At 41.0% G+C, this 72,089-nt stretch overlaps 1 pseudogene; it reads left to right on the top strand.

Annotated features, from left to right (window-relative positions):
• The first annotated feature begins 16,072 nt into the window (after window positions 1-16,072).
• Window positions 16,073-51,837, top strand: LOC145006880 (vacuole membrane protein KMS1-like; annotated as a pseudogene).
• The last annotated feature ends 20,252 nt before the right edge of the window (window positions 51,838-72,089 follow it).

The raw sequence follows: 72,089 nt of genomic DNA on the forward strand, positions 1-72,089 counted from the left end.
AATTTTAACAAGGTAAATAGCTTGTATTAATTATACCATTTTTAATTCCTATATTTATGAGACCCTTAACAATCCATTTGTTAATTTAACATGTTTGGTCTCATGTATGCCTTGGAACACTCTTGCTTAGGTGACCTTTATCACAAGAGGTTTCCAATCAAGTCATCCAGTTAGAGAAACTTGTATAATTAGCCTATAACTTGGTTATAGAAATCACAAAAATACTTTGGCCACCAAAAGATGATACTAATGGTTTGGTATCCTTTATCCCACTAGCATTATACAAGTGATGTGCAAAAGTTTCTAAAGTTGGATGGCATAGACTTGCATTTAGAAAAAAAAAGGATTTGTATGTTTTTATTATTCTATTTAAAAACATGTGACATCATGACAATTGCACACATCCAATATGTCATGGTATCAATTTTTCCAAAAATCACTTTTAAGGTTCTTATAAAAACCTGGTTTTATATTTCGGCTTGGTTCAATTATAAAATTAATACCTAGTATTAAGTTTGTGTATGAGCCATTTTGAACCTTTTAATATTGTTTAAGAAAACTTCCATTTATTAAGTAATAATTTGGAGTTTGAATAAGTTAGAAAAACATGATTTTTACACTTATAATTAAATATTTCAAAAATTATCGTAATTAAAAATATTATAAAACCGAATTTTATTTTATGACTATAATATGTAACATCTAATGTCCATATTTTTCATTTTGAAATCCAAACCCCATGTGATGTTTATTTTGTCCAAAAAAATAGTTTAGGTTTGTGAAAAACTAAATTATCAACCACACAAAATATTTACTTGAGAAATAAATAACACAAGCATGCATTTGCCATAAATAAGCCTTAAACTATATAACACTTTTGTGAGCGAACACAAAAGTGTTAAGTCCTTCCTAAGGGACAAGGGGACCATATATTACAACTTGTTCTTCAGGTGATCTTCAAGCTCCCACTTGTAAGGACAACCAACTTTCTTGCAATTTTATAAAACTTTATAAAAGCTATGAACTTTTATAAAACCATGGGTTTCCATGGTTCTTCAAGAAATGGCCTCCATCTTCATCTTGTTACAGTTTTCATAAAATAAATCTAGTCTAAAGTTAAACTATTGCATAAAAAATAACAAGAATAAAAAATAGCTACTTTTATTACATACTTTATGAATAAAAGAATATTACAAACCATTTTCAACCAAATCACACAAACAACAACACAAACGGTCCAAGGCTTGTTTATGCACTATAAAAAAACATATAAACATAAAAACAACATTTGTTTTTCTAATACAACTTTAAGTGAAAAAATGCATGTAACTTTTGTCATACAAAATAACAATTATAAAGTTGTCAACGAAAATATGTATGAACTTGTTTTTCTACAAAAACGAGTTATCCATATATTCTCCAATATAACTCCCCAAAATTGCTTGTTTGTCAATCAGATCCAATTGATGGTGTGGAATCCCAATCAATTGGATGATGTCAGATCAATATAGAAGAGAAGGAGAAGAAGATGATGATGAATCTAATGATGTATTAATGAAATTAAGTGATGCTCCTTACAATAGATTCTCTCTAACTTTCTCTCTCTTCTCTATCCTTACACTCCCACATGCACTCCTCTATTTATAGCACTCTCCAGTAGTACACAAGTGTACATCTGTACACAAGGTGTGCGACCGCACACACATGTGCAACCGTACATAGGGTGTGCGGCCGTACACACATGTGCAGCCGTATAGAGCCACAAAATTATATAAAAATATATTTTCTTAGAAAAGCAAAGTATAAACCACATTTTTCACCCAACAATCTCCCCCTTGGTTTATAGCTTTGTTTTCTAATGGACAAACAAACTCCCGTAAAAAGTAGCTGGCTTTTCTTGTTAATCTTCATCGAGAGCTTGACTTCAACATTAATCTTCAAATTCTTCACATCATCAGGATGAACATATGAATCTTCCATGAATGACTTCATCTTTAGCAGTTGGGCATTTCTTCAAGATTTTAATCTGAACGCACATTGGGTGCGGAGGCTTGATGAAAAGATTCTTGAAAGATAGCACTTTCAGCTTGAGAATCTTCAGAGAGAACAACGGAGAGAAATAATCTTCTGGATCACTTCAGCAGGTTCATAGATAGCAACAAATTGAGTAAGGAGGCTTCAATGCAAGTTGTTACATAATCTTCAAGTACAGCTTTACCATGCTTCTGGGGTTGATAGATTGAAAGTTGAAAGAATAATCTTCATTTTTTGCTCCCTCGAATGAAAATTCTTCGATGCTCACGGATGAAGCTTCGACTCAGAAAATTTCGATACAGTCTCTATGAGTCTCATCTACACTTGAAATCACTTTTCAAGACAAAACAAAACTAAAAGAAAAATTTAGCACACAATATATATATATATATATATATATATATATATATATATATATATATATATATATATATATATATATATATATATATATATATTCTGAAAAAGAAATAAAACAGAAATAACACTATTTTTGGATTTTTAATTTTCTGATTTTTTTTTTAATTTTTAATTCTCCCCTAATGTTTAAATTAGAATAAACTATAAGCAAATTTAACAAAAATAAAATGATATCTAACTTTAAGAGTGATTTAGGATCAAAGTTTTCAGACAGCCTTTATCCGCTTGTCGGTACCTTCTATCTTCACGTCTTTGTCTGGTCGATCATCTGTATTGTTGTCCAGTTAAACACGAAAAATTGTGACAAAATTAGGACATACTATTAGTTATAAGACAAAGTGATCCTAAGTTCCTAGAAAATATTCCTTAAGGACCATTCATCTGACGACGACCAAGGATATTCAGCGAGATCTATAAATAATCTTTGAGTGTTCAATTTTAATTGTACCGGAACATGTTTCCCGCTTCCTGATATGCCCCAGTAATCAAGGACTTCCAGAATATTCCTTACGTCGGGTGAGCAGACAATTATAAAGAGAGAAGATAGATTTAGAATGCGTATGCTATACACCCAGGTCAGATCTCTTCCAATCACGTAGAGGGTGAAACATATGACTAACTGAAGTTTTAGAGGGATTGAGAAGTATAATGGTGCATATACTGTGTACCAGGTCGGATTGTGTGTCACACAAAGGAGACAATATATGGCTAACAGATCGAAAGAATTGGATAGATAGAATATGCAGAGAAATAGAGTTGCATATGTTACCTTCCAGGTCGGATTATGAGTCACACAGAGGAGGTAACATATGACTAACAAATGGAGAGAAAGAATATAACCTTCTACAGACCTAATTTATTGGAATTCACCAGTCGCCCCATCAATACCGGAATTAAGGACAGAATCCGCACATCGAGGAAAAGTTAAACCACGGTTCCAGATACGGGTTCATTTAATGTGACGAGTAGATTCCCATATATATCTCCCTTCTCAACCTATCCAAGCGTCGTATTGTCAGGCTAAATGGATCTAACTAGGTCAATATTTGTCAAGTCTATAGTTTTCCTAAGTTCAGCTCTGCCTAGTCATGTCCATTTAGAATCTTTCGTGCCTATCGACGCATCAAATCAGAGCATAGACGCTTCAACTTTGGGTACGGTACGCAGACTTAGATTTCCTGCTATCACTTACTAATATCACTTCCCAAAACATCCCCCTCAAGTAGATTTCATAACCAACATATTTTTTTGATTTTCTGATTTTCTAATGTTTTTGGATTTTTTTAAATTTAAAAATTTTTGTTTTGTTTTTATTTCTCCCCCTAAATTTGTGAATGGGAGAAAAACGAAAGTAAATGCGCAAATTTAAACTATCCTAAAACAAAAATTAGTCTTTAAAGCGAATCAACTTAAGAAAAACTCAGGAGTATAGAGAAGAAAACTCAAACCGTAAGTCACCGATTGAATTTGCATCCAGAAGGTCTGAGAACAGCACGCCTAATCTCAGAACAGATCCGAAAATTCTTCATGTCATTAAGAACTAACCCCTTGAGTGATCTTTTCCTTTCTTCCTTTCCCGCAAAGGACACATACTCTCAAACAAATGTCTGAATGTTGTATAGTTGAGAGATGTCCCCTATCATGTGCCATGAACAGCCACTACCAACAAACTAAAGTTTGATGATATGCCTCCATAATTGCTCCGACACCAAGCATGATCAGTTGGTCTTTGGAACCCAACCCATTTTGAAACTGGGTCGACCTTTTTCATCCTTGCAGGGTACTTTCTCCCATGACATATCTTGTTTATCACAAATAGAAGATGTAAAAATATTAGAAACATTAGATGATTTGGGAGATTGAGCCTTCGGAACCCATTTGTAGTTGGGTTTGACCGATTTCTTTTTCGATCTGATGGGTGGCTCAGTAGTTGCATTTGACCTAGATGTCGGCCGTTGAGATGACTTTGATTTTGACTTCATGGGAGCATCTTTTGGATTTGGCTTCTTGGCCAACATTACCTTCTTGACCTTGGGAGTTGGTTTCTTGGTCTTGGGAGTTGAACTCTTGCCCTTGTTGGCATTCCAGTCTCCATTTCGCGATTGTGACCTTGAGGGGTTTCTCGTAGAAAATCTCCCTCTCGGCACGTTTTGTCATCCTTGTGCATAGTAGGGAATGTATGCGTGATTAGGAAATTTTTTGGCAATGTGTCCAGGTGTTCCACAGTGAAAACATGTCTTTTTCTTCACTGGGAAGTTGTTTCTTCCTGCCCCTGGTGGCGTAACCTTGCCTCGTTTCTGATTGTTCCCACAAGCACACTTGCAGCTAGTCGGCTGTTTCACTTGATTTGGTGGCCTGTACTTCTCAACAGCAGGTTGATCAGAAGCAACTGAGTTTGAAGCAACAGATTCAGAGTTCAAGGAGTCATTGGTGTGTTCAATAGTTTTCTCCTTGTTGTCATCCTCTACTACTTTACCTGCACAAGATGTAGAATCATTAGTATCGTTCATCTCAACATCCTCAGTTGGCCCTGATTGTTCAGTCTTAACTGAAGCTGAAGTAGGGGTTTAGCCATACTGAGCATGCATTTCTTTTTCATTTGTCTCAAGGGGTGGGTTATAGTTGTGATTGAAAGGTTGAGGAACACAATCATACCCTAAACCCTTGTTTTGATTATCTTTGAATTTTAATTGGTTTTCAAATATTGACTCGACTGTCTTACTTGACGCAGTGTAATTTTTGAAACTAATATCTGTTTTTCCACACTTAATTTTCAAAGCGTCAAGTTCTTCAGTTACAGCAACAAGTTTCTTCTTCAAGTAATCATAATTTTCACACTTGTTGCTGTAATCTTCTTGAAGTTTTCGGAAATCCTTGATTTTGGCTTCTAATTGAGCTTTTAATGGTTTCTGACCTTTCTTGAGTTGATATCCTTCGTATTTTAAGTCCTCATTCTCTCTCTTGATTAGATATATTGATTCTCGTAAAAATTTAATAGTTTTAGCACAAGATGGAGAGCAACCGGATTCATTTACCTGAATTGATGCGGAACTCATTTTCTTTTTTTTCTTTTTTTTATATATATATTTTTATTTAATTGCTCTTTGACTTCAAAACAAAACGAGAAAGTCAACCTTAAAATTCAAATTTAAAAATTCAAACCTAAAAGTCAAACTTAAAAGTCAAACCAAAAATCTAAATTTGAAAATTTAAAAGTTAAATGAAAAAGTCAAAATTTAAAGTCAAAGATCATACATGAAAGTTAATGTCAAAATTTTAAGCAAAAAGTCAAAAATAAAAGTCAAAAGTTAAAAATAAAATCAAAAAATAAAAACTAAAATTTTTTTTTGGTTGAAAAAGGATTTAAAAAAAAAAATACAAATTTTGAATTTTTGGGTTGAGTTTGTCAAATTTCGAAAGTTTGGAACCGAATGGGAGTCTTTAAGAATAAAAAACGGGAGTTAAGGAACAAGATGCAGTCTAGAAGATTTGTTAAAGTGTTGGGTTGCTCAACTAGAGGCCCCGGGTTCGATTCCCAGCAACCTCAATTCTGTTCCCCCTTTTTTTAATATAAGGTCGCGCACATCCAAGCCAAGCTGAAGTGAGCTGCTGCTGAGCCAAGCTGATCACCGTTCACCGAGCCGCAAACTGCTGAGCCGCACACATCAAGCCGTACACCGAGCCGCAGACTCCCTAGCCACACACCCGAGCCGCACACCTTCAACAGATTCGCGGAAAAATGATGTTTTTTCACCCTTTTTTGCTCCAAAACTCGATCAAAAACTCGTTTTTATGAAAAATGCGAAGAAGACCCCCCCTCCCTAATTTTCAGAGATCTATCCAAAAACGCTATTATCTTTTCAAAATAAGATCAAATAAGCTCCAGATCTGACAAAATTGAGTGATACAATCCAAGCTCTGATACCAATTATAAGTCCCCAAAATTGATTGTTTATCAATCAGATCCAATTGATGGTGCAGAATCCCAATCAATTGGATGATGTCAGATCAATATAGAAGAGAAGGAGGAGAAGAAGATGATGAATCTAATGATGTATTAATGAAATTGAGTGATGCTCCTTACAATAGATTCTCTCTCACACACACTTCTTCTCTCTAAATTTCTCTCTCTTCTCTAGCGTTACACTCCTACATGCACTCATCTATTTATAGCACTCTCCAGCAGTACACAAGTGTACAGCCGTACACAAGGTGTGCGACCGCACACACATGTGCAGCCGTACACAGCCACAAAATTACATAAAAATATATTTTCTTAGAAAAGCAAAGTATAAACCATATTTTTGACCCAACATCCAAAAACTAAGATTTCCATAAATCAAAAAAAAAAAAAAAAAAAAGAAAGAAAAAAAACTTGCAATGTGGCTCTGATACCAAATGTTGGGATTTAGTTAAAACTTAGTTTCAAAAACTACAAATAATGGCAAACGGAAGACTTGAGTTTTATAAATAACATAAACGTTTTATCACCTACCAAGGATGATCTTTCAAGTAATAGAAAGATTTATAACAAAACCATAGAAGGAAGAAGTGGTAACAACCTTTGAATCACTATGAGTCCTCTCGGAGAGGCTTGGAAGTTGATGGAGTGAGGATGAACCCTTGAGACACCAACAATGTGCCAACTTGATGTAATGCTAGTTACAACTCTTAAGCTTTAAGTTAAAACAAGATTGTGACTTAAAGAGAGTATGGAAGCAACTTATATCTTCAAAAGTGCAAGACTTTAGAGAGAAGAAGAAGAAAGGAGAAGAGGCTTTTGGCCTTGCTTGGTGCAAGAAGAAGTTTGCAAGAGTGCAATCCTTTTATAGCGATAATGTGAAGTCAATACCCAGTAGAGCTTAACAATTTAAGCAAGCATGTCCTTATGTCACGAGTGTGTTTCTTCTAGCTTGTATTCTTTACATTAAACAAGTACAAAAGGCCATAACTTACACTAGTCTTCACTAGTTTCGGCCATGCCTCTTAAAAGAAGACAAAGTGTTTAAAATTTATAGACTCCAAGTTTATAAAATATAAACTTTGTCTTTAGGTAAAAGACAAAAGACTCAACTATTCCAAAATCTTGTACATGACTTATGAATTCATACATTATGAAATAATATGTTACTTGTATTATAAAATAAGTATTTCCTTGAAATAAATATTTACCCAATTTTTTTATAAGAGTTTATGAATATTTACTAAAATCAATTTCTAATAAATAATCAATTGTATCAAGTTGTTGTTAGTGTGAACCTTAGGATCATATCTTATTTAGTAATACCATTTTAAAGTGACTCTTGAGCATACTAGATCTTTCACATACCACAAACCAGAGATCCCTAAGATTAGGCCAGGGAAGGCATCACTGCATGATTGGATTGCTGTTGAAGTATCATAAACCTTACTAGAACAATTACTCGATATCGTTGGACGGATAATGGACATGTTGGTCGTGAGGTTCAAGGAACAAACCACGACGATTTGAATTGTTAAGGAAGTTGTTAGATCCACTCAAGAAGCAGATCTGGGTCTAGGAACCCAACTAGGAAAGAGGAAACATGCACACGACCTAACAATATCCAAAGTAATTAATCATGCCAATCCAATGTTTAAATGAGTGAAGGGTCCTCGGTGTAGTTAGTGTAGGAAATATCACGAGAGACATTGTTGTGCTTCTATATGTTACCGATGTGGCGAGGAGGGACATTACAAACGAGACTGCAAGCAAGAGACACGGGTGATGTGTAACATCCCAAAAATCATGATAAAAATTTCATTTTTCATTTAGATAAAACCATTGTTTTCATGAAACCTAAGTCACAAAACATAAGTGTCAAATATAAGCATCCCAAAATAGAGTATCCAAAACAGGCAGAAATTCACAAACTGCAGAGAATGTATACGATCAAGCCTTTGCTTTTCCCCGATTATTTGAAGTACCTAAAAAATAAATCCACTACTTTAAGCCCAAGCTTAGTGAGTTTTTCCAAAATACCGAACACATCAGAAATACAGTTACAATTCATGCATATACGGTTTATTTTCCCAAGGACTCAACGGAACCATCCGGGTTTGTTGACATAGAGTCTCAACCGAACCGTCCATGTTTGTTGACCTATAACCCAACCATCCGAGGTTGTTGGTCCACCGCACGAAGAAGTACCTTAACCCAACCATCCAAATATGTCGAAATATGCAAATAACAAGTAATCATATAATGGTCCCACATCAAGAACATAAATATACGAATGGACCAGCCTTGGTGCCTTCGACCCATAAGGATAGTGAGAAAATTCACCTCACACCCATGATTATAGCTGAAAAGAACGTAACTCCGAATATCGACTCTACAGGTCACCTTTACAGTAAAAGAAGGATTCCACCTCAATCCATAACCCAAATATTGCCTAAATTACCATAAATAACCTATAGTGAAACTTGGTCAAAGTCAACAGTCAAAGTCAATGTTCTTGACAAGACCAAGTATGTCATGTATACTCTAAATCTACGCCCAGCGTAGAGGGTGGCTTGGCTTTTACAAGAAACTTTAGGGCTACATGTTGTATACCCTTAGGTACGCCCTACATACTCAATCTAGAATCAAAGTCTGTATTAACACTTAACCCCTTAAGGCCTTTCACACAAAACTCAGATCTAACCCTAAAATAGCATACCAATTTATAAAGTTTCCTACTTTATGATTTTTCATGGCTAGAAAGTTTCCAAATCCAAAACTCTAACTTATCAAAAATTCTAATCCCCATAACTCATGCATGGATGGAAAAAAAAGGATCAAGATTACATTTTTATGACTCCATGCACTCCAAAATGTCTAAAAAGGCTACTCATAAGGTCTGGAGTAGCTGATAACCAACTAGACCATGATTATGGGAACAAAATGCAGATAAACCCTAGAACTAACAAGATCTAACAAATTATTCATCAAGTTCAGACCTTTATACCTCTTTGAGGTTGCTTAGGAGATGTAAGGTCCAGACCTACAAGGCTTGAAACTTCCCAAGTGCTTTCCAAGAGCTTCCTTCCTTCAAAGATGAGCACAAGACACTTAAAAGGCTTAAAACTTCACAAATGGAGATTAAGGTTCACAAGGGGTTGTTTGGGAGAATAGAGGATGAAGGTGGAAGATTTTATGTGGGTTAAGGTTGTTTAAATATGGCTCAAAACCCCGATTTTAGGGTTTAGACCCTGGCCAAGTACGTCCTACATACTTCTTAGCTACGCCCCACGTAGCTTATTAAGTCCTCGCATCTTCTTTCCTTCTATGTAGAACATAAAGGCTATCTACTCCCTATTTAGACTTAAGGCACATGATTTATTTTTCCAATTAAGTAAAGGGAATATTACCTGAAATAACTAGGTGTTACAGGATGCGTATTTGTTTCCACTAAAATCAGATAGGCCATATCAAGGTCGAATGTCCTATTCTAAAACCAACAGGTGCAATGAAGGCTCCAACACCTGCAACATTTAGGATAAGCAGTGAATGCATGGGGGAAAAGGAACCCACGACCAATGAAGAAGTTATGCTATTTCCTATTAAAGAAGAATGAGTTACACCGGTAGAAATGTTTGATAGTGTGTTGTTATGACCCAGAAATCGTTGTTATTGCTTGTAAAAAAATTCTAATCTTTGAGCCGCAAACGTGCATCTGTAATGTATGGGAACAACCGAGCCCGAAGATTTGAATTTGACCAGTCTCTTTTGTCACAGAGTAAATCCACATAAAGACCAAATCTTAACCCACTAACCAAAATATTTTCAGTTTCAACAAAATCCAACTTCATCCCCTGTATCTCAAAAAAAAAAAAAAAAAACCTCCCCATTTTAAACATTTTTTGAGACCTTACTTCATTCAACATCATCAAATGCACAAGTAAGGGGTTAACATTGGGGACATGCATTTCTAAGAATCTTCCAAATGGTGAAGCTTCAAATAATGCTAGTTGTGATTGTGTTAGCTGCGAAAAATAGTCTTTATTGATCGTACCGATCACACATTTTAAAGTTAAATCTGTTTTTTGTTCGAGATCATCGTGCTATAAAACATATACATTTTATTTAGCATAAAACATTATTAATTGAAAATAAAAACAAGCTTTTAAAATTATATAGTTAATTCGGTTAAGGTAATAAATAGCAACGTACTTTTAGTTTACATTATAAAATTAAAAACTACCCAATCATACCATTCACATCAATTTACATAAAAAATTAAATAACTTCATACTTTAAAATTAATTGATATAAAATGGCCGAAAAAAAGGGGAAAATGTCATTTTAACTCATTCCGCGGAGGTTAGACCCCTAGGCGGAGTGACCTATCCCCACCGCGGAATGTATATTAGTCATTTCAAACACATTTTAATATATTATGCAGAGAGTATACTTCACTCCGTAGAGTGACCTATCACTCCACGGAATGAATCTTCGCTATTTCAAACCCATTTTAATCATAAATCTAAATCTAAATAATTTGCAGGTTATGAATTGCATATTCATACCATTTTAATCTTAAATCTAAACAATACAAAAAAGAGAAACATTAATCTAAAGGAGGAAACGAGAAAATTACCACTGAGCCTATCCATCGGCGAAAATGTTGAGAAAAATCCGCTTCATTTGTTGTCGCTGGAAAATCAGGTTGAAGTCGATATCGGAGGAAGAAACCAAGGCTGACGACGCTTGCTATCGGATGAAGGGGAGTAGCTAGTGATGTAGAGACATGTAGAAGGGATTGAAGTAGAAGAAGAGACGGGGGGCGGGGGGAGGGGACCAAAGAGGAGACCCATTTTTACAACGAGGGGATGGGCGAAATTACAAAAATACCCAGATTCCGTGGAGATTTCATCTGTCTGCAGAGCCCGTAGAGGGGTGCTCTGCGGAATGCATGTCTATAACGATTTTTGTGACTAAAATTTTCAACCCTCAAAAAATATTTATAGCCGTCTTTCTTGTTATTTAACATAAAAAATTTAAAGCAGAGAAAAAGTCTATTGCGACGATTTCCATAAATTTAGGGATGGCAAAAAAACCCGAACCCGACGGAGAAACCCGAAACCCGATCATTTCGGGTCGGGTAACGGGTTGTTATCGGGTTTTTTTATCGGGTTCAGGGCAGGGAGTGGGTTATCCTCGCCCCGACCCGCCCCGCCCCGATTATATATATATATATATATATATATATATATATATATATATATATATATATATATATATATATATATATATATATATATATATATATATAATATGTTCAAAAATTTTTGCTGTTAATTGTACACGTTCAAATATAAAATATTTATCGTGGACAATTTTTTTAGTTATTAACAATCTGGTGTTAATGATCATTTTTATGTGTTTTGACGTATTAAACAAAACTTAAATCAAATAATTTTTTATATAACGTCCAGTTTATTTTATTAAAGTGATGCATCATGTTTTTAATTTAAAAGAGTTGCTAGAACATGTATATTTTATAAGACATTGGGGTACCCTAAAAGAGAATAAAGATTTCGTTATCAGTTGTTGTAAACCCGATAAGATACCCGAAACCCGACGGGGAAACCCGAAACCCAATGGGACGCCCCGATAAGATAATCGAAAGTTATCGGGGCGGGTTTGGGAATCCATACCCCGCCCCGAACCCGCCCCATTGCCATTCCTACATAAAATAAACATTTAACGACGTTGCATACTATATTATTAGTTACTTCTAAGGTTGTCACGATTTTATAACATGGTATGCACCGTTGTTACAAATTTGTTTATGGAAATCGAAATTTTTGTAAAGGCTAATATTTTAATCTCAAACAACTTATACGGTCACAATAATCGTATTTCTCGGTAGAACGTTAGAAATGCGTACGATGTAAGTAACCATACTTTATTGCTCAATTTTTACTTTAAAGCCATATAATCATAATGCTGTCTACTTAAGCGGTGGCATTGCTCAATAAGTTACTACGACACTTTGACCTCAAATAATGACACAATCCGGTTAATTCCGTCAAAGGGTCATTTTCGATCCGTATAAGAATTTTAATGTGTTAGATACAAATAAACATTATCTGATTACTATATATCCCCATTTTAAAGCCGAAAGATCTCATCAACATCGTATGCCAAGGAGGCAACATCGTTGTATAAGAGCGATTGCCGACATCACTAGTGATCACCTGATTAATGTGGATTTTGTGTGTACAAAAGTTTGCTAGGCACATGGTCCCAAACATTTTTATAGCATGCACCACAGAACTTGTACGATTTTAAGTCAATGTTTTATATTTCAAAATTATATATTGTAGGATAGAGTTGCAAATGAGTGGAGATGAGCTTAACCTGGACACTTATTCCGTAGCTTTACGAATCTTCTCGGTGAAAACCTGAGCTTGGATCAAGGAATATTCAAGCACAATACCTGAAACATATCTAGAAAACGTTGCTAGATAAGAATTTGGATCGTTATTAAAATCTTAATCCAATCATTATATGTTTTGAGCTATATTTCTAAAACTTGAACTAAAAGTTCTATCTCAAAGAGCAAAAGTTTGAATAACTAGATAAATGTTTGATTTGTTTGACATCCCTTTTTGGTTCACATAGGAACCCAAAAATATTAAAAACCCTAAAAACCATTTTTTTAAACGTTTTAATTAAGAGCATTTTGGACATATTAAATATTAATATTATATTAAACAAACTTTATATTCTTTAATTTACAACTAATTGTCACTCATTATTAGACAGCCACCGGACCACCGTCGGACTGCTGTTGGACCGCCACCAGGCCAGTGTTGGACTGATAGCAAATTTAATGGTATTTTTTTGTTATATTCATAGCTTAATAAAACAAATATTGTAGCTTTCATTTCCTTGATAATTCTTTCTAATACATACCATTTTATTTTTGCAGCAAAATATACAAAAATTTAATTAACAAAATAGATTTATGTCTTGATAAACTCCATCTTCTCTTTTATTACATATTCACAGTTTAATATACATATTAATTCAGTAATATACAGTTTAATATTTTCATGCATATATTTATTCATATTTTAACACAAAATTTATATAAAATATACAACTTAATACAATCTTTTTTTAGTTTGATATATAAAATTCACAACATAACATAATACAATCAACTATACACTATTGATATATTTAAAGTTAAACCCAAACTCTACCACCACCATCAACTACCGAACACCACCACCAACCACCCGTGCCACCTTCACCATCATCCTTCCTTTCAAATTTGTATATAAAATCATTGATTGATAGCTGAAGTACTATATTCACAATTTAATATACCAATTAAATTACTTCTTTAGAGTTTAATGCAAAATAATTATAAAACCAAGGTTGTAAAAAACGCTCGATGTTAGCTATTCGGTGGACTAGGGTCAATGGATTAATCGGCTAGGCGGAGATTTATCGGGGGATTAATCGGGGACCATTAATTGCTAATTTGTTGAATTTTAAAAAATTAAATATAACTAATATCATATCAAAGTTCGTAAATACCACTAATATGATAACAAAATAGGCTAATATGATTAATACAACACTATTCATGCCTCAAATAGTTTCCATTGAAATAAAACTTTTGCAAAATGTTAAAATTTCATCGTTTTATAATGTTTCACTAATTATGTATGCAGGGATTAATCGCTAGGCGCCCTTTAATCGGTCGAGTAGTGCCTAAGGATTAATCGGCGATTAATCGGGACCTAGTCAGGATTTTTACAATAGTGATAAAAACTAATACATTCTTACATATTTATACAACACGAAAAATAAATATGTTCACATGAAAATTAATATTAACATTCATACATAAATCATTCATATTTAACATAAATTTATTAATAATTCACATCTTAATACAGTCAATTCACAGTTCAGTACATAAAATTCACAAATTAATATATAAAATTCACAGTTTAATGCAAAAAATTATAAATTCACAAACATATTTTTAACTTCAAAAGATACACATATACCATCAGAATTATATGCTAGTGCTTCTTTCTATGTTTATTTAAGCAAATATTCACAATTAAAGTTTTACATACTTTATTCAAAATTAGATAAAATGATATATGGGCATAGTGTTTCTTCAAAATTATATATTTCAGAGGCAAACAAAAAATATTTAAAAAAATTATAGTTTAATACCAGTTATTTCATATGTTAATACAGTCAATTCACAACTTAATACAATAAATTCACAGGTTATTATAGCCAACTCATAGTTTAAACAGAAAATTCATAGCTTAATGCAGTCAATTCGCTGTTTAAAACACAAAAATAACAATTTAATATTAGAAATTTATAGCTTAATGCAGTCGATTGACAATTCAAATCACAAAATAAACAAGTTAATATAGAAAATTCATTGTTTAATACAAAAAAACTATGCATTCTAAAGCATATTATCAACTTAAAATATTTAATACAATCAATTCACAGTTTAATACAACTAATTCATAGTTAAATATACCAAACTCACAACTTAATATAGTAAATTTACAGTTTAAACAACAAATTCATAGCTTAATGCATTCAATTCATAGTTTTAAACACAAATATCATAGTTAAATACACAAACTTCATAGTTTAATACACAAAAATATGCATTCACAACTAAATTCACAACTTAATAACTTACCAAATTTCATTGAGGTATTTCATCAAATACATTGTGTGCATCTTTTTTTCAGAACTTCCTTTTGTAAACACCATCAATTAACGTAAAAACCATACACACACTAGATGTAACCTGAAAATGGACAAACACATCAGATCTGATGATGATTTGGTGGTGTTTTGACCTGAGATAAGAGAGATAGAGACGGAAACGAGTTATAGATAAGAAGGAGGCGACACATAACAAATTTGGTACAAATCCGACAAAAATTTCACCGGTGATGGAATGTATAAGAGAAAAAATAAGTTCAAGACTTCTGGAACAAAACAAGATCAAGATTAGCACTTCTAGGTTGAGATGATGACTGTGATTTGTGACTTTTGATGCTCCGACAATGACACCAATGGTGAGCGAACGGATCTGATGTAGATCCAATGATGAAATAGAAAGAAAAACCTTTGTATAAAAACACCAAATTCTCAGATCTACATCAGATGTGAATTGATTTGGTGTAAATAAAGATAAAGGTTATCTCCAGTGGTTTCTTGAATAAACAAGTAGATCTAGAGTTGTTCGCACATCGGGAAGCGACAAAGAGCTTCATAGTCACACATGTTATTCTAGCGAAGCAGATTGAAGAGTTTTTCTCGTGCATCATCAGATCTGAAACGTTGGAGATCTGGAGAAGAAACATATTTAGATTTCAAAACAGAGTGTAGTGTTTTCTAGGTGTTCCAGCAAAGCAAAGCAGCTAATGGAAGGCGAAAGTTGGTGTTGGCGAGATAGATGACAGAGGAAGGAGGTGGCGCTCGGTGATGATGGCAGATATGAAGTCGGGGGGTTCTAGATCTTAAGCTGAATGCACCAGATCTGAAGGTGAATGCTTTAGATATGAAGGCGACAGCTCTAGATTAGAAGAGCATTATATTTTGGTGATGGCGACGGTGCCGACGATGGTGGTGGTGGTGGTGGTCGTCAGCGGTAAGAGGTAAGAGAGAGAGAGATAGAGAGAGAGAGAGAGAGATGAGAGAGAGATGTGAGAAAAGTTGTCCTGTGAGATAAGATTGATCAAATATGTCTGATGGTTTAAGTTGAAAGGTAAAAAGAGTGGTTCTTTATGGTTCTTAACTTTTTATGGTTCTCATTTGAACCCTTATATATATATATATATATATATATATATATATATATATATATATATATATATATATGATAAGTTTAAAAAATAAACTTGAAGATCGATTAGATCTATGAAACGGGTAGAGAAATAACCAGATAAACAATAAGAACAAGCAAATGGATCAAAAGTTGTCGAATGATTAATAAACAATCCTCAGAAGAGCTCGATAAAGAACATCAACTATAGAGGATTTTAGGGTTTACAATCATCAATGAGAATGACGACAACTCTACTATACGCATACATGCATGCATATATTTATAACAAAACCCTAACCAGTTATCAAAGAAAAAGGGCTAATCTAGATAAACATGGATTGACAAGCCCAATCCGGTTGTAAAACAAAAGGGCCCAAGACGCAACACATTAATCTTCAACAATCTCCCCCTTTGCGTCTTTGGCATAGAGGCTTCATTCCCTTTTAACAGCATCTAGTTTCTTCACCGTCTCAAAAATCCTCGGTATAATGGCCAGAATGTGATGCTTGAAAGTGATATACCACCAAAGCATATCTGTGAAATTCTTCTTGTCTAATGTAGAGTTCTGCTTGCATCGGTGAATGATGTTTATGATATGCTCCAGGCAATCTGTTAAAAACAGATGCTTGTCTACCAAAGCAAACAGAAACTTGTGCTTATCGCCTCTTGTGAACATGACCGTCAGATTTGAAGAGTCAATTTGCCCTAACTTCATTTTGTGCACATCTCCTTTCTTGGAAGTAGGCTTGACGGTCGGTTTCTTGTTCATTATTTTTGCTATTTCCTGATCCATAGTGGTAAGCTCATGGATATAGGAAGCCAACATTCTTTTGAGATGTTTCAGAATCGGTTCATACTCTCTTTGATTTGAGAGAAGAATGTTGTATAGCAGAATCCAATCATGAGGATTCAGATTGGAAAGATTTGCCAGAGAAATAAAATGTTCTGTGTTGGCCGTTCCTCTGTTGACTTTGAAGTTAACGTTCACAAATTTCCCAGCCTGTGTTGGTTTCAGTACCTTGACCTTTATAATCTTCTACGCACTCCATGTCAAGTACTGTGGTTGACCATACTTCAAATAAAAATCTATTAATTCTTTGTCAACCTTCAAGTTTGGATGAGGGACATCAGCAGTGACATCGAAGCAATGAAATGTAAAAGCCTTTCGTGTGATCGGCATGTGAAACTGCGAGTCTTTGGTATTCTCACACTCAAAAGATGCAACCGGTTCCAACCAATACATGGAGGGAAACTCAATCGCTTGATTAATGAGTGTGTCTCTGTCCCATTCTGGGAACAGAGTCTTCTTGGCCTGTAAAGCATCCTCATCCTCCTTGATTCTTCTTTCTTTGGCCTCTGCCTCTCGAGCTATTTTCAAAGTCTCATCCAGATCTTTATCTCTTTTCTTTCGTTGAAGAGCTTCAACAATAGTTTCATCAGTATCTAACTCGCTCTCAACAAGTAATTGTTTTCCAGAACCCGAAACTAAATTAATCTTCGGGTCTGTCTTGGGTATACCCTCCTCTCCCCCTTGTCTCGGAAGAACAAGCTTCTCCGAGACACCCTTCATCTCGCTCAGAATGGTAATCGCAGGAAGGAGTTTAGCCTGGAGATGCTATCGGATGGTAAGGGTAAGAAAGGGATCATGAGTTTCGAGGACGGTCGTCAACATGTTCTTGACATCACCAGCGCAACCTTGAAGAACAGCCCGCTGAGTTTTCAGCAAAGAGATTTCTTGTTGTGCCTGTGCCAATTGTATCTTCTGAAGGTCAATGGTTGCCTGATGCTTGACAAGATCCTTTTTTAAAGTGCTCTCTGCTGCTAGAGAAGCAAAACGTGAATCCAAAGATTGAAGAAAAGAGGTGGATTCAGTTTTGAGGTTAGCACGCAGAGACTCGAACTTGGAGGTTTCACCCTGAAGGGTAGCCAAAAATGATTCCACAGACGTTTGATACTTGGCTGCATTAGCATCAGCATGTGCTTTGAGAGAATCGAGAAAAATCTGAGTTGTGTGTACAACCTCAGAGACTTCCTTTGTGGCTTTGGAGCACGAAGCGGCTGATTTGTCAATGGCATCAGTGGAGCGATCCAGAGCATCAGTATACGTCTTGATGGCAGACTCGATAAAGGCTTTTAGCACCACACCCCCATAGGCTTTATTATCAGCCAACAAACTATCGAGTTTGTCATGAATTTCTTGAAGCTGCTGACTGGTAATAGGGGTATCTGCATCAGTATCAGTGGGAATCCGGTATGGGCTATAATAAAGAGAATCATACTCTTCATCATCACCACCCAAAGTAGCACCGGAGGTTGATGAAGGAGAAGGTGATGGTGGGATGATAATGACAGGTGTTTCAACCACAGTAGTAGCCCCTGTATCAGATACATTGATTGTTACTAGTGGTTGGGAAGAGGTGGTAGTAACGGATTCGGTGATGATTGGAGTGGGGATCAAAGATGTAAGGATAGGAACAGAGAAAGGAATGGTTGAGGTGGGTAAAGAGGTTGGTTCTGTTGTAGTGGGAGTGATGATGATAGGAACAGAAAGTGAAACCTTCTGTTTCGGTGATGGGGGTGGGGTAGGAATTTTAGGAGAAGGTGGAGGAGTGGGTAGTTTTGTAATTTTGGGAGATGCTGGTGGAGAGGGAATATGAGTATCTGTAGGAGAGGATGGTTTTTGAGGAGACTGAGCAGGAGTTGGCTCTTTTGGTGAAGCATGAGGAGCGGCAACCTCTGCGTCTGATGTTTCATTTGGAGCAGAGCCGGGAGAAGGGGATCCTTTGGCCCTTTTAGCCATCTTCTTAACCTTCTTTGATTTTGACTGAGAGGGTTCTTCTGCATCATGTTTTCGCTTAGAGGATCTTGGCTTTCTCTCCTTTTTCAGTTTTGTTTCCTTCTTCTCTTGTTTTTCCTTTTTACCAGCCCTCTTGCCACGGTTTGCAGGTTGATCTAGGGCTTCCAAGGCAGCCTTCTGTTCGTCAGTCAGAACCCTTGGAGGCAAAGGAGTTCTGGTGCTGTAATCGGCCATGATCTTGCTATGAGGCGTGACACACCTGTACATGGATTCAGGAATTAATCCATAATGTAGAAACTTACTCGGGTCAGAAACAATAATCTTCTTAGTATGAAAAGAAGCTATTGAGGCCAGAAGAGCATCCTTCATCATGGGGATTTCTAGAGAATCCATGGCTTTCTTCGTGATGAGCATCCAGAAACGTCCGCAGGAGATCTCGGAGTACCGGGTTGTGGTGTTGAGACTCTTAACGACTTGAGACCAGATTATGGAGCCATAATCTAAGTTGATGCCATTGTAAAGCCCATAAAGGATGGTGAGAAATCCTTTGCTCGTGGTATCAGAACCACCACAGCGTTCCGCTAAACCCTTGATTAACAGGGTAAGCAAGCCATTCCACTGCGAAGGAAGACAAGACTTCTTGACCTTTGCGATCGTTGTGAGTACATCGGTATAACCCATCTCGTACATCATCGAGAAAAGCTGGGCAGTTGAGACAAAATCTGGTGAGATGAAGGATGAATCGACGGCAAGCCCTAGAAGGGAACAAAACTTGGTTTTGGAGACGGAGGTTTTCTTGTCATGGATGGTGAAGTAGATACGATCTTTGTGTTTATCATAACTTGCTGATGTGTAAACTTGAGAAAGCAGGGACATCGGAACTGCTTCCACCTGCGTGAGAGCCAACAACAATGGGGAATATTTCAGACATTCCACCACATGGAGCATGTACGCATCATACAAAAAAGGAGTCATCTCGATAATCATATTCTAATTAGGCTTGATGGAAAGCAAAGATGAAGATGCAGTTTGATCGTTCGCAGAAGAAGAAGTCGCCATTGTTGAATCGAAGAAGAAGATGAACAGTGGAAACTTTTTCAAAGAGAGAGGATACATGTGTGGTAAATGCCAAAGAACACGATCACCCCTTATTTATACCGTTCATTGGAGAGAGAAAATCGTGATGATTATGGAACCAAAACGTCGCCTGAAAAAGCGCGATTGGATGTTATGGTGTATCCCAGGAAAACGTCAGCACACGTGGGTGTGAAACGAATCAACTGCACGCGCCCAAATCATATTTTTGTACCGTTTGAAATTCCTTGTGCCCTTGTTTGGTTACAACTGAAACTTAAAACCACATACCAAACAGTAATAAGAATGTTGGAGAAATTAATTTTCGTGCATAAGAGTGTGAAAGATAAAGAAATAAATCAAAGGTGTTTGAGATGGGAGTGATGTCTATGAAGAAGACATAAGGCAGAGGATTCCGGGCAAGAATCACTTCAAAGACAAGAGAGACTTGAAGTGCTTGTGTGGTTTCCCGAGAAATACGATCAATTGTCTGTCAATAAACAATGAAAGGCATCTTTTGATCATAGGCTGTTGGGTGGCTGTCCTCTAACCGAACGTCAAGTCTCAACATAAAACTGAGTATTGGCAGAGGTACCTGTAAGACCGATGTGATCTGTTGAACAGGTAGGTGGGAATTATCTTGTGACAAGCATGGGATAAACAGAAATCTCAAAACAATAAACTGGACCTCTTTGAGAAGAAATGTATGAGGTATAGACGATTTCATAAAAGATCACGCAAAAAGAAAATGAGATTTCCAAGTAACAACTTGAGTATATCACTCACCGTCAATTCATTTTAGGTATTGGATTTTGGGTTTCACTTAGAACGTGGTAATCGAATCCAAGATCATAAACACAGATGTTGTGTAACCATAAGCTTCAGTGGTAAAGACCGAAAGCATCAAGGGTTACTTTAGGGAATCGAAGGTAAATGCAGAATTTTTAGGAGGTGGTTAAGAAATCGAATGTACCTTCTGCTACAGAAGAGTGACAAAGCAGAGCAACTCATGTATCAAATGAGAAGAGTAAGGTAGCTCTAGACCGAGTGTTGGAAAATAGCCTGATTGGGAAGAAACGATAGGTATTGATCGAATCATTAAGGCTTACTCAAGATCATAGAGGCTTGTGACAACATACAGCAGCATGCTTCTAGGGATTTCTAATTAGTCTGAGAGAAAAAAAATGAAACATACCTGGTTGAACACTATTGAAGGTGATACTTGTATTTACCTGTGCAGAGCTTACATCAACCAGAACTAGCGAGTAGTGGAAATAAGTAAGAAACTGAATAAAAACGAAAATGAAAATATTTTTGTGTTTTAAGATTTTTCTAAAAGAGAAAGATAAAATGTTTTTGTAATTTTGAAATATTTCTGAAAAAGAAGTAAAAACAGAAAGATAAAATGTTTTTGTGATTTTGAAATTTTTCTGAAAAAGAAATAAAAACAGAAAGATAAAATGTTTTTGTGATTTTGAAATTTTTCTGAAAAAGAAATAAAAACAAAAAGATAAATTGTTTTTGTGATTTTGAAATTTTTCTGAAAAAGAAATAAAAACAGAAAGATAAATTGTACAACAGAAAATGATGAAGCAGAGATAGACCGAACGATCTGTGTAATTCGGTGACATTAAAATTTCAGAACAGAGAGGAACCGATCGGTCTGTCTATTTCGGTGTCATTAAAATTCCAGAACAGAGAGGGACCGAGTGGTCTGTCTATTTCGGTTCCATTAAATCCCCAGAACAGAGAGGGACCGAGCGGTCTGTCTATTTCGGTTCCATTAAATCGCCAGAACAGAGAGGGACCGAGCGGTCTGTCTATTTCGGTTCCATTAAATCTTAGTTAGAGATTTGAGGATTTGGGACCGACTCTCCTACCATCATACCTAAGCCTTGTAGAATTTTGTTGAAAGTTGCTTCAGGAAGAGCTTTGGTAAAGACATCGGCCAACTGATCAGTGGTTCGAACAAAGTGTACTTCAACGTTTCCATCTTCCACATGATCTTTGATGAAGTGATACCTTAGTGCGATGTGCTTGGTCTTGGAGTGTTGCACTGGGTTATGACAAATCCTAATTGCACTTTCAGAGTCACAATATAGTGGGATCTTTTTCATATTGAGTCCATAGTCTCGGAGTTGACTCTGGATCCAAATCACTTGAGAGGTACAGGAAGCAGCGACAATGTATTCTGCTTCAGCTGTAGACAAGGATACACACGTTTGTTTCTTGGACTGCTAGCTAACCAATTTCCCATCGAGGAATTGGCAACCGCCAGTGGTGCTTTTCCTGTCGAGGCCACATCCACCAAGGTCTGCATCTGAGTAGGCTTGAACGAAGAAGCCTGAGTTAGAAGGGTACCACAGACCTAAAGAGGTAGTTCTCTTGAGATATCGTAATATGTTCTTTACTGCAAGCATTTGAGGCTCCCTAGGATTTGCCTGAAACCTAGCACAGTAACAAACAGAAAACATTATGTTCGGCCTGCTAGCAGTAAGATACATCAGAGAGCCTATCATTTGACGATAAAGCGTAAGATCAACAGCCGGTTTATCCAGGGATGGAGTGAGCTTAGTGCCGAACGCCATTGGGACTTTGACCTTTGAATCTCCTATCATGCCAAATTTTGCTAAGAGAGTCTTCGTGTAAGCTTCCTGGTTGATAAAGATGCCTTCAGGTCCCTGTCTAATATTTAAACCAAGAAAAAAGTTAATGGGACCCATCGAGCTCATTTCAAATTTAGTCTCCATCAGCTTTCTAAATTCAGCTGTTAGGCTAGGATTCGTTGAGCCAAAGATGATATCATCGACATAAATTTGAACGATCATTAGGTGGTTGCCTTCCTTTTTGCGAAAGAAAGTTGGGTCAACCGAACCTTGTTGGAATTTGGACATCTTTAAAAATTTAGTCAGCGTTTCATACCAGGCTCTCGGTGCTTGTTTCAGACCATACACGACTTTATCCAAAATGTAACAATGATCGGGATACTTTTCATTCACGAATCCAGGAGGTTGCTCCACATACACGGTTTCTTCGAGTTTGCCATTGAGAAATGCACACTTGACGTCCATTTGAAAGACCTCAAAGTTTTTGTGAGCAGCATAGGCGAGAAATATTCTTACTGATTCCAGCCTAGCTACAGGAGTGAACATCTCTTCATAGTCAATGCATTCCTCCTGACAGTATCCTTTTACGACCAGACGTGCTTTGTTTCTTATAACGTTCCCTTCCTTGTCAAGTTTGTTCCTAAAGACCCATTTGAGATCAACAACCGAGGCATCTGGAGGAGTTGGAATAAGACGCCAAACTTTGTTCCTTTCAAATTCATTCAGTTCGTCTTGCATAGCTTGAACCCAGTCGGAGTGATCAAGAGCAGTGTTAACTGTCTTTGGTTCAACTTTTGATACGAATGAGTTAAACATGCAGAATTCGACTTTTGAGAACAAGGAAGCTTGTTTTGCCTTGAGTTGTGATCGAGTCAGAACTGTTTCTGAGACATTACCAATAACTTGAGAGACAGGATGATTTCTGGTCTATTTGGTGAGAGGAGGGAAGTTTTGATCAAAAGATGGATCCAATTCAGCATTTATCATTTCTTCTGGTTCGGACAGACTGTCGAAGTCGTATGACATATCAGCATGCTCCTCCTCGACAAATGATCTTACAGGAATGTCTTGTGAATCTTGAGCTACAGTGGTTTCTTGTGGTGTTGAGCTTTCGGGCGTTGATGCACCTTCGGTTGGTGAGGCACTTTCGGATGATGAGGCACTTTCGGTTGGTAAGACACTTTCGGTTGGTAAGGCACTTTCGGTTGGTGAGGTGCTGTCGGTTGGCAATGTGCTTTCGGTTGAAGGTTGAGACCTTAGCTCCCCCTCAACTTGTGAGCTTGGCTGGGATGATGATGGTGGATCCTCCCCCTTTACTGATGGTGGATACTCCCCCTCGACTGATGGTGGACACTCCCCCTCGACTGACGCATTGTGTTGGGGAGAGTCTTTTGAACCTGATTCTTCTTCATTCATTCTTCTTGCAGCATCGTCAACAAGTTGCTTCAAGTGATCTACTCTGTTGTCTGTTGCATTGGCTTCAGAAAGAGTGGCCTTCTCTGGTTCATCAAAAAGCTCCATGAAATTCTCGAATAGATTAGCGATCGAGGCTGTGACTTGGCCAGTTTGAGGAAAAATTTCTCCAGCTGTGTCTTCGTTGGCCTTTAGCTTTTTAACATAGCTATCATCAAAAGTCACATAGTAAGTTTCTTCTATTTTCCTTGAACGCTTATTTAACACCCTGTATGCTTTGGAAGTAAGAGAATAGCCCAGAAATATTCCTTCGTTAGCTTTGACATCAACCTTGTTGCGGTGTTCTTTAGAATTGAAAATGAAACACCTTGAACCAAACACATGAAAAAACTTCACATTTGGCTTCCTGTTGTTGATGATCTCATAAGGAGTGAGAGTGAAGCGCTTGTTAAGATACGACCTGTTCTGTGTAAAACAAGCAGCAGAAATAGCATCAGCCCAAAAATATAAAGGTAAGGAAGCAAAACTTAGCATGGTTCGAGCAGCTTCACATAAGGATCGGTTTCGTCTTTCGACAATCCTGTTCTGTTGAGGTGTGTAAGGAGCTGAGAAGTTGTGATTGATTCCCTTTTCTTCCAGGAACTCTTCAAATTCTTTATTTTTGAACTCCAACTCGTTGTCGCTTCTGATGTTGCGAACGACCTTTTTCAGCTGAACTTCAATATGCATGATGAACACTTTTAGCTTGTGAGTCGCTTCAGATTTAAGCTTCAGAAAGAACACCCATGTAAAACGTGAAAAGTCATCAACAATAACAAGAATATACTTGCTACCACCAATGCTTTCGATAGAAGATGGACCACATAAATCAATATGAAGTAATTCTAGTGGTTCAACAACTTTAGTGTTTATTATAGTTGGATGACTTTGACGACTCTGCTTCCCCATTTCACATGCAGCACACAGATGATCTCTATCATACTTGAGCAATGGAAGACCTCTAACGTGACCTCCAACAACAAGTTTGTTGATATCTTTGAAGTTGAGATGAGAGAGTCTTCGGTGCCATAGCCAGCTTTCGTTAGATTGTGCTTTGGATAACAAGTAGATGGCTGGGTTTCCTTTGATTGGTTTGAGATTTAGGGAAACATTTCACCTTTGCGCTCTGATTTGAGAATAACTTTGTTCGTCTGCTTTTCAATAATTTCCGAACCTTCATCATCGAATGAGACCTTGAGACCGGTACCTCCAACAAGCTGAGATACACTGATGAGATTATGTTGTAGTCCCTCTACATATGCAACCTTCCTGATTGTGAAATCACCATTTGTAATCATCCCGTAGCCTTTGATGGTTCCAAAGGAGTTGTTCCCGAACTTGACATTTCCACCATCTGAAAGAGATCCGAATTCCCTTAGCTCTTCCTTCCTTCATGTCATGTGACGCGAGCAGCCACTATCAATGTACCATTCTTCGTCAAACTGCTCGTCACTGATAACCTGCAAAAATTAAGCAGATTTAGTGTAACACCGAAAATTTCAAACAAAATTTTCAATTTTTATAAAACATAATTCCATCGATATTCATAAAAACAACCATTTTAATTATCCAACAAAACAGTACAAAATCCCAAGATCATAATATCAAGCTCCGAACGTGTGTGTATACGGATCAAGCCGGCGCCTTCCCGCGGTCATCACTAGTACCTGAAACAAATAACATCAACACTGTAAGCACAAGGCTTAGTGAGTTCCCCAAAATACCACATATAACACATATTAGCCACTCTAGGCTATAACTCTGTGGGTCCGTGCACCCAAACTCTGTGAACCCTCAGGTTCTAGCTCTGATAAACATGCACCACATAAATCACATAGAAATCATGCAATACAACACACAACATACATAGCATACAAACTCTATCACATAACTCTGGTTACCTACTCAAGGTAAAGTATAGTGAGAAGACTCACCTCGCGTATCTCGGTATCTCACGAATCCTGGAAATCCCTCGTGCTCGATCCTCCGAGCTCTAATCCTCCTATAACATTATATGCTTCTAATTAACACTTTATATCTCTAAGGTTGACTATCAAAAAGGAGTCAACACTGGTCAACTCTGGTCAACAGTCAACGGTCAACTCTGACCGGACTCGGCGAGTACCAAGGCGACTCGGCGAGTCTGGGCGTATACACCAATTTCCCCGGAATCCTCCCTTGACACGTCGAGCATTCACTCAACTCGATGAGTTCCACCTAGCATGAGTTGTGGGGCCACCATGACTCAACTCGCCGAGTCTCAAAACAACTTGGCGAGTCCAGTTTGACTCAATCCACCGATCCATTCTGACTCCCCCTTGACTCACTGAGTCCACCCTCCTCAACTCGGCGAGGCCACTCACTGTGTGGTCGGGCAACATTCATGCTACTCGCCGAGTCTGCTCTTCGGACTCGGCGAGTCTGTGCCATGCACTGACTCAATCTTGCTCTAAAGGTCAGATCCAGTTCATTAATCCATAGATCCAGTCCCCCCAAGCTCATTTAGCACGTAAAGTTAAAATCTTGATGCACATACAACCTCTATATGACCATATATGATGTTTATGACTCAAATACAACAACACAAGGTCAAAGACTCTATTGTCACCCATAAAGCTTGATGAGTGAGGCTCTCTGGACCTCTATGGATCCAGATCCATGGCCTCAACTCAAAGAGGGAACCAATGGGCATCAAATCATCCCATAAATGACCACCACAAGCCCTAAATTGCATCATGCTTCACTAAACAGAAAATGGTCCGAGATAATACCTCTAGAGTGATGATCTAAGCTCCAAATCCACGAAATAGCGACCTCCTTTGCTTCCTCTTGCCTAGGGTCTCCTTCTTCTTGCTAAATAACACACACAAGATCAAGAATGGCTCCTTTCTCTTCACAAATAGCTCAAGAACACAAGGGTCACTCACTGAGGGTTGGGTGAGCACAAATGATGGCCATAAGGCCCTATAAGTAGGCCTCAAACCCGGAGATTTAGGGTTTCATTACACAGCGCAGACTCGCCGAGTCCCTATCCTAGACTCGCCGAGTCCAGGCGCGCACCAATGTTAAATTCCGCATCCCTACTCGGCGAGTCTGAGCTCCAACTCGCCGAGTGCCTCTCACAATATGACAAAATTAGATTCACAAGATACCTGGTAAAAATCCGGATGTTACAACTCTCCCCCACTAGAACTAGACTTCGCCCTCGAAGTCTCGCTCTAAAATAGCTCCGGATGCTGCTCCCGCATCATACCCTCCGGCTCCCAGGTCATTTCTGATCCCTTCCGATGTTGCCACTGTACCAATACCAGAGGTACCTCCTTGTTCCTCAAAATCTTGACCTTCCGATCCCTAATAGCCACTGGTCTCTTAGCATAATTCAGGCTTGCATCTACCTGAATATCCTCTAATGGAACCATTGCCGACTCGTCGGCTATACATTTCCTCACCTGCGATACATGAAAAGTGTTGTGAATCTGCCCCAACTCTGCTGGTAACTCCAGCCGATAGGCTACCCGGCCTACCCTGGCAATCACACGAAACGGACCTATAAACCGGGGCCCCAATTTTCCCCTCTTCCTGAACCGGATCACTCCTTTCCAAGGAGAAACCTTCAGGAGAACGAAGTCGCCGACCTGAAATTCCAGCTCGGACCGGCGCCTATCCGCATAACTCTTTTGTCGGCTCTGAGTGGTCAATAACCTCTGCCTGACCAGCTGTATCTGCTCTGTCGTCTGATTCACGATCTCTGTACTACCCATTACCCTTTGCCCAACCTCTCCCCAACATATGGGAGTCCGACACCTCCTACCATACAACAGCTCAAAGGGCGGCATACCGATGCTCGAATGATGGCTGTTATTGTAGGAAAACTCTGCCAAGGGCAAATACGTGTCCCAACTACCCCCAAAGTCCAATACACATGCTCGAAGCATGTCCTCAAGTGTCTGAATCGTCCGCTCACTCTGGCCGTCGGTCTGGGGGTGGTATGCGGTACTAAAATGCAGCTTAGTACCCAACTCCTCATGAAATTTCTTCTAGAAACGGGAAGTGAAACGCACATCGCGATCTGAAACAATCGAGATCGGCACTCCATGCCGAGATACAACCTCTCTCACATAAATCTCCGCCAACTTCTCCGCCGAAGAACTCTCACTGATGGCAAGAAAGTGAGCGCTCTTTGTCAACCTATCCACAATCACCCAAATTGCATCGACTCCTCCGGCAGTCCTCGGCAATTTGGTGATGAAATCCATAGTGATCTGTTCCCATTTCCACTCGGGAACCTCCAATGGCTGCAACTTTCCATGCGGTCTCTGGTGTTCGGCCTTTACCCTTCGACAGGTCAAACACCTCTCGACAAACCATGCGACATCCCTCTTCATACAAGGCCACCAATACTCCTTTCTTAAGTCCAAATACATCTTCGTAGCGCCAGGATGGATCGAGAATTTCAATCTATGAGCCTCCTCCATCAATGTAGTACGCGTACCGCCCACAAACGGTACCCAGATCCGGCCCTGATACGTCATAAGCCCTCGACTATCCGATACAAACTCAGAAACCAACCCAACGACCCGCTCTCTCTTCTGCATCTCCGGACGCACAGCCTCGGCCTGTGCCCCACGAATGGCGTCCAGAACTGGAGCTATCACGGTCAATCTCAAACATACATTTCACAGTGGAGTACTCTCCGCCCTGCGACTCAACGCGTCGGCTACCACATTAGCCTTGCCCGGGTGGTACAAGATCTCGCAATCATAATCCTTGACCACATCTAACCACCTCCTTTGCCGCATATTAAGGTTAGGTTGATCCATCAAGTACTTCAAGCTCTTATGGTCCGTGTAAATCGTGCAACGAACCCCATACAAGTAGTGCCGCCAAATATTGAGGGCGAACACCACTGCCCCCAACTTCAAATCATGTGTGGGGTACCTCGTCTCGTGAGGCTTCAACTGCCTCGATGCATATGCTATCACATGTCCCTTCTGCATCAGCACCGCTCCCAGTCCTAAAATCGATGCATCACAGAATACCACAAAACCTTCCATCCCTTCCGGAAGAGCTAATACCGGAGCTTCACACAACCTCTGGCGAAGCGTCTCAAAGGAGGCCTGCTGCTCGGGACCCCATAAAAATGTAACACCCTTCCGGGTCAAACTGGTGAGTGGAACCGCAATCTTGGAGAAATCCTTAATAAACCTCCGATAATACCCTGCCAACCCAAGGAAACTCCGAATCTCAGAAGGTGACCTTGGCACCTCCCACTTCATCACTGCGTCAACCTTGGCTGGATCGACCAATATCCCCTTCTGGTTAACGAGATGTCCCAGAAATTGGACCTCCCGCAACCAGAAATCGCACTTGGAAAACTTTGCATAGAGTTTCTCCAATCTCAAAACTCCAAGAACCTCCCTCAAATGCTCCTCGTGCTGCTCTCTAGATCTCGAATATACCAGAATATCATCAATGAACACTATCACCGACCGATCCAACATCGGCCGACATACCCTGTTGATGAGATCCATGAACATAGCCGGGGCATTGGTGAGCCCAAAAGGCATCACCACAAACTCATAATGCCCATAACGCGTCCTGAATGCTGTCTTCTGGACGTCCTCGTCCCGCACTCTCACCTGATGATAGCTCGACCTCAAATCAATCTTGGAGAACCAAGATGCTCCCTGTAACTGATCGAATAAATCGTCGATCCTCGGCAACGGGTAACGGTTCTTGACCGTCAGCTTATTCAATTCCCGGTAATCAATACACATGCGATGCGAGTCATCTTTCTTTTTCACAAACAGGATGGGTGCTCCCCATGGCGAGCTACTCGGCCGAATAAACCCCTTCCCCAGCAGCTCCTGAAGCTGCGAGGATAACTCTTGCATCTCTGGAGGCGCAAGGCGATACGACACCTTAGCGATAGGCGCGGCTCCCGGAACCAAATCGATACCAAACTCCACTTGCCTCACGGGAGGCACACCTGGTAACTCTTCGGGAAAAACATCTGGAAACTCACGCACCACCGGAACTTCATCCACCGAACTCGGTCTCTCGGAGATCACTCGCGTATCCATCACATACGCCACAAAACCCTTACAGCCCTGCTGTAAACACTGCCTCGCCCTAGCAGCTGAACAGAAGGCTGATCCAGAACGTGTACCCTCGCCGTAAACCGAAAGAACTCCCCCACTAGGATCTCGTATAGTCAATAGCTGACGCTCGCAATCAATAACCGCGCCGAATCGGCTCAACCAGTCCATGCCCACTATAACACAGACATCACCCATCGCAATAGGAATCAGGTCGATCGGGAACTCAACCCCAAAAATCTCCAATACACATCCCCGGAGGACCTCCGTGGCACAAATCACTCTGTCGGCGGCTATAGAAACCCGCAGGGGCCGACTCAGTGCCCCACGACTAACACTGATATGCTGACTAAATGTCAAGGATACAAAAGATCGACTCGCACCCGAGTCAAATAACACTAAAGCAGGTACAGAATTCACAAGGAATGTACCTATGCATAGCATAATATAAGCATAATATCTCAACACCATAAATAAATAATGAAAAGGAAGCGTACCAGCCACAACGTTGGGTGCAGCGCGGACCTCTTCCGCAGTCAGCTGAAAGGCTCTCCCCCGAGCCCTCGGTGCCTCGGCCTTCACGGGCCGACTCTCTGTAGCAGTAGCTCTGATGGCGGCGAGAGCAGACCCCTGAGATGCTCCGCGCAGCAGCGGACACTCTGCCTTCCGGTGTCCGGTCTGGTTGCAGTGGAAGCACACTGCAAATCCCTTGGGGCAGTCCTTGGCCATATGCCCCTCCTTGCCACATTTGTAGCAAGATCCTGCTCGACAGACTCCATCGTGACCCTTTCCGCACTTTCCACAAGTGCGACCCTTCTGGCTCCCGGGTCTGGGATTAGCGGGCTTGGCCCGCTTGGCTGCCAGCTGGGACTGTGCCGGCCGCCGATCCCTCCCTAGAGACTCCGCCTCCTCCCTGGCCTGAGTCTCAAGCTCAATCTCCCTCTTCCGAGCATTTTCCTGAAGCTCGGCAAATGTCCGATACGAGGAGTTCGCAGCGAACTCCCGAATATCCCATCTCAGAATGCTCAGGTAACGGCTCATACGTGCCTGCTCGGTGGACACGTGCTCAGGGCAGAACATCGCCCTCTCATGAAACATCCTCGTAATCGCTGTAACTGACTCGGTACCCTGCTTGAGGGTCAGAAACTCCTGTGTCAGACGCTCCCTCTCCACCTGAGGAACGTACTCATCTCGGAACATGGTAGTGAACCTCTCCCAGGTCACTGCCAAAAGCTCAGTCGGTGTGAAGTGTGCCGTCACAAACTTCCACCAGTCCTTCGCTCCCAAGCGAAGCTGGTTCAGCGCGAACCGAACCTTCAAATGCTCAGGGGACGAGCAAGTGAAGAAGCATCCCTCCATATCAGATATCCACCTCATAGCTGCCACCGGATCCTGCGTACCATCAAACTCTGGTGGCTTGGTGTTGCTGAACTCCCTAAACAATGTCGCATCACCTCCCTGGGGTCTTGCCGCAACAATCGCTGCGGTAGCCGCTGCAACCGCAGCCTCAGAAAGAGCGGCATAGCACTCGTCAAATGTCTCAATCAAAGCGGTCTTAATAGACCCGAACATCTCTGGTATCTCAGCTCTGATGACCGCAGCCACCTCCTCATGAATGATCTGTCGAATCTCCTCATCATTAGCCCCGGCATCCTCTGGCATATGTCGCGTCCTCATCATGATCAACCTCTGAAATACAATATGCGATAATTAGAATTCACTCGAACACCCTTACATTCGACAGTCCACCCCTCCTTGATTCTTGGCATCCCAAGATTCTTATTTGGACTGTGTACCGCACCGGTGCTTTCAGTAGTATGGGCCCAATACTATTGTCCGCACCGTCTCAGTACACACCCCAAATCTTCCTCTTCGGATCCCAATCCCCAAGTACTCTATTATACTCAAATCACTCTGTAATAGGTCTCACACAAAGCCCTAGCTGCTACCTAATTACTCTCAACATCTCATAGCAGCTCACCCTCCCCTAGGCTAAGGCATCACAAAACAGGCCACTCTAGCCCTATTAGCAATACCTAACCTACTCTAGCATGCAAACACATCACATTAATAATAATTATCACATAATATAAAGGTATTTTGGGAATTCACCGTTCGGGCGCTGGCTGATCGTACACACGTTTCTCCCTGGAAAATCTTTTACTCTTAGAAAATTTTGGTTTTATTTTGAAATATCCCTTCAATTCCTCAGTTTGAGTTCAAATACCCCCGAAGGTGTACCCGAATCCCTCAAACCAAGGCTCTGATACGAAATTGTAACACCGAAAATTTCAAACAAAATTTTCAATTTTTATAAAACATAATTCCATCGATATTCATAAAAACAACCATTTTAATTATCCAATAAAACATAATTCCCGCGGTCATCACTAGTACCTGAAACAAATAACATCAACACTGTAAGCACAAGGCTTAGTGAGTTCCCCAAAATACCACATATAACACATATTAGCCACTCTAGGCTATAACTCTGTGGGTCCGTGCACCCAAACTCTGTGAACCCTCAGGTTCTAGCTCTGATAAACATGCACCACATAAATCACATAGAAATCATGCAGTACAACACACAACATACATAGCATACAAACTCTATCACATAACTCTGGTTACCTACTCAAGGTAAAGTATAGTGAGAAGACTCACCTCGCGTATCTCGGTATCTCACGAATCCTGGAAATCCCTCGTGCTCGATCCTCCGAGCTCTAATCCTCCTATAACATTATATGCTTCTAATTAACACTTTATATCTCTAAGGTTGACTATCAAAAAGGAGTCAACACTGGTCAACTTTGGTCAACAGTCAACGGTCAACTCTGACCGGACTCGGCGAGTACCAAGGCGACTCGACGAGTCTGGGCGTATACACTAATTTCCCTGGAATCCTCCCTTGACACGTCGAGCATTCACTCAACTCAACGAGTTCCACCTGGCATGAGTTGTGGGGCCACCACGACTCAACTCGCCGAGTCTCAAAACAACTCGGCGAGTCCAGTTTGACTCAATCCACCGATCCATTCTGACTCCCCCTTGACTCACTGAGTCCACCCTCCTCAACTCGGCGAGGCCACTCACTGTGTGGTCGGGCAACATTCATGCTACTCGCCGAGTCTGTTCTTCGGACTCGGCGAGTCCGTGCCATGCACTGACTCAATCTTGCTCTAAAGGTCAGATCCAGTTCATTAATCCATAGATCCAGTCCCCCCAAGCTCATTTAGCATGTAAAGTTACAATCTTGATGCACATACAACCTCTATATGACCATATATGATGTTTATGACTCAAATACAACAACACAAGGTCAAAGACTCTATTGTCACCCATAAAGCTTGATGAGTGAGGCTCTCTGGACCTCTATGGATCCAGATCCATGGCCTCAACTCAAAGAGGGAACCAATGGGCATCAAATCATCCCATAAATGACCACCACAAGCCCTAAATTGCATCATGCTTTACTAAACAGAAAATGGTCCGAGATAATACCTCTAGAGTGATGATCTAAGCCCCAAATCCACGAAATAGCAACCTACTTTGCTTCCTCTTGCCTAGGGTCTCCTTCTTCTTGCTAAATAACACACATAAGATCAAGAATGGCTCCTTTCTCTTCACAAATAGCTCAAGAACACAAGGGTCACTCACTGAGGGTTGGGTGAGCACAAATGACGGCCATAAGGCCCTTTAAATAGGCCTCAAACCCAGAGATTTAGGGTTTCATTACACAGCGCAGACTCGCCGAGTCCCTATCCTGGACTCGCCGAGTCCAGGCGCGCACCAATGTTAAATTCCGCGTCCCTACTCGGCGAGTCTGAGCTCCAACTCGCCGAGTCCCTCTCACGATATGACAAAATTAGATTCACAAGATACCTGGTAAAAATCCGGATGTTACATTTAGGAACCCAGAGCTTCTTGGGTCCACGTGAGCTTTTTACAAGAAAAGGAATAGTAAGAGAGATGTCAACTAAATATGTTCTTTTTATTAGTGTTGTTTCATCTTTCCTTTTGATGGTGAAAACTTTGATTTTATTTGGATTTGATGCTTTTGGTAGTGATTCTGGTTCTACATCTGAAACCCTCTGTTTTCCCTTTTGTTCAGCTGATGATTGAGATTTTTGAGAAGGAACAGAGTGGAATTTAGGACGAAAAGAGACGGAAGATTTTGAGGAGTTAGAAGAGTTAGAATGAGATAGCCTAGATTGGTATGACTTCTTGGTTGAAATTTCTAGGTGACTCTTTTGCTTTTGATTAGCAGTAGGACCAACCCTAGAGTTTTGATCTCTTTTGATCTCCGATCCAAAGCTGTGCTTTCGGTTGAAATCATTTTCTGAACCGAACCTATGCTTTCGGTTGTTGTTTTGAACAAAACCGAGACTCTGCTTCCGGTTGTTGTTTTGCTCAGAACCGAGCCTCTTCTTCCGGTTGTTGTTTTGCTCAGAACCGAGCCTCTGCTTCCGGTTGTCATTGCTCTCTGTCGATCCAATAGGATTTTTCTCTGGTTTTAAATTCCTGTCTTGATGTGAGAAATAGGCATTTTGTGATTGCCAAAATTGTTTTCTTTCTGAGAGATTCTTCCTGTATCTCTGATTCCTTTCTCGTTTTTGATTTCTCATCTGCTTTGGTTGATGATGGATGTTAGCTTTATGTTTTTAGATTTCTTTGGCTGATCCACTCTGAACTGATGTAGTTTCACTTGGGGATGTGGCTTCTTCTACAGGAGTTTCTTTCTCTTGAGGGACATCTTTTGTTCCACTGGTACTTGGCACGTTGAAGCTATCAGGTTTATTCAAAGGTTCTGGTACGTATCTACCTTTGCTTTTCCATGAAGTCCTTTTAGACAGACCTACCGTTTCATCAGCATTGTCAATGGGAGCTGACTAGAAGAACTCGTCACAGCCATCAGCATTGTCTTCGTTCACAATAGCTGTGAGTTCAGCAGTCTGATGTTCGGTTACACCTGTGACTTTGTACACCTGATTTGGAGTGGTTCTAACTTTTTGGTATACGACTGCCTTCTCTACAAGAATCGGGGACTTTTGTTGGGACAACCGAGCGAACTCTACAGAATTTTCTGAAATGAGATTTTTGTGGTTCTCGGGTTCGTTCGTGACAAATTCTGAACAATCAACTGTGTCCTCTAAAGAAATTTCACTCATATTATCGTCCTCATTAAGCTCAGATGCATTTTCAACATCAATTTTATTTTCTGAGCTTAAGTTGACATTCAATGAGTCAAATTTTTGTAGGGTTTCGGTTCTTAGCTTCAGTTTATCATTTTCATCCAAAAGGTTTTTAAGCATGTTCTTGTGGTCCTTGGATTTTATGAAAGATTCTATTTTGTCCAGTCCATACATATATGTTGGATTATGTGACATCCCCAAAATCACAGCCAGAAAAGACCGATTTTTGTTTATGCTTTATGAAAATCAGAGTACTTCATTTTATAAAAAGGTTGCGGAATTTGTTCCTAGAAAAAAAAACATGGTAAATACGTTATTAAAACATTTTCGAGGAAACGTATTTATTTCATTTTAAAACGTTTGGGATGTCATCGTTAATACCGAAACATAAGCATAAACAGAACTTACAATGATTTACACTAGTGATCTACATCTCTTTAAATCTCTCAGTATGTCACTTCACTTCGTCACCTGTGATATACATAAACTGAGTGGGTCAGGTTGGGAAACCTGGTGAGTATATAGGGTTTTCAACCCACAATATTATTATGTTTAAACAATCAAACAATCAACCCAATTACCCATCCTCATTATCTTCTTTAGTCTTAAGGATCTACCCTAAGAATCAGCTATTCCTCGTTTATTTATTCCTAAGGATCATCCTAAGGAATCGACACGAAGTCCATCATTACCAAGGCTTATAGAATATATCTGGTGAACACGTAGTCCGAAACATCTGGTAAACACTTAGTTCAAAAGTAACTAGTGAACACACTTAGTTCAAAATACCTAGTGAACACACTCAGTTCAAAGATACGTAGTGAACACACTCAGTTCAAAATACCTAATGAGCACCTAGTTCAAAAATACCTACATGTTACGAAACTGCTATCGTTCCACTGGACTGTCTAGTATCGTCCATAGTCGTCATCTATACTCCACTAGATGACTGGATCACTAACAACACTGATGTCTCCCATCGTGTAATCACAAAACAACTATTTCATCTACCCATGTTTTTCCCAACACGTTTTGTAGATATAAAATACGTATACAGTTTAAATCATTTAAAACATGTATAAAAATCTTTCACTCAGCATAGACAGCAAGTATTCAGACAATATGTACACATAACACGTAATTTATATTAAAATACTTCATATCTATGTGTAAGATGAAAGGGATTATGCACTCACAACACGTAAATTATATATCTATGTGTAAGATGAAAGGGACCATGCACTCACCTGAAAGGTGTTGACTCAGCACTCGGACAGCGCTTCGATACTCTCAAAGCAATTTCCTTTGTTAAAACCTAGTATCAATACCACTAGGGTTTAGTCTAACGATAATCGTGACTAATTAATAGTCTAGCTATTATTATTATTATATAAGTGTTAAGTAACACTCAATATAACTCATAATAATAGCCCAAATACTTATTATAAGTTCCTAATAAAGTTAATATATTAAAACATAAGCTATACTAAAGATAGGGTAGGCATAGCTCACTTACAGCGGGTTTTCTCGAAAACCGGGCTTCACTGGAGCAGCGTTTCCGAGCCGAAAGACTCTTTTCTTGGAGCCTTCGGGCGCTCTAGGGCTTCCGCCTCGTGCTAGGGAGTTACCCTAGGCTTTGGGGGTTAGGGAGGCTTAGAGAGAAGTTCTAGAGAGAGAGGGAAGTTATGGGAGGTGTGAGGAATGAATGGAGGCCTCACCACTTATTTATAGGGGCTGGAGGAAGGTTCACATCGTGAGCCAGGCTGGCTACAGCCAGGCGCAGCCTGGTGCTGACACGTGGCCTCGCACACCGGGTGAAAATCAGCCAATTTTCAAAAATTCATAACTTTCTCATACGAGCTCCATTTTCGACGTTCTTTATATCCACGCGTAGGTAAAATCAAGATCTACAACTTTCATTTAGACTCCGTCAGCTAATTCACGACCGATCTCAAATTTAACAGTAGGAGGCGTTTAGACTCTTAAATGACCGCGCAGAATTCATAACTCCATCATACGGACTCCGTTTTCGTCTGTATTTTTACCGTTGAGTTCCTATTAATAAGATATTCAACTCTCATTTAGGTCGCATAAGCCAAAAACTGCTCGAACTAAAATTTGAGTTTCGGGCTGTACAGTACTAAGCCGAATCTTAGAAAAATCATAACTTCCTCATACGAAGTCAGATTTGGGAGTTCTTTTTATCGACGATCTTAGTTTAACATATTCTACGACTTTTGTTTAGATTGCTAAGGATAAATCTCGCTCTATCGTAAATTCATTATTTACGCTTCCCGGTGTCGTGCCGGTTTTGCCGTAAAACTTCGACGGGCCATAACTTCTTTGTTATAACTCAGATTTCAGCGTTCTTTATATGTACGGAAACCTTGTGACATATTCCACAACTTGGTTAAGATTATTTATTCTAAATAGTCTTTGGTCAAAAAGTCGTTTTCGACCCCTATTGCCTTTAAATTGACTAGCCCGGATCTACGGGCGTTACAATTATCTCCCCCTTAGGATGATTACGTCCCGGAATCATCAACGAAATAGGGCTCATATAATGACTCGATACGTTATCTCTTCATCCTAGGTAATTATTATAACTTTTATATTCCTTCAAGTCTATCTCTTAGGCTTATTGACTGTAAGCAGCACTTTGATAGTGCACCTGCTCTCTACCCTAGGTTAGACTCCAAATTATGACCTATCACCATGTGATGCATGTCTAGACTCAGGTCTCTTAGAGTTAAATTCTAAAATAGACTATGCCTTCCTTCATGTTTTAATGTGATATAATCATACTTCAACATGTAGCATTTCTAGCTACCAACTTCTTTAACAGTGAGCGCGGTACTTCTATTGATCGTTTTGATTTCAATTGTTTGGTTTAAGTCGAATGCTACATCAAACTTGGTTCTCTGAACGACGTAACCTACTCATCATAGTCGGACTCAATTTGATATGACCACTAGGGTCGGGATAACAACAATTTTCTTAGTCATTATCGAAACAATGGTAACGACATACTTGAATAAAACGAAATCAATTACTAGCTTCTTGGTAACCTTGTGACTTTCCCTGATCCAAGCGTGAGTCCTGTGCTTCCGATAGTATATGCATCTACTACCTTTCACACCTACTGATACTCGTCCCAAGTATTGTCTCGCAGTTTTCCAAGTCACCATACAAGAAAATCACATAACAGTTTAACGTATCACATAACAAAACAAAGGTTTTATTATTTCTTGAAACTATTATATAGGTGTTCAAGTTCACCCTAGACTATGCCTCTAATAGGCTACATCATACGACACTATGGCTACTGTATAACTTGATCTTCGGATATGAAGTCCTCATCCTTGATTCCTCGCACGGTTTTCCGCTTCGTCGAGGATCATGTGAAATGCCCTTGGCCTTGGTGGTGTTTCTGGTCTTGCTGCTTTATTTTTATTTGGGCAATTCTTTGAAAGATGCCCCCTTCTTTACATTCATAACACAACCTCTTGTTGGATGTACACTCATTGGCGTAATGCCCAGACTTTCCACACTTGAAACATGTCACCTCTTCGCCGCATTTTCCAAAGTGTTTCTTCTTGCATTTATTACACCATCTTGCTTCACCTCCTCCTCCAGTCTTTGAGAGTTTTCTCTCCTTGTTGGACCTTGAAGATCCTTCAAACTTCCGCTTCTCTCCTGCCTTATCTTTTTCTAGACCCTGCCCTAACAGCTGTTTTCAAGGTGGTTGCCATTTTGAACATTGGGTCAAAGTTAGTGGGTAATCCGTTAGCAAACCTATCAATCTTGGAGAGTTCAGTAGGCACCAAGTAGGGGAATAGCTTCATCCTCTCGGTGAATGCGGTGGCATACTCATCATCACTCATCTTCCCTTTCTTCAGGTTTTGAAACTCGTTGTTCAGGTCTATCAGATCTATCTCTAAGCAGTACTGCATTTTCAACTGTTCCAAGAACTCTTCCCATGACATCCTTAAGGCTTCTCCTCGTGGCATCGTATCTGCCAATAGCTTCCACCAGCTCAAAACTCCAGTTTTCAGTTGTCTTACAGCGAAGACGGTCTTCTGTTTCTCGCTACAGTCACAGCTCTCAAACACCATCTCCATCTCGGAGATCCAATGCATAATCTCAACAGGCTTTGGGCTTCCTGAGAGACTTGGTGGTTTCGCACCCAAGAAATTCTTGTACATTCTCCCATCCTTGTTGTTTCTCCTCTCCTGGCCATCCCTTTGATCACCTTGAGTCCCCACTTGACTCACTTGGCGGCTGTAGTTCCCTTCCTCTGATTGCTAGGGAATCAACTCGGGTTGCTCAGTGGGCATAGTAGGTTCGTCCCTATTCAACATCTGCCTCATTTCTTCCCTTTGTTCAACTAGCATAGCCCGAATCATGGCTTGAACTCCAGCCATGGTGACTGGCTCAGGTGCAACTTCTTCTACAAAAGGTATTTGCTGAACCACTGGGGGTTGGTTCCTATTCTCATTTGCGTTCACGTTTCCGCTACGGGTCCTTGCCATCTTGATCTATACACCGAATAAGGTGAATCTAGACCTTTACTTAGGATTGACGTTTAAATCTTCCTTGTCACTCCGAAACGTTTACATGCTAGTTCTAATATCGTGGTCATACGTTTAGAATCCTAAACACGTAAGGTTTCCAGATCCGGTCGGCAACAGACCATAGATCCGAATAAATAACAGCATATAAGGCATAAAGCATTTAGCACATAAAAGCATTTTAGGCATAATTCCTAAAATAATCTAGTGCTCACACCTCACAATCATTTCTTAGCATTCTAAGTTTAAGTCTAGAAATAAATCCATATTCCTAGTTAGCTTAAACTAATGCTCTGATACCAACTGTGATATCCCCAAAATCACAGCCAGAAAAGACCGATTTTTGTTTATGCTTTATGAAAATCAGAGTACTTCATTTTATAAAAAGGTTGCGGAATTTGTTCCCAGAAAAAAAAACATGGTAAATACGTTATTAAAACATTTTCGAGGAAACGTATTTATTTCATTTTAAAACGTTTGGGATGTCATTGTTAATACCGAAACATAAGCATAAACAGAACTTACAATGATTTACACTAGTGATCTACATCTCTTTAAATCTCTCAGTATAATGTCACTTCACTTCGTCACCCGTGATATACATAAACTGAGTGGGTCAGGTTGGGAAACCTGGTGAGTACATAGGGTTTTCAACCCACAATATTATTATGTTTAAACAATCAAACAATCAACCCAATTACCCATCCTCATTATCTTCTTTAGTCTTAAGGATCTACCCTAAGAATCAGCTATTCCTCGTTTATTTATTCCTAAGGATCATCCTAAGGAATCGACACGAAGTCCATCATTACCAAGGCTTATAGAATATATATGGTTAACACGTAGTCCGAAACATCTGGTAAACACTTAGTTCAAAAGTAACTAGTGAACACACTTAGTTCAAAATACCTAGTGAACACACTCAGTTCAAAGATACGTAGTGAACACACTCAGTTCAAAATACCTAATGAGCACCTAGTTCAAAAATACCTACATGTTACGAAACTGCTATCGTTCCACTGGACTGTCTAGTATCATCCATAGTCGTCATCTATACTCCACTAGATGACTGGATCACTAACAACACTGATGTCTCCCATCGTGTTATCACAAACAACTATTTCATCTACCCATGTTTTTCCCAACACGTTTTGTAGATATAAAATACGTATACAGTTTAAATCATTTAAAACATGTATAAAAATCTTTCACTCAGCATAGACAGCAAGTATTCAGACAACATGTACACATAACACGTAATTTATATTAAAATACTTCATATCTATGTGTAAGATGAAAGGGATTATGCACTCACAACATGTAAATTATATATCTATGTGTAAGATGAAAGGGACCATGCACTCACCTGAAAGGTGGTGACTCAGCATTCGGACAGTGCTTCGATACTCTCAAAGCAATTTCCTTTGATAAAACCTAGTATCAATACCACTAGGGTTTAGTCTAACGATAACCGTGACTAATTAATAGTCTAGCTATTATTATTATTATATATGTGTTAAGTAACACTCAATATAACTCATAATAATAGCCCAAATACTTATTATAAGTTCCTAATAAAGTTAATATATTAAAACATAAGCTATACTAAAGATAGGGTAGGCATAGCTCACTTACAGCGGGTTTTCTCGAAAACCGGGCTTCACTGGAGCAGTGTTTCCGAGCCGAAAGACTCTTTTCTTGGAGCCTTCGGGCGCTCCAGGGCTTCCGCCTCGTGCTAGGGAGTTACCCTAGGCTTTGGGGGGTTAGGGAGGCTTAAAGAGAAGTTCTAGAGAGAGAGGGAAGTTATGGGAGGTGTGAGGAATGAATGGAGGCCTCACCACTTATTTATAGGGGCTGGAGGAAGGTTCACATCGTGAGCCAGGCTGGCTACAGCCAGGCGCAGCCTGGTGCTGACACGTGGCCTCGCACACCGGGTGAAAATCAGCCAATTTTCAAAAATTCATAACTTTCTCATACGAGCTCCATTTTCGACGTTCTTTATATCCACGCGTAGGTAAAATCAAGATCTACAACTTTCATTTAGACTCCGTCAGCTAATTCACGACCGATCTCAAATTTAACAGTAGGAGGCGTTTAGACTCTTAAATGACCGCGCAGAATTCATAACTCCATCATACGGACTCCGTTTTCGTCTGTATTTTTACCGTTGAGTTCCTATTAATAAGATATTCAACTCTCATTTAGGTCGCATAAGCCAAAAACTGCTCGAACTAAAATTTGAGTTTCGGGCTGTACAGTACTAAGCCGAATCTTAGAAAAATCATAACTTCCTCATACGAAGTCAGATTTGGGAGTTCTTTTTATCGACGATCTTAGTTTAACATATTCTACGACTTTTGTTTAGATTGCTAAGGATAAATCTCGCTCTATCGTAAATTCATTATTTACGCTTCCCGGTGTCGTGCCGGTTTTGCCGTAAAACTTCGACGGGCCATAACTTCTTTGTTATAACTCAGATTTCAGCGTTCTTTATATGTACGGAAACCTTGTGACATATTCCACAACTTGGTTAAGATTATTTATTCTAAATAGTCTTTGGTCAAAAAGTCGTTTTCGACCCCTATTGCCTTTAAATTGACTAGCCCGGATCTACGGGCGTTACAATTATCTCCCCCTTAGGATGATTACGTCCCGGAATCATCAACGAAATAGGGCTCATATAATGACTCGATACGTTATCTCTTCATCCTAGGTAATTATTATAACTTTTATATTCCTTCAAGTCTATCTCTTAGGCTTATTGACTGTAAGCAGCACTTTGATAGTGCACCTGCTCTCTACCCTAGGTTAGACTCCAAATTATGACCTATCACCATGTGATGCATGTCTAGACTCAGGTCTCTTAGAGTTAAATTCTAAAATAGACTATGCCTTCCTTCATGTTTTAATGTGATATAATCATACTTCAACATGTAGCATTTCTAGCTACCAACTTCTTTAACAGTGAGCGCGGTACTTCTATTGATCGTTTTGATTTCAATTGTTTGGTTTAAGTCGAATGCTACATCAAACTTGGTTCTCTGAACGACGTAACCTACTCATCATAGTCGGACTCAATTTGATATGACCACTAGGGTCGGGATAACAACAATTTTCTTAGTCATTATCGAAACAATGGTAACGACATACTTGAATAAAACGAAATCAATTACTAGCTTCTTGGTAACCTTGTGACTTTCCCTGATCCAAGCGTGAGTCCTGTGCTTCCGATAGTATATGCATCTACTACCTTTCACACCTACTGATACTCGTCCCAAGTATTGTCTCGCAGTTTTCCAAGTCACCATACAAGAAAATCACATAACAGTTTAACGTATCACATAACAAAACAAAGGTTTTATTATTTCTTGAAACTATTATATAGGTGTTCAAGTTCACCCTAGACTATGCCTCTAATAGGCTACATCATACGACACTATGGCTACTGTATAACTTGATCTTCGGATATGAAGTCCTCATCCTTGATTCCTCGCACGGTTTTCCGCTTCGTCGAGGATCATGTGAAATGCCCTTGGCCTTGGTGGTGTTTCTGGTCTTGCTGCTTTATTTTTATTTGGGCAATTCTTTGAAAGATGCCCCCTTCTTTACATTCATAACACAACCTCTTGTTGGATGTACACTCATTGGCGTAATGCCCAGACTTTCCACACTTGAAACATGTCACCTCTTCGCCGCATTTTCCAAAGTGTTTCTTCTTGCATTTATTACACCATCTTGCTTCACCTCCTCCTCCAGTCTTTGAGAGTTTTCTCTCCTTGTTGGACCTTGAAGATCCTTCAAACTTCCGCTTCTCTCCTGCCTTATCTTTTTCTAGACCCTGCCCTAACAGCTGTTTTCAAGGTGGTTGCCATTTTGAACATTGGGTCAAAGTTAGTGGGTAATCCGTTAGCAAACCTATCAATCTTGGAGAGTTCAGTAGGCACCAAGTAGGGGAATAGCTTCATCCTCTCGGTGAATGCGGTGGCATACTCATCATCACTCATCTTCCCTTTCTTCAGGTTTTGAAACTCGTTGTTCAGGTCTATCAGATCTATCTCTAAGCAGTACTGCATTTTCAACTGTTCCAAGAACTCTTCCCATGACATCCTTAAGGCTTCTCCTCGTGGCATCGTATCTGCCAATAGCTTCCACCAGCTCAAAACTCCAGTTTTTAGTTGTCTTACAGCGAAGACGGTCTTCTGTTTCTCGCTACAGTCACAGCTCTCAAACACCATCTCCATCTCGGAGATCCAATGCATAATCTCAACAGGCTTTGGGCTTCCTGAGAGACTTGGTGGTTTCGCACCCAAGAAATTCTTGTACATTCTCCCATCCTTGTTGTTTCTCCTCTCCTGGCCATCCCTTTGATCACCTTGAGTCCCCACTTGACTCACTTGGCGGCTGTAGTTCCCTTCCTCTGATTGCTAGGGAATCAACTCGGGTTGCTCAGTGGGCATAGTAGGTTCGTCCCTATTCAACATCTGCCTCATTTCTTCCCTTTGTTCAACTAGCATAGCCCGAATCATGGCTTGAACTCCAGCCATGGTGACTGGCTCAGGTGCAACTTCTTCTACAAAAGGTATTTGCTGAACCACTGGGGGTTGGTTCCTATTCTCATTTGCGTTCACGTTTCCGCTACGGGTCCTTGCCATCTTGATCTATACACCGAATAAGGTGAATCTAGACCTTTACTTAGGATTGACGTTTAAATCTTCCTTGTCACTCCGAAACGTTTACATGCTAGTTCTAATATCGTGGTCATACGTTTAGAATCCTAAACACGTAAGGTTTCCAGATCCGGTCGGCAACAGACCATAGATCCGAATAAATAACAGCATATAAGGCATAAAGCATTTAGCACATAAAAGCATTTTAGGCATAATTCCTAAAATAATCTAGTGCTCACACCTCACAATCATTTCTTAGCATTCTAAGTTTAAGTCTAGAAATAAATCCATATTCCTAGTTAGCTTAAACTAATGCTCTGATACCAACTGTGATATCCCCAAAATCACAGCCAGAAAAGACCGATTTTTGTTTATGCTTTATGAAAATCAGAGTACTTCATTTTATAAAAAGGTTGCGGAATTTGTTCCCAGAAAAAAAAACATGGTAAATACGTTATTAAAACATTTTCGAGGAAACGTATTTATTTCATTTTAAAACGTTTGGGATGTCATTGTTAATACCGAAACATAAGCATAAACAGAACTTACAATGATTTACACTAGTGATCTACATCTCTTTAAATCTCTCAGTATAATGTCACTTCACTTCGTCACCCGTGATATACATAAACTGAGTGGGTCAGGTTGGGAAACCTGGTGAGTACATAGGGTTTTCAACCCACAATATTATTATGTTTAAACAATCAAACAATCAACCCAATTACCCATCCTCATTATCTTCTTTAGTCTTAAGGATCTACCCTAAGAATCAGCTATTCCTCGTTTATTTATTCCTAAGGATCATCCTAAGGAATCGACACGAAGTCCATCATTACCAAGGCTTATAGAATATATATGGTTAACACGTAGTCCGAAACATCTGGTAAACACTTAGTTCAAAAGTAACTAGTGAACACACTTAGTTCAAAATACCTAGTGAACACACTCAGTTCAAAGATACGTAGTGAACACACTCAGTTCAAAATACCTAATGAGCACCTAGTTCAAAAATACCTACATGTTACGAAACTGCTATCGTTCCACTGGACTGTCTAGTATCATCCATAGTCGTCATCTATACTCCACTAGATGACTGGATCACTAACAACACTGATGTCTCCCATCGTGTTATCACAAACAACTATTTCATCTACCCATGTTTTTCCCAACACGTTTTGTAGATATAAAATACGTATACAGTTTAAATCATTTAAAACATGTATAAAAATCTTTCACTCAGCATAGACAGCAAGTATTCAGACAACATGTACACATAACACGTAATTTATATTAAAATACTTCATATCTATGTGTAAGATGAAAGGGATTATGCACTCACAACATGTAAATTATATATCTATGTGTAAGATGAAAGGGACCATGCACTCACCTGAAAGGTGGTGACTCAGCATTCGGACAGTGCTTCGATACTCTCAAAGCAATTTCCTTTGATAAAACCTAGTATCAATACCACTAGGGTTTAGTCTAACGATAACCGTGACTAATTAATAGTCTAGCTATTATTATTATTATATATGTGTTAAGTAACACTCAATATAACTCATAATAATAGCCCAAATACTTATTATAAGTTCCTAATAAAGTTAATATATTAAAACATAAGCTATACTAAAGATAGGGTAGGCATAGCTCACTTACAGCGGGTTTTCTTGAAAATCGGGCTTCACTGGAGCAGTGTTTCCGAGCCGAAAGACTCTTTTCTTGGAGCCTTCGGGCGCTCCAGGGCTTCCGCCTCGTGCTAGGGAGTTACCCTAGGCTTTGGGGGGTTAGGGAGGCTTAAAGAGAAGTTCTAGAGAGAGAGGGAAGTTATGGGAGGTGTGAGGAATGAATGGAGGCCTCACCACTTATTTATAGGGGCTGGAGGAAGTTTCACGTCGTGAATTTTTAATATTCATGTTGTGAGCCAGGCTGGCTACAGCCAGGCGCAGCCTGGTGCTGACACGTGGCCTCGCACACCGGGTGAAAATCAACCAATTTTCAAAAATTCATAACTTTCGCATACGAGCTCCATTTTCGATGTTCTTTATATCCACGTGTAGGTAAAATCAAGATCTACAACTTTCGTTTAGACTCCGTCGACTAATTCACGACCGATCTCAAATTTAACAGTAGGAGGCGTTTAGACTGTTAAATGACCGCGAAGAATTCATAACTCCTTCATACGGACTCCGTTTTCGTCTGTATTTTTACCGTTGAGGTCCTATTAATGAGATCTTCAACTCTCATTTAGGTCGCGTTAGCCAAAAACCGCTCGAACTAAAATTCGAGTTTCGGGTTGTACACTACTAAGCCGAATCTTAGAAAAATCATAACTTCCTCATACGAAGTCAGATTTGGGCGTTCTTTTTATCGACGCTCTTAGTTTAACATATTCTACGACTTTCATTTAGATTGCTAAGGATAAATCTCGCTCTATTGTAAATTCACTATTTACGCTTCCCGGTGTCGTGCCGGTTTTGCCGTAAACCTTCGACGGGCCATAACTACTTCGTTATAACTCAGATTTCGGCGTTCTTTATATGTACGGAAACCTTGTGACATATTCCACAACTTGGTTAAGATTTTTTATTCTAAATAGTCTTTGGTCAAAAAGTCATTTTCGACCCCAATTGCATTTAAATTGACTAGCCCGGATCTACAGGCGTTACAGATTAACATCCTCAGACGAAATAATACTCTCACAATTATATGCTTCAGCATCAATTTCATCTTCCTTAAACTCAAGGAAGGGTAAAATCATGCGATGAATCTTTTGCCCTATTTCACAATTCAAATGAAGCTGAGTAATATTTGCATAAAGACGTTTGGCAATCAAACAAAAACATTTCGCTGTTTCAAAAGCTTTAAATTGTCTCTTTGCAAATAAATGTTTTCATCTTTTATTTTGATTAACTCCGACTCCTTCAGTTCGATCCACATCCGCCGTTCCTCACTCTTCGAAGACACCCTGCTTAATTGGTCAGTTAGGTTCACTACTAGAAAAAAAGCCTTTTACGACGCGCAAACCACGACACTCATTGATTTATGTTACGCAAAAGAGAGTGACATTAAAAAAGAGTCATCTCTTCAAAAAATTTAAGGATTTAGGTCATGCATTATTGTGTGCCCTTAAGTTAGTGTCTAAACTAAAAAAAAAAAAAAAAAAAAAAAAAAACACGGAGGGCACATGTGTGTCATCTAAGGATGTCGCTTTATAAATTTTAATGGAACGTGCGTTATATCCTTTAATAACAGGGGGAAATGAAATCCTAAAAAATTAAAAACCCCGCTTTTCTTCCATCTTTTAGGGTTTCCATGTAAACCCTAGACCTCATTTGTAGGTTTCGTTCTGTGATCAATTTGTTGCTGTTCGGGAAGGAATAATGAATTCATCCTCTCCATCAACTGAAAACCTTCACTCTCTGCTTCTCCTTTTCTCTGTAAACCCTAGACCTCATTATGCGGCTATAACTCTTCCTCTTTTTCGTATTTTTGGTGTTTGGCAGCGATATAGTGGTCAACAATGTCAACTATCCTCTTTTATCTACCATTTTCTCCCTCTGAGACATTAAATACACGCCGTCCCAAGATTGGAAGAACTAGGGCTTTTGTGCGTTGGATCTCACAGGAAACAGGTTTTCCTCGTCCCCACCCTCACCCATCCAAATTCCTTCTTCTTCAAATGATTATATGTTCTCACCTCTCAACCGTACCTAAATGGATATCTCTGTCTCTCTTGCATCTATTCTCCCAACATCTCTCGTGCTTTCCTATTTACAGCTAGAGTTTGAGAGCGAAAAGAAAAAATAAAATATGTGCCTTTCTTCCTCTTTCTTCCCCTTTTCTTCCTCTGGTTCGATCACAACCCTTCTTCTCCCTTCTTATTATTTTTTTTTCGATTTGCAGGTGAGGGTGTGAGGTGGCGTTCGAAGGTTGTCAAGGGGTTGTGAGGAGATGATGGTTGGTGATTGTTCGGTAATGGAGAAATCAGGGTGTGTTTGTGTGACTGATTAACAAATTTCAGCAAAATCCAAGTGCAGAAGCCCTAAAATTTTAAGAAACTCTCAGATGGAAAAAGGGAGAAAAGAAAAGAACAATGTATAGAGAATAAGGAAAAAGAAACGGAGAAATAACTAAATCCATCTTCGATCCCAACCAAATGTATGTAAGATTTTCTACACTTTTTATTTTTTGTCCCAATGTTGGCTGGATTGTCTGATTTAACATCTAACTCGAGACCAAGAAAAGCAAGCAACAGCGAGCACAAATCATACCCATAGAGAGACAGCGCACAATCAATGAATGCTGCGAATCTCATATCTTCCTGGAGTCCTTTTCCCGTAACAACAACAAAGATCTGCTTTCGCGTTGTTACTGATCTTAGCCTGCTCCGTTTCAATAGTGAGTTTATCAGATTTTCTAGGCCTTGTATTCATCCCGATTGTCACTGATTTGAGATTTTATCAAGAATTTAAACTGATTCAAAAGATGTATTTTCGTTTTAGCATGTGAGTGCAGAAGAACTTCAATCATACTCATAAATCTTGTTGTCTTCTCAGGCTTTCGAGATGCCGATCTCAGGTACCTCTTTTGATTTTTGAGATGCCGGGATTGTTTAAATCAGATCTTCTAACATTTGATGTTGTTGGCTGTAATCCATGGACATAACTAGGGTGGCTCAATCTGTCCAGATCCACAACTTTTTTGATCTGGTTGTCTAATAGATTAAACTATTATCCTTTTTCATTGGTTAATTGATTTGACTTTGTGACAAGCTGATTCTTGCTACCATTCTTGCTCTCTTCTTAACCTTATAAAATCAAGGGACATATTATATCCCTTTCTCCGCCTTATTGGCTTATTTTATTTGATTCATATCTTTTGTCTGTTGCACTTTCGCAAGGGTTTTTTTTAGTCTTCTTTACTTACTCTATTTTCGTTGAGGTTTTGTATTGTTTCTTTTTTCAGACCAAGAAAGTTTTACCTACTTAATTTGGTAAATCGAAACAATATTGATTAAATGTCATTGAAGATGTGAAATGAGTTTGTTGGATAACTTGCTCTAGGTTACTCGAGTTTACATGAAGCTAATATGACAATGTAATAATATCAAACTAACACAATGGAACCATGGTTGTGTTTATTCCTGTATCTCTTTCTCTCTGTGTGTGTGTGTGTGTGTGTGTATAATTGATCTAATAAGATCACCTCACTCTTTTCTTATGAAAAAATTTATCATCTCTCTATAGTCTATGTCTATATACATAAGACATGACACAACACAATGGCATTGCTCTGTGTCTAGTGTGCATTGAGTGGACTGATGTCAATTGGATAAAATTGTAATCTTTTTTGTCTCATGTAACAAACACAGCCTTAATTATGGAAGTTCTCATTTTACCATTTGGATTTTTTTTCCAATTTTGGGTTTATATTTTTGTAATGGTGAGTGAATGCCTTGTTTCCCTGGCTAATCGGTTTTCTTGTTTGTAATTGTAGGACTGCGTGAGAAGCATAAACAAGAACTCGAGAATATGACATTAATAGCACAACCTTTCAAAACATTGAAGCTTTTTATAGTGGCTGTTGTTCAGTATATAAGCAGATCACTGGTATACCTTCTGACACATGTTGTCTGGCTTATGCTTTTTTCACACTCACAGTTGCAGCTGGACTCTTGTTTCTGTCTGTGGATGGTCCTCATGGAAAGGTACTTCTTATTGCCTATTACTTACATTAGGCCATTACAACTACATATTTCTGCAGTTTTATTTGAAATAATGATGTATATGAGTTCTCTCAAATGAAAGCTTCTATTGATCACGAGATCATCCATAAAACCAAGTAAATACCATTTTTTGGTCTCTATTTATTGATCTTTATTAGTTGTTTTCCAAGAAAAGCATAAAATCAAACCAAAACCCAAAATCAGTTGTACATTGATCTTCAATAGGTATTCTGTTTGTTAACGAATTCTTTGCCTATGATTCATCGTACTCAAAGTTCCTTCAAATTATCGATGAGGTTGTAAGTTCCTTGGTTTTCATGATTATATGTTACATATTAATATATAATGATGAATATGTGATACATGTGTTCTTGTAGCATGTTGAAGAGCTTCTTGAATATGCAAGGTTTGGACTGTGGTGGGTAGCTCTTGGTGTTGCATCTTCCATTGGTCTTGGTGAGTTCAATCAACTTTATCCCCATTATCATTTATTATTATTATAATAATAGCTCAATAGCTAATTTAATAAAAAAAAAATAATACTTCTTCAGTGGCTAAATCAATAAAATGGTGAAAGTACAAGTGTTGTTCTTTATTTTTCCCTTTAGATAATTATATTCTTGCATTTTCATTTATTATGTTCTTTTTTGGAAACCAAAGTTTTTGAAGTTTTCTTAAGTTGTATTTGTAATTAATTGATCAGGGTCTGGGCTACACACTTTTGTTCAATATCTGGGTCCCCACATTCCTTTCTTCACAATAAAAGCAATGCAGTGTCGTCGGGTGGATCTTAAAAGTGCTGTTGATGATACAATAAAGTTAAATAGAAGCCCTACATGGCTTCAAAAGGATTGTTCAGAGTTTGGGCCTCCATTGTTTTTTTATCCTCTCAAGGTGTCCAGGTTCCACTCAGCAGCATTTTGCCTCATGTAGATGTAGAAGCTATTATTTGGGGCCTTGGAACTGCATTAGGAGAGCTACCTCCATATTTCATTTCTAGAGCAGGTTTCTTATACTTATTCTTATTATTATTTTTTTTCCTTTTCGTATATTGCTATTCCCTTCTCAAATTGCTTTTTTTCCTCATTAAGTGATACACTGATAAAGTGCTATCTAGATAAATGATGTTTGTGAAAACATGACAGAAAATTATTTGAATATTGTTTTAAAAATGACAAAAAATGTACAGTTTTTTGCAGCAAGTATCTCAGGTGATAAAATGGAGGTGACAGAAGAACTGGATGCTTCCTCATCAGAGACTAATGGAGTTGCTTCAAACTTAAATCACATGAAGCGTTGGTTCCTTTCACATGCTCAATATTTAAAACACAGCTCCTTTACAAAATTTGAGTCATAGTTTTTAATAATAGTGTTATTGTGTTGATTTAACAAAAGTGTTGGTGGGTTGATTGGTATTTTTATGCATATTTGATTAAATTAATTGATCAGGGTAAGTATCTCTATATATGTTGGAATCAGGGGAGGAATGGAATTCTTCATTCCATTGGAATGGAAAGAAAACATTTTGTTTTGTCTAATTTAACGGATTGGGGAAAACCCTACTCTTTTTTTTCCTTATAATTCTATATGTATGAGTTATTAGCATGATCTGTTAAATTTTGATAAACATGGGCAGCATGTTAGGCGTGCAGCTGTTTTCGCTTTGAGTATAGCTGGCCACAACAAGCCAAATCTCATCAAGGGCCTTCTTCCATAACTGTTGCCACTTATTTATGCAGAACTCATAGGCGAGGTTTGGAATATTAGTTTTAGACATAATTATATTATTTTATCTGTTAACACATGTTCATCATCTAAACCTGGTATGCGGTATTTCAATTGATAAATATATTTATCAAGATTTTGAGTTGGCCATATTTATTTAACATTTGACTTTATATTTGCAGGTGCGTTTAATACGATATTGTGTGGAGGGCTCCCTTTTTTTTGGTGTATGAGTTCATTGAAAATGGAAACTTAAGTCAACATTTACATGGAACAAGTGAATTTAAGTTCAATTGTATATAAATGAGTTCATTTTTTTATAAGATTTATTCACTTTTGGAATAATTATTTGTATTTGACATATTAGTCAAATGAATTATCTTTGTTATTTATGGTATTTTATTTTGTATTATGAGATTTTAATTTATTATTTAATTTGAAAATTAGTAAATCTATAAATAATATATTTTTTAAACATTTAAATTATGATACGCAAAAATGTGTGTCATCTTCATTTATGACATGACCTTTCTTGACAGGGGCTTTCTTGATACGCATTGCGTGTCATTAACACGTGTGTCGTAAGGTTACAACACGCAAATGCGTGTCGTCTTCCTTTATGACAGGGCCTTCCTTGATACGCATTGCGTGTCATAAACGCGCGTCGTAAATGAGCGTCGTAAATGCGCGTCGTCTCTCTTTATGACAGGGCCTTCCTTGACGCGCATTTGCGCGTCGTCTGAGCCTTTTACAACGCACAATGAGCGTCGTAAAAGGCTGTTTTTCTAGTAGTGGTTAGAATTGGTGACCCGAGTTTGAGTTAAACTACTATCTAGATGAGAGATTCTTGAGTTAACACTTTTTAATTCCTTTTCATATGAGCATTGTGGGACTTTAAATAAGACAAAAACTGATTGTACCTTCTTGATCAGTTCATCAAGTTCGTTGAACTGCACGCTGAGTGGTTTGGCAGTAAAGCACAGATTCTGTTGTTCCTTTGTGTCATCATTCCCACCATCAATGTTGTATCCCCTCATCTGAGATACGTCGGACACCATCAAGCATCTTCCTCCACTGCTCTCTTCTTTCGCTACATAAGCCTTTCCATGTGAAGGCTTCCTCACTTCATCATCTTCGGAGTCGGTTGACCAGACCTCCATGCCACCGAACTCATCATCAGCTACCGAACCCTCCACAATTAAAGCATTCATAGGAGGATTAGCAGCAGATTTCTTCATCCTTAATTCATCAAGCTTTTTCATCAACACAGCTTCTTCATCATTTTCCTCGTCCTTTTCTGCCATCTTTTTGAGGACGCAGTCTTTTGCATAGTGGTTCTTTCCTCCACAATAAAAGTAGCTCACTCCAGAATCTCCTTCAGCCTTCGGTTCCTTCTTTGACTCTGCACCCTTCGGTTCATCTTTAACCTTTTCAGAGCTATAACTCCCTTGCCAGTTTCGGTTCCTATTAGTGGGGAATCTCTTCTTGATGAATCTCTTGGGGTTTGACACCATCATAGCATAGTCCTCAGACGTGAGATCATAATCATCTAAGTTGAGATCTTCGTCCTCTATCACCGCTTTGCTTTTCGACAGGACGGCCAATGAACCAAGACCTGAAACCATGTTTTTCTCCTGTAATACGATCTTTTCTTGAGATTTTAGGATCCCCACCAGTTTTGCCAAAGAATAGGATTTGAATTGCTCGTGCGCTTTAACTGTGGACACGACTGCTCTCCACTCAGATCTGAGTCCGTTCAAAAACGTAACCTTCTTTTCAATAAGCTTTCTTTCGATGTCATGTTTGATCATCTTGCTAAGAAGATGATTGAAGCGATCGAACGTTTGAGTTACCGTTTCTTCTGTTCCTTGCTTGAACTCACCAAACTCAGACAAGAGTAAGGTTTGAATGGAGTGTTCAAGATCTTCGTCTGTAGAGTACAGTTCACGTAGCCTGTCCCATATCTCTTTTGCAGTCGTGCATGAACTTACCAGCCTAAAAGTATCGGATTGAAGAGCAAATCTGATCAATCTTAACGCTTTGATATTGCACTGAAATTTAACTTTTTCGTCTTGCGCTACATCTTTAACATCTTTCAGAAGATCGTTATACTCCTTTTGAGTTTTAATAATCCTTGAAGTTGCTGAATGAGAAAAAGGTCCAGAGATGATTGCTTCCCAGATGAGGTATCCATTATCCTCAGATCCTATGACATAATCTTCAAAGTGATTCGCCCAGACTTCATAATCATGGGTGTACAGGATGGGAATCTTCGTTGTTGATCCAATGCTGTTTGAAATATTGATGGGATTGGATTGCGACTCGTCCATAATTGATAGAATAACCTGTTCAAAGATCAGACTTGTAATATATCAAATTAGGGCAAAAACAATAAATATCGAGATACGTCAATTATGAGATGACGGCTCAATAAATATCAATGAATGCGGAATAACCCTAATCGAAGCTTTTTCACAGAAAAGAAGTGTATCGATTACACACCCTCCTGCTCTGATACCAATTGATAAGTTTAAAAAATAAACTTGAAGATCGATTAGATCTATGAAACAGGTAGAGAAATAACCAGATAAACAATAAGAACAAGCAAATGGATCAAAAGGTGTCGAATGATTAATAAACAATCCTCAGAAGAGCTCGATAAAGAACATCAATTGTAGAGGATTTTAGGGTTTACAATCATCAATGAGAATGACGACAACTCTACTATACGCATACATGCATGCATATATTTATAACAAAACCCTAACCGTTTATCAAAGAAAAAGGGCTAATCTAGATAAACATGGATTGACAAGCCCAATCCGGTTGTAAAACAAAAGGGCCCAAGACTGTAACACCGTAAATTTCAAGACAAAATTTTCATTTAAAACAATCATTTTATTCTTAGAAACACTTGTTTAAAATCTCATTCATAGTCGATTTACAAAACATGACTCCATTTTCACTTGCATAGAAAACCAGGATCCTCCAAAAATATGACTCTTTCTCTGGTGTGTACAATCAAGCCGGTGCCGTCCCGTGATACTGAAAGAAACCTGAAAAAAAAACATCACACAAAACACTGTAAGCACGAAGCTTAGTGAGTTCCCCAAAATACCACACATAACACATATTAGCCACTCGAGGCTATAACTCTATGGGTCCGTGCACCCAAACTCTGTGAACCCTCAGGTTCTAACTCTGGGAACCTTCCGATTCCAACTCTATAAACATGCACAACATAAATCACATAGAAATAATGCAGTACAACACATCACATACAAATAGCATACAAACACTCTGATCACATAAATCTGGTTACCTACTCAAGGTAAAGGATAGTGAGAAGACTCACCTAGCAAGCAGAAAGCAGATATCCCAACACTTGAATCTCGAACTCACCACCGCCTAACACGTAAGGCAAATACTCTCATGAATATAACTCTCGAGGCTAGAATAAATCCTCTCATAACACCCTCTTATGGGTAAAAGACTATTTTACCTCTCTCTTGGCCCAAAGGCCACATCGCTGACCAAACCCTAAAAGTCAACGGTCAACCCTTGGTCGAAACCAAAGTCCTCAGTCTAAGTCAACCCCTGACTGACCCTACTTGCCGAGTCAACCCTGTGACTCGTCGAGTTCCCATAATCAGAACTTCACTCAAGCTGCGACCTAACTCGCCCAGTCACCCCGAGACTCGCCGAGTCCAACAACTCTAAGTCCACTCGCACACGACTCACCGAGTCATCCCTCGACTCACCGATTCTCGACTCAACCAGAGAATATTTGGGACTCTTCGACAGGACTCGTCGAGTCCAAGAACAGACTCGCCGAGTCTACGGCTATCTTCAACTTACTCGCCGAGTTGTTCATACAACTCGCCGAGTTCCAGGCCATCTTCATCCAACTCGTCGAGTCCACCCATGTGACTCGCTGAGTACCACAGGTCTGAATACATTCCGAAGCATTCCAGGCCATGCAACTGCTCCAAAACATAGATCCAGTCTCTTACCACTCATCCATCACGTAAAGTGGTAAAATTTACGTGAATCCAAAGAGATCTAAGCCATTTGCACATTGGGCTAGGGTTTGGGACATGTAAGTTTCACTAAACACTCCAACATGGGGACTTTCATGCTCTCTGATTCTTCTCCCTTCCAGATCTGAGGTAGCAACCTCAGATCTAACCTCTAGATTTCCCATTTCATCCATAGACAATTTCTTACAAACCCCAAAATGAAGAAACAACATAACAACAGGTCAATAACGAGATATTACCTCTAAGTGATGCCCCAACTGCAATGCAATTCGAATCCAAGCAAAGCCCCTTGCTCCAAGCCTTCAATCTTCCCAAAATTCCTTCAACCATTACTTCTCCAAGCTCCAATCCACTCAACAATGGTGCTTCTCCGTGATTTAGGGTTTTCTGGGGCTCAAGGGGTGATAAAGAGGCTGGGATGAAGACATAATGATCATTATATAAGGCTCAATGTAACATTCGGATTTTTACCAGGTATCTTGTGAATCTAATTTTGTCATATTGTGAGTGGGACTCGGCGAGTTGGAGCTCAGACTCGCCGAGTAGGGACGTGGAATTTAACATTGGTGCGCGCCTGGACTCGGCGAATCCAGGATATGGACTTGGCGAGTCTGCGCTGTGTAATGAAACCCTAAATCTCCGGGTTTGAGGCCTATTTAAAGGGCCTTATGGCCGTCATTTGTGCTCACCCAACCCTCAGTGAGTGACCCTTGTGTTCTTGAGCTATTTGTGAATAGAAAGGAGCCATTCTTGATCTTGTGTGTGTTATTTAGCAAGAAGAAGGAGACCCTAGGCAAGAGGAAGCAAAGGAGGTTGCTATTTCGTGGATTTGGGGCTTAGATCATCACTCTAGAGGTATTATCTCGGACCATTTTCTGTTTAGTAAAGCATGATGCAATTTAGGGCTTGTGGTGGTCATTTATGGGATGATTTGATGCCCATTGGTTCCCTCTTTGAGTTGAGGCCATGGATCTGGATCCATAGAGGTCCAGAGAGCCTCACTCATCAAGCTTTATGGGTGACAATAGAGTCTTTGACCTTGTGTTGTAGTATTTGAGTCATAAACATCATATATGGTCATATAGAGGTTGTATGTGCATCAAGATTGTAACTTTACGTGCTAAATGAGCTTGGAGGGACTGGATCTATGGATTAATGAACTGGATCTGACCTTTAGAGCAAGATTGAGTCAGTGCATGGCACGGACTCGCCGAGTCCGAAGAACAGACTCGGCGAGTAGCATGAATGTTGCCCGACCACACAGTGAGTGGCCTCGCCGAGTTGAGGAGGGTGGACTCAGTGAGTCAAGGGGGAGTCAGAATGGATCGGTGGATTGAGTCAAACTGGACTCGGCGAGTTGTTTTGAGACTCGGCGAGTTGAGTCGTGGTGGCCCCACAACTCATGCCAGGTGGAACTCGTCGAGTTGAGTGAATGCTCGACGTGTCAAGGGAGGATTCCAGGGAAATTGGTGTATATGCCCAGACTCGCCGAGTCGCCTTGGTACTCGCCGAGTCCGGTCAGAGTTGACCGTTGACCGTTGACCAAAGTTGACCAGTGTTGACTCCTTTTTGATAGTCAACCTTAGAGATATAAAGTGTTAATTAGAAGCATATAATGTTATAGGAGGATTAGAGCTCGGAGGATCGAGCACGAGGGAATTCCAGGATTCGTGAGATACCGAGACATGCGAGGTGAGTCTTCTCACTATACTTTACCTTGAGTAGGTAACCAGAGTTATGTGATAGAGTATTTGTATGCTATGTATGTTGTGTATTGTACTGCATGATTTCTATGTGATTTATGTGGTGCATGTTTATCAGAGCTAGAACCTGAGGGTTCACAGAGTTTGGGTGCACGGACCCATAGAGTTATAGCCTAGAGTGGCTAATATGTGTTATATGTGGTATTTTGGGGAACTCACTAAGCCTTGTGCTTACAGTGTTGATGTTATTTGTTTCAGGTACTAATGATGACCGCGGGAAGGCGCCGGCTTGATCCGTATACACACACGTTCGGAGCTTGATATTATGATCTTGGAATTTTGTACCGTTTTGTTGGATAATTAAAATGGTTGTTTTTATGAATATCGATGAAATTATGTTTTATAAAAATTGAAAAATTTGTTTGAAATTTTCGGTGTTACAATTTGGTATCAGAGCCTTGGTTTGAGGGATTCGGGTACACCTTCGGGGGTATTTGAACTCAAACTGAGGAATTGAAGAGATATTTCAAAATAAAACCAAAATTTTCTAAGAGTAAAAGATTTTCCAGGGAGAAACGTGTGTACGATCAGCCAGCGCCCGAACGGTGAATTCCCAAAATACCTTTATATTATGTGATAATTATTATTAATGTGATGTGTTTGCATGCTAGAGTAGGTTAGGTATTGCTAATAGGACTAGAGTGGCCTGTTTTGTGATGCCTTAGCCTAGGGGAGGGTGAGCTGCTATGAGATGTTGAGAGTAATTAGGTAGCAGCTAGGGCTTTGTGTGAGACCTGTTACAGAGTGATTTAAGTATAATAGAGTACTTGGGGATTGGGATCCGAAGAGGAAGATTTGGGGTGTGTACTGAGACGGTGCGGAAAATAGTATTGGGCCCGTACTACTGAAAGCACCGGTGCGGTACACAGTCTAAATAAGAATCTTGGGATGCCAAGAATCAAGGAGGAGTGGACTGTCGAATGTAAGAGTGTTCGAGTGAATTCTAATTATCGCATATTGTATTTCAGAGGTTGATCATGGTGAGGACGCGTCATATGCCAGAGGATGCCGGGGCTAGTGATGAGGAGATTCGACAGATCATTCATGAGGAGGTGGCTGCGGTCATCAGAGCTGAGATACCAGAGATGTTTGGGTCTATTAAGACCGCTTTGATTGAGACATTTGACGAGCGCTATGCCGCTCTTTCTGAGGCTGCGGTTGCAGCGGCTACCGCAGCGATTGCTGCGGCAAGACCCCAGGGAGGTGATGCGACATTGTTTAGGGAGTTCAGCAACACCAAGCCACCAGAGTTTGATGGTACGCAGGATCCGGTGGCAGCTATGAGGTGGATATCTGATATGGAGGGATGCTTCTTCACTTGCTCGTCCCCTGAGCATTTGAAGGTTCGGTTCGCACTGAACCAGCTTCGCTTGGGAGCGAAGGACTGGTGGAAGTTTGTGACGGCACACTTCACACCGACTGAGCTTTCGGCAGTGACCTGGGAGAGGTTCACTACCATGTTCCGAGATGAGTACGTTCCTCAGGTGGAGAGGGAGCGTCTGACACAGGAGTTTCTGACCCTCAAGCAGGGTACCGAGTCAGTTACAGCGATTACGAGGATGTTTCATGAGAGGGCGATGTTCTGCCCTGAGCACGTGTCCACTGAGCAGGAACGTATGAGCCGTTACCTGAGCATTCTGAGACGGGATATTCGGGAGTTTGCTGTGAACTCCTCGTATCAGACATTTGCCGAGCTTTAGGTAAATGCTCGGAAGAGGGAGATTGAGCTTGAGACTCAGGCCAGGGAGGAGGCGGAGTCTCTAGGGAGGGATCGGCGGCCGGCACAGTCCCAGCCGGCAGCCAAGTGGGCCAAGCCCGCTGATCCCAGACCCGGGAGCCAGAAGGGCCGCACTTGTGGAAAGTGAGGCAAGGGTCACGATGGAGTCTGTCGAGCAGGATCTTGCTACAAATGTGGCAAGGAGGGGCATATGGCCGAGGACTGCCCCAAGGGATTTGCAGTGTGCTTCCACTGCAACCAGACCGGACACCGGAAGGCAGAGTGTCCGCTGCTGCGTGGAGCATCTCAGGGGTCTGCTCCCGCCGCCATCAGAGCTACTGCTACAGAGAGTCGGCCCGTGAAGGCCGAGGCACCGAGGGCTCGGGGGAGAGCCTTTCAGCTAACTGCGGAAGAGGTCCGCGCTGCACCCGATGTTGTGGCTGGTACGCTTCCTTTTCATTATTTATTTATGGTGTTGAGATATTATGCTTATATTATGCTATGCATAGGTACATTCCTTGTGAATTCTGTACCTGCTTTAGTGTTATTTGACTCGGGTGCGAGTCGATCTTTTGTATCCTTGACATTTAGTCAGCATATCAGTGTTAGTCGTGGGGCACTGAGTCGGCCCCTGCGGGTTTCCATAGCCGCCGACAGAGTGATTTGTGCCACGGAGGTCCTCCGGGGATGTGTATTGGAGATTTTTGGGGTTGAGTTCCCGATCGACCTGATTCCTATTGCGATGGGTGATGTCTGTGTTATAGTGGGCATGGACTGGTTGAGCCGATTCGGCGCGGTTATTGATTGCGAGCGTCAGCTGGTGACTATACGAGATCCTAGTGGGGGAGTTCTTTCGGTTTACGGCGAGGGTACACGTTCTGGATCAGCCTTCTGTTCGGCTGCTAGGGCGAGGCAGTGTTTACAGCAGGGCTGTAAGGGTTTTGTGGCGTATGTGATGGATACGCGAGTGATCTCCGAGAGACCGAGTTCGGTGGATGAAGTTCCGGTGGTGCGTGAGTTTCCAGATGTTTTTCCCGAAGAGTTACCAGGTGTGCCTCCCGTGAGGCAAGTGGAGTTTGGTATCGATTTGGTTCCGGGAGCCACGCCTATCGCTAAGGTGCCGTATCGCCTTGCGCCTCCAGAGATGCAAGAGTTATCCTCGCAGCTTCAGGAGCTGCTGGGGAAGGGGTTTATTCGGCCGAGTAGCTCGCCGTGGGGAGCACCCATCCTGTTTGTGAAAAAGAAAGATGGCTCGCATCGCATGTGTATTGATTACCGGGAATTGAATAAGCTGACGGTCAAGAACCGTTACCCGTTGCCGAGGATCGACGATTTATTCGATCAGTTACAGGGAGCATCTTGGTTCTCCAAGATTGATTTGAGGTCGGGCTATCATCAGGTGAGAGTGCAGGACGAGGACGTCCAGAAGACAGCATTCAGGACGCGTTATGGGCATTATGAGTTTGTGGTGATGCCTTTTGGGCTCACCAATGCCCCGGCTGTGTTCATGGATCTCATGAACAGGGTATGTCGGCCGATGTTGGATCGGTCGGTGATAGTGTTCATTGATGATATTCTGGTATATTCGAGATCTAGAGAGTAGCACGAGGAGCATTTGAGGGAGGTTCTTGGAGTTTTGAGATCGGAGAAACTCTATGCAAAGTTTTCCAAGTGCGATTTCTGGTTGCGGGAGGTCCAGTTTCTGGGACATCTCGTTAACCAGAAGGGGATATTGGTCGATCCGGCCAAGGTTGACGCAGTGATGAGGTGGGAGGTGCCAAGGTCACCTTCTGAGATTCGGAGTTTCCTTGGGTTGGCAGGGTATTATCGGAGGTTTATTAAGGATTTCTCCAAGATTGCGGTTCCACTCACCAGTTTGACCTGGAAGGGTGTTACATTTTTATGGGGTCCCGAGCAGCAGGCCTCCTTTGAGACGCTTCGCCAGAGGTTGTGTGAAGCTCCGGTATTAGCTCTTCCGGAAGGGATGGAAGGTTTTGTGGTATTCTGTGATGCATCGATTTTAGGACTGGGAGCGGTGCTGATGCAGAGGGGACATGTGATAGCATATGCATCGAGGCAGTTGAAGCCTCACGAGACGAGGTACCCCACACATGATTTGGAGTTGGGGGCAGTGGTGTTCGCCCTCAAGATTTGGCGGCACTACTTGTATGGGGTTCGTTGCACGATTTACACGGACCATAAGAACTTGAAGTACTTGATGGATCAACCTAACCTTAATATGCGGCAAAGGAGGTGGTTAGATGTGGTCAAGGATTATGATTGCGAGATCTTGTACCACCCGGGCAAGGCTAATGTGGTAGCCGACGCGTTGAGTCGCAGGGCGGAGAGTACTCCACTGCGAAATGTATGTTTGAGATTGACCGTGATAGCTCCAGTTCTGGACGCCATTCGTGGGGCACAGGCCGAGGCTGTGCGTCCAGAGATGCAGAAGAGAGAGCGGGTCGTTGGGTTGGTTTCTGAGTTTGTATCGGATAGTCGAGGGCTTATGACGTATCAGGGCCGGATCTGGGTACCGTTTGTGGGCGGTACGCGTACTACATTGATGGAGGAGGCTCATAGATCGAAATTCTCGATCCATCCCGGCGCTACGAAGATGTATTTGGACTTAAGAAAGGAGTATTGGTGGCCTTGTATGAAGAGGGATGTCGCATGGTTTGTCGAGAGGTGTTTGACCTGTCGAAGGGTAAAGGCCGAACACCAGAGACCGCATGGCAAGTTGCAGCCATTGGAGGTTCCCGAGTGGAAATGGGAACAGATCACTATGTATTTCATCACCAAATTGCCGAGGACTGCCAGAGGAGTCGATGCTATTTGGGTGATTGTGGATAGGTTGACAAAGAGCGCTCACTTTCTTGCCATTAGTGAGAGTTCTTCGGCGGAGAAGTTGGCGGAGATTTATGTGAGAGAGGTTGTATCTCGGCATGGAGTGCCGATCTCGATTGTTTCAGATCGCGATGTGCGTTTCACTTCCCGTTTCTGGAAGAAATTTCATGAGGAGTTGGGTACTAAGCTGCATTTTAGTACCGCATACCACCCCCAGACCGACGACCAGAGTGAGCGGACGATTCAGACACTTGAGGACATGCTTCGAGCATGTGTATTGGACTTTGCGGGTAGTTGGGACACGTATTTGCCCTTGGCAGAGTTTTCCTACAATAACAGCCATCATTCGAGCATCGGTATGCCGCCCTTTGAGCTGTTGTATGGTAGGAGGTGTCGGACTCCCATATGTTGGGGAGAGGTTGGGCAAAGGGTAATGGGTAGTACAGAGATCGTGAATCAGACGACAGAGCAGATACAGCTGGTCAGGCAGAGGTTATTGACCGCTCAGAGCCGACAAAAGAGTTATGCGGATAGGCGCCGGTCCGAGTTGGAATTTCAGGTCGGCGACTTCGTTCTCCTGAAGGTTTCTCCTTGGAAAGGAGTGATCCGGTTCAGGAAGAGGGGCAAATTGGGGCCCCGGTTTATAGGTTCGTTTCGTGTGATTGCCAGGGTAGGCCGGGTAGCCTATCGGCTGGAGTTACCAGCAGAGTTGGGGCAGATTCACAACACTTTTCATGTATCGCAGTTGAGGAAATGTATAGCCGACGAGTCGGCAGTGGTTCCATTAGAGGATATTCAGGTAGATGCAAGCCTGAATTATGCTGAGAGACCAGTGGCTATTAGGGATCAGAAGGTCAAGATTTTGAGGAACAAGGAGGTACCTCTGATATTTGTACAGTGGCAACATCGGAAGGGATCAGAAATGACCTGGGAGCCGGAGGGTATGATGCGGGAGCAGCATCCGGAGCTATTTTAGAGCGAGACTTCGAGGGCGAAGTCTAGTTCTAGTGGGGGAGAGTTGTAACATCCGGATTTTTACCATGTATCTTGTGAATCTAATTTTGTCATATTGTGAGTGGGACTCGGCGAGTTGGAGCTCAGACTCGCCGAGTAGGGACGCGGAATTTAACATTGGTGCGCGCCTGGACTCGGCGAGTCCAGGATATGGACTCGGCGAGTGTGCATTGTGTAATGAAACCCTAAATCTCCGGGTTTGAGGCCTATTTAAAGGGCCTTATGGCCGTCATTTGTGCTCACCCAACCCTCAGTGAGTGACCCTTGTGTTCTTAAGCTATTTGTGAAGAGAAAGGAGCCATTCTTGATCTTGTGTGTGTTATTTAGCAAGAAGAAGGAGACCCTAGGCAAGAGGAAGCAAAGGGGGTTGCTATTTCGTGGATTTGGGGCTTAGATCATCACTCTAGAGGTATTATCTCGGACCATTTTCTGTTTAGTAAAGCATGATGCAATTTAGGGCTTGTGGTGGTCATTTATGGGATGATTTGATGCCCGTTGGTTCCCTCTTTGAGTTGAGGCCATGGATTTGGATCCATAGAGGTCCAGAGAGCCTCACTCATCAAGCTTTATGGGTGACAATAGAGTCTTTGACCTTGTGTTGTAGTATTTGAGTCATAAACATCATATATGGTCATATAGAGGTTGTATGTGCATCAAGATTGTAACTTTACGTGCTAAATGAGCTTGGAGGGACTGGATCTATGGATTAATGAACTGGATCTGACCTTTAGAGCAAGATTGAGTCAGTGCATGGCACGGACTCGCCGAGTCCGAAGAACAGACTCGGCGAGTAGCATGAATGTTGCCCGACCACACAGTGAGTGGCCTCGCCGAGTTGAGGAGGGTGGACTCAGTGAGTCAACGGGGAGTCAGAATGGATCGGTGGATTGAGTCAAACTGGACTCGCCGAGTTATTTTGAGACTCGGCGAGTTGAGTCGTGGTGGCCCCACAACTCATGCCAGGTGGAACTCATCGAGTTGAGTGAATGCTCGACGTGTCAAGGGAGGATTCCAGGGAAATTGGTGTATACGCCCAGACTCGCCGAGTCGCCTTGGTACTCGCCGAGTCCGGTCAGAGTTGACCGTTGACCGTTGACCAAAGTTGACCAGTGTTGACTCCTTTTTGATAGTCAACCTTAGAGATATAAAGTGTTAATTAGAAGCATATACTGTTATAGGAGGATTAGAGCTCGGAGGATCGAGCACGAGGGATTTCCAGGATTCGTGAGATACCGAGACACGCGAGGTGAGTCTTCTCACTATACTTTACCTTGAGTAGGTAACCAGAGTTATGTGATAGAGTATTTGTATGCTATGTATGCTGTGTATTGTACTACATGATTTCTATGTGATTTATGTGGTGCATGTTTATCAGAGCTAGAACCTGAGGGTTCACAGAGTTTGGGTGCACGGACCCACAGAGTTATAGCCTAGAGTGGCTAATATGTGTTATATGTGGTATTTTGGGGAACTCACTAAGCCTTGTGCTTACAGTGTTGATGTTATTTGTTTCAGGTACTAATGATGACCGCGGGAAGGCGCCGGCTTGATCTGTATACACACACGTTCGGAGCTTGATATTATGATCTTGGGATTTTGTACTGTTTTGTTGGATAATTAAAATGGTTGTTTTTATGAATATCGATGGAATTATGTTTTATAAAAATTGAAAAATTTGTTTGAAATTTTCGGTGTTACACTCAACCCCGAGAATTAGGGTTTTCTCCACTCAGCGCCTACTCGCCGAGTCGGCCACTTAACACGCGACCAAGTCACGACTCTACTCGCCGAGTCCACACATGGACTCGCCGAGTCACTCTTTCCTAATTTACTCTTTTAGCCCTTCAACTCTACTCTTGATATTTCGGGATGTTACAATTCTCCCCCACTTAAATTAGGCTTCGCCCTCGAAGCCTACAGCAACTCAACTCCAGAAATACTCCCACAACGTGCCACCTGGCCTTAATCGGACCAGATCTCACAAGGCATACCCATCGAAACTCGAACACACTTTCCCTTTCCTTACGGTGTCCTGACCACTGTCTCGAACCGGGCACCGGATGTACCCTCTAATGACCACACACAACGATCCGAGAATAACCCATGAAGTATCACTGCCCCAAATCTCAACAATCACTCGATCCATAAGGGTTAGAAGACATGAACCATCGGATCCCCGATTCGAATCCCTCTCTATCCAATTCGTGACGACGGAAAGGCCCACTCTTAAATCCTAGAACAACTCCCATGAGTCCTCTTCTTGCAATCACACACCCATGCTGCACCAACCTTCGCACTCTCGGGTTAGGAAAACCCGTCACACAGATGACATCTCTAACATCCCCAGGAGAAACCACCACTACGCACACAGCCCTTGATTAGAATCAAGTTGGGAGTCCCAGACCCCATCCCTGCATCCATCCTGAGACTCTTGGCTCTACACCCGTGGAATCCTTCCGCGTCCTCAGCAGACATCCCATCATGATGTCATTCCATACCACTGTCACAGACACAGTGTTCGACCATCATACTCCAAATCATCCATTCTCACTACAACTTTCACTTCTGCGAATCAACACTTTCCCCAGCAAATGAGGGTCCAACACTTCCTCCCATACAACAGCACAAAGGGTGGCATACCAATGCACTAATGATGGCTGTTGAATGGGATAACTCAACCAAGGATAAATACGTGCCGCAACTCCCTCCGAAATCTAATACACATGCCCGAAGCATGTCTTTGAGCGTCTAAATCGTTTGCTCCCTCTGAGGTGTCCTCAGACATCATCATGATAAGCTCTAGCTCATCTTATATCCCTCTTCGAGACTGGGCACCAGGTCAGCTTTTGACTCCACAGCTGAGCCTCCAAAGGTCACCCAAATCATGATCCAACATCCCACTAACTTCCTCCCCGTGACCACTATCCCGGCCCCGTGACACGCAAGTCACGAAATTCTCCTTTCCTTATGCAAGAAAGTACAATCCAACCGAGGATCGTTTCCACTCTGATCTCTGGTTTCTACTGTGCATATCCCTTGCGCATCTCACCACATTCCCCGACAGAGACAGGGACCCCAGTCTCACCCCTCATCCAACATCCAGGCTCCAAAGACTCAATACTAGGGCTACTCAACCCCAAAACTCTTCCACATCATACACTGATCGAAGAACATTCCATCATCACACTCTCTTGCCATCTAGTGAGCACTACGGCTCCCCGCAGTATCACAACACCCTCTGACTAGTGAGTACTACGGCTCCCCGCAGTATCACAACACCCTCTGACTAGTGAGTACTATGGCTCCCCGTAGTATCACAACACCCTCTGACTAGTGAGTACTACGGCTCCCCGCAGTATCACAACACCCTCTGACGAGTGAGTACTACGGCTCCCCGCAGTATCACAATACCCTCTGGCTAGTGAGTACTATGGCTCCCCGCAGTATCACAACACCCTCTGACTAGTGAGTACTACGACTCCCCGCAGTATCACAACACCCTCTGACTCCACTAGCTCGTGCTCCACAGAATATCATAGGCGGCTACCCATACTCGTCTCGAATATTCATCACAGACTTTGGAGGCAATCGTCATAACAGATGCCCAACCTTGCGAAGATCCACTCTCCCAAGTAATCTCCCTGGATGCCCATACTCGAAGGGCTCTCAATAGATCCATAGATACCTGATATACCACAAGTCGTCTCAACTCAAGATTCACGAATAACTTCAAAATAAAGATATCAATACCCGGATACCTCGGAACACCCCCACCGAACATCACAAGATCCTGCCACGACCACAGATTTCCTGCCCCAAGCACCATATAGATGCAATAATACATTCCCTCTGAACGCCATCACTAGATCTTCATTTTCCCAGATTGCAACTTCGGTGTATTCAATTTCTCAACTGCAATACGAAGAAACGCTAACGCTACGAAATACGCTGATAATTCTCCGAAACCCTTTTTCCCGCCGCTCAAAATCCAAACAAGGATACGCATACCGACTCGGGAGTTGGCTGCCCAATCATTCTTTATCTACTTGCCCCAACACTGATCAATACCAGATTCCAGACTAATAAACACCTGTCGTGGAGACATTCATCCTTCGCAAACAAGTACTTCCCGTATTAACTCACTCTGACCCCTTTCCTCGATCACCGACATCTCTGGTCTCATGATTTCTTACCGCATATCTCTATACTCCACTTATAACTGCTCTTGACAAATCTCTGCTTTCTTACATACGGCACCCAGTTCTCCCCCACTTAGGGTTCGAACCGTCACCAAATAGCACACAACTATTCCATAACTATATTCTCCAGCAACATCGCACCTGCCCCCAGAAAGTGCTACACAACGCCCGATAATCCCCCTTAAGGAAATGAATCGACCTCATATACTCTGAACCTCTGATGAACTCCTCAAGAACTTCTCGTCACGTCTGCCTCTAGTCGTTCCAAATCTCGTACCAATCTAGTACCAAACAACTCAACTGCTCAATAACATCCCTGGCTCATAGACTGAACCATAAAATCACCGTACCCCTCACCTCAACTCATCAACCAACGCTCCAACACCGGGATCATCCTAAGAACAGGTACTCACACCCAAATTCAACACCCCATGGATAGAAAACTCTCTGCACCGCTGAACTCGACTGAACTCCCCACCGATACCACTACAATACCTCCTACTATACTCAAATAGGTGTAGTGTGGTCCTCAAATATCTTAGTCCCAACTGACTATCTGCTCATGATAAATCACTGCCTCGCGGCACACATGCTACCTGATACTCTGGTGGGAAATCATCATCAATGACGACCTGCAGGGTTTACCCCTAAACCCAAAACTAAAACATCATGCTTCTCATATTTTCACACATACATAATCAGGACCTCCCCGATCATAGGAGTTGACATCTCCTTTATCGACTGATCGTTCAACTCAGATCGAAATTCTCCCTTCCGCTGACTCCTTACTAGAATACTCTGAGGGGCTCTCGATCTCCCTCTCAAGGGATGCCTCTTCAAACTTACTTGTGACCGAATAACCGGATAACCACAAACATCATTCACTACGAAACATGGTACTCATTCCATGACATCTCTTCTCAATATGCCCCGGTGTATGGTACCCTAACCATAACATCACTCCCCAATCTGCTTCGATGTATGGTACCCGGACCATAACATCACTCCTCAATCCGCTCCGATGTATGGTACCCGGACCATAACATCACTCCTCAATCTGCTCTGATGTATGATACCCGAACCATAACATCACTCCTCAATCTGCTCTGATGTATGATACCCGAACCATAACATCACTCCTCAATCTGCCCTAATGTATGGTACCTAAACCATAACATCACTCCTCGATCCGGCCTGATGTATGGTACCCGAACCATAACATCACTCCTCGATCCGCTCCGATGTATGGTACTCAAACCATAACATCACTCCTCAATCTGCTCTGATGTATGGTACCCGAACCATAACATCACTCCTCGATCTGCCCTGATGTATGGTACCCGAACCATAACATCACTCTTCGATCCGCTCCGATGTATGGTACTCAAACCATAACATCACTCCTCAATCTGCTCTGATGTATGGTACCCGAACCCTAACATCACTCCTCGATCTGCCCTGATGTATGGTACCCGAACCATAACATCACTCCTCGATTTGCTCTGATGTATGGTACCCGAACCATAACATCACTCCTCAATTTGCTCTGATGTATGGTACCCAAACCATAACACCACTCCTCAATCTACCCTTAGAACCTTCAGAATACTCCCTGTATCAAGTATGGGTCCTCTGATTTCAGTAGTACGGGCCCATACTACCTGCCACATCTACCCATACTTTCCACACGGACCATCCCAGAGCTTCTAAATAGCTGCTCGACCTGCTCTTTCACCAATCCCATCGCGCGTGCTCGCTCCCCAGTGAAATTCTCTATTCTAGAAGCGCACTCATCTGGATAGGGTTATTCCCTAGGCTCTTCCGTTGTCCTCCCACTTCTTTGCTATCAGCTGCCGAAGAGCTCCTAATGATGCTAGCCATCTACCTCCTGAATATCATCATATTCACTTGGTAGCTGACTCCCATCATCGAGAGTTCCACAAAGTACAAAGCAAGCAGCATTCGAGCATCGAAGAATACATAGGACTCCCTCTCTGTGATAACTCCACCTTCTCGGCTCATCCTCGAAAGTACCACCGAACTCTGTAACTCTACCCCTCATGGCTTCTAACTGGATACTCTCACTCATCACATACTCAAAAGCATAACACATATAACAACGAGTCCTAGGCTAAAGCATCACAAATCAGGCCACTCTAGTCCTAACATATGAAATACCTAGCCTATCTCTAGCATGCAATAATATCTCATAAAGTGCATCATACATATCTCATAACACAAAAATAAGGGTATTTTGGGAAATCACCGTTCGGGATCTGGCTGATTGTACACACTACTCCTTCTTGCTTTCTCTTTGAACTCTTATTCACTTTTAGAAAATTATTTCTTTAAAAACTTTTCTTACTTCCTCAGTTTGAGTCCAGATTTACCCGAAGGCGCATCCGAATCCCTCAAACCAAGGCTCTGATACCAACTTGTAACACCGTAAATTTCAAGACAAAATTTTCATTTAAAACAATCATTTTATTCTTAGAAACACTTGTTTAAAATCTCATTCATAGTCGATTTACAAAACATGACTCCATTTTCACTTGCATAGAAAACCAGGATCCTCCAAAAATATGACTCTTTCTCTGGTGTGTACAATCAAGCCGGTGCTGTCCCGTGATACTGAAAGAAACCTGAAAAAAAACATCACACAAAACACTGTAAGCACGAAGCTTAGTGAGTTCCCCAAAATACCACACATAACACATATTAGCCACTCGAGGCTATAACTCTATGGGTCCGTGCACCCAAACTATGTGAACCCTCAGGTTCTAACTCTGGGAACCTTCCGATTCCAACTCTATAAACATGCACAACATAAATCACATAGAAATAATGCAGTACAACACATCACATACAAATAGCATACAAACACTCTGATCACATAAATCTGGTTACCTACTCAAGGTAAAGGATAGTGAGAAGACTCACCTAGCAAGCAGAAAGCAGATATCCCAACACTTGAATCTCGAACTCACCACCGCCTAACACGTAAGGCAAATACTCTCATGAATATAACTCTCGAGGCTAGAATAAATCCTCTCATAACACCCTCTTATGGGTAAAAGACTATTTTACCTCTCTCTTGGCCCAAAGGCCACATCGCTGACCAAACCCTAAAAGTCAACGGTCAACCCTTGGTCGAAACCAAAGTCCTCAGTCTAAGTCAACCCCTGACTGACCCTACTTGCCGAGTCAACCCTGTGACTCGTCGAGTTCCCATAATCAGAACTTCACTCAAGCTGCGACCTAACTCGCCGAGTCACCCCGAGACTCGCCGAGTCCAACAACTCTAAGTCCACTCGCACACGACTCACCGAGTCATCCCTCGACTCACCGATTCTCGACTCAACCAGAGAATATTTGGGACTCTTCGACAGGACTCGTCGAGTCCAAGAACAGACTCGCCGAGTCTACGGCTATCTTCAACTTACTCGCCGAGTTGTTCATACAACTCGCCGAGTTCCAGGCCATCTTCATCCAACTCGTCGAGTCCACCCATGCGACTCGCCGAGTACCACCGGTCTGAATACATTCCGAAGCATTCCAGGCCATGCAACTGCTCCAAAACATAGATCCAGTCTCCTACCACTCATCCATCACGTAAAGTGGCAAAGTTTACGTGAATCCAAAGAGATCTAAGCCATTTGCACATTGGGCTAGGGTTTGGGACATGTAAGCTTCACTAAACACTCCAACACAGGGACTTTCATGCTCTCTGATTCTTCTCCCTTCCAGATCTGAGGTAGAAACCTCAGATCTAACCTTTAGATTTCCCATTTCATCCATAGACAATTTCTTACAAACCCCAAAATGAAGAAACAACATAACAACAGGTCAATAACGAGATATCACCTCTAAGTGATGCCCCAACTGCAATGCAATTCGAATCCAAGCAAAGCCCCTTGCTCCAAGCCTTCAATCTTCCCAAAATTCCTTCAACCATTACTTCTCCAAGCTCCAATCCACTCAACAATGGTGCTTCTCCGTGATTTAGGGTTTTCTGGGGCTCAAGGGGTGATAAAGAGGCTGGGAGGAAGACATAATGATCATTATATAAGGCTCAACCCCGAGAATTAGGGTTTTCTCCACTCAGAGCCTACTCGCCAAGTCCATTACACTGACTCGCCGAGTCGGCCACTTAACACGCGACCAAGTCGCGACTCTACTCGCCGAGTCCACACATGGACTCGCCGAGTCACTCTTTCCCAATTTACTCTTTTAGCCCTTCAACTCTACTCTTGATATTTCGAGATGTTACAAAGACGCAACACATTAATCTTCAACGATATATATAT

The sequence above is a fragment of the Lactuca saligna genome, chromosome 7 (genome assembly GCF_052625555.1).
Source record: "Lactuca saligna cultivar CGN05327 chromosome 7, ASM5262555v1, whole genome shotgun sequence".
Lineage (NCBI taxonomy): Eukaryota > Viridiplantae > Streptophyta > Magnoliopsida > Asterales > Asteraceae > Lactuca > Lactuca saligna.